A 72,089-nucleotide genomic window follows, 5' to 3' on the forward strand; every position below is an offset into this window, starting at 1 on the left:
CAGGTTTTAACTTGTTTCCTAAAGGACGGGTAGTTCTTTGTAGCACGCACTTCAGAGGGGATCGAATTCCACAGTTTTGGGGCTAAATACCTGAAGGAACGACCGCCAGTTCTGCTCCTCCGAATTCTGATAGTACAGGCAAGGTGAAGGTCTGCCGAGCGGAGGGCACGTGTATGAACATAGAAGGAACACAGACCTTGTTAGATTTGAGGACCAGAGCAATGAAGAATTTTGTGCATTAGATAAAGGGTCTTGAAGTGGATGCGTTGTTTCACAGGAAGCCAGAGTAAGCGCCGCAGAATTTGGGACGTGTGACAGTGTTTTGGTAGAGCAAATAAGGTGCGAGCGGCAGCATTTTGGGCCCTTTATTTATTTAAGGCTCAAACAATAGGCATAAAAATGGTCCTTTGCTATACAAATCCGGACCAACGCGTTTCGGCGAGTTGCCTTCTACTGGGTCACTGTGGGTTCGACATTACACACATCATATTACATGACCTACTACCATGTCTATAACGCCTGATTTCAACGAGAGCGATGCCTTTCTTAGTTTTCCTATGGCAAAGAATCCCTGCCATCAGTGATTTACTTCATCACATTTTAAAAGGAAATCTTGTAACATTTATGTTATCATATTCATAAACAATTTAATATATTTTATTTCTTTTTTCTTTTATCCCCTTTCTTGTTTTATTCCATTTTTGTTCGCCTTTATATGTTAAATTTTTGTTTTTTACCTACAATACACATGGTTTTATACCACATCTTATCACCCTGCAAGGACTAAAATGAATAAAAGACATTAAATAACAGATCAACTCTTGCACAATTCAACACTATTTCTTCCCATTGATTACAATTTAACGCCAATGTTCGATCAGGAACGGAATTTAATCTGATTGTAAGAATGTAAATAATAAATCCTAAAAAGATAAATTCCTATAAAGTGCACAAAGAGGCCAAAGAGTTCTAAGAGGACAAAGAGATTAAACATATTTATATATATATATATATATATATATATATATATATATTTATATATATATATATATATATATATATATATATATATATATATATTACCTACTGGCGGTCGCCAGTAGGTATATATAGTTAGGATTTTTTCTCTATGGGTTTTTTGAAAATTCTATGTCTAATAACTTTGGCGTTTGTGGACGGAATTGGCTGAAATGTTCAGGAAAATGGCACATTTTGTTTCTGAGCAGCCCCTGAAAATTGGGGGGGGGTTTGTCCAGGGGGGTCGAGAAAAAAGGGGGGTCCCAAAACGTTTTTTTAACATTGAGTTTTCCATAGGGCGGTTGGCCTCACTTTTAGCCCGAACGGCTGAATGGATTTGCACGAAACTTGGCAAAATTGTAGGGACTGGTAGCCCGATGTGCCTTTTGTAGGTCTCAATATATGTGCTACAGTGGATTTTGAGAAATTAACGTTTAAAAAAAGATATATATCTGTAACAGCGGACCGGGCAGCGCTCCAGGACGCGTACTTTTCGCGCAACGGAGCTTTGTGAAGCGAAGCTGATTGGTTCTCCGGCGTCTGCAACATTCCAAACAGTCCGTAGCGGCCACCATCTTGTCTCTCGGTAGGATCGAGAGACAAGAGGAGGCCAAAGCGAAGGGGCAAATGACCATAAGGGGGAATAGTAGATCCTCGCTGACCCCCTAGGTTTGATGTGGAGGTTTTAAAAGGGCCCCGCGGGGCAAAAAAAATAATAATAATAATAATCGAACGGCTGAATGGATTTGCACGAAACTTGGCAAAATATTAGGGACTGGTAGCCCGATGTGCCTTTGCTAGGTCTCAATATATGTGCTCCAGTGGATTTTGAGAAATTAACGTTCAAAAAAAGATATATATCTGTAACAGCGCTCCGCTTCGTGTACTTTTCGCGTTACGGAGCTTTGCGAAGCGAAGCTGATTGGCTCTCCGGTGTCTGTAAACATTCCAAACAGTACGTAGCGGCCGCCATCTTGTCTGTCGGTAGGATCGAGAGACAAGAGGAGGCCAAAGCGAAGGGGCAAATGACCATAAGGGGGCATAGTAGATCCTCGCTGACCCCCTAGGTTTGATGTGGAGGTTTTAAAAGGGCCCCGCGGGGCAAAAAAAAAAAAATAATAATAATAATCGAACGGCTGAATGGATTTGCACGAAACTTGGTAAAATATTAGGGACTGGTAGCCCGATGTGCCTTTGCTAGGTCTCAATATATGTGCTTCAGTGCGTTTTGAGAAATTAACTTTCAAAAACAAGATATATATCTGTAACAGCGCTCCGCTTCGCGGAGATAAAATTATATCTGTATTACCTAGCTGTTGCTAACACCAGTTAGCGACGGCTAGTAGGAGATAGCGACCATCTTGGGCCCCACTTTGCATGTGAGTGATATTTATCACTAATGACATGCAAAGTGGGCATGCCAAGATGTTAGCGACTGGAAACAGTCGCTAACATCGCTATCTCCTATTATCAACTTTTGGAAATATTCGAGATAAGCGCGAATATCTCCAAAAAGTAACAGCTGCCCTGAGCAGTTCTTAGCCATGTTATCCAATGGGAGGTGGATAACATGGCTAAGAGCATTAGCTCGGTAATGCATGAATATCGCTGAGTTTTCAGCGATATTAATGCATTGCGGTCGTTTTTTATCGTATTTGCGATAAACCTTGATAATAGCAAGGTTTATCTGCGATAATTTCTGACGGTAAAAAAATCTTTGCAATGCATCGTTAGGGATAAATATCGCTTAACTTTGGTACTATGCCCCAACGTCTGTTAACGTTCGATTCGAAGGAAATCAGGAAGTGTTGAAAAACATTGTCTGCGCCATCTTGTCTTTTTTCAAATGCCACACTTTTGTCGTGCACGGCAGCCATTTTAGATGCCTTGACCAGACCCACTCTGTGCACGCTGTCGATCCTTAGCATGGCTCCCCACCCTCGCAAGCATCTCACCCAGGCAGTGGTCACCCCCGCTCTCTGTCTTATGCATGGGTAATAAACCTCCCCCCATCTGCGCTGCTCTTCCCTGAGAATCACACCCTGTGCCCGCCCGACACCTCCCTTTCGCCCTATTCACTACCGCACCCTCTGACACTCCTTTTCCTCTGTGTCCGATTGTCCAGGCCGGTCCTAGGCTATCAGCTAGCCCTGCAGATGTAGTTTATGGCCACAGCTGTAAAGAATCACCCCTCTTCAAAGGAGTTATAGTAAATCAAGGCCCACACTCGATGAGATCCGTCACAGCAGAAGCGTTGCTATTATCTGAAAACCATCCTGTATTGTGATTGGGGAGGGGACCGAGCGTGAAGCGGAAGATTCCAGGGATGACTCTTTGTACATCAAAGTTTTTACAATTATGTGTCATATTAAAAATATATAGCACTCCGACAAAGTAGTAAGATTATAAAACTTTAATAATTTATAAATATATACAAGAAAACAAAAATAGTAATAACATATAAACATTTTTAGGGAAAAACAACGAAGTAGCGGTCGGCTGTGCGAATAGTCCCAACGCAGCACAACGTCCAGATTTCCGGCGTGGGGCGTCGCGGGGAGTGGGTCATCAGTAGCAAACTGTTGTGCGAATAGTTCCAAGGCAGCAGAACGCGCCGAAATCTAGATGACACGAAAGTGATGTCTAGTAAGTTGCCACCCAGCAAATAACGGCGTGGGGCGTCGCGGGGGGTGGGTCATCAGTAGCAAACTGTTGTGCGAATAGTTCCAAGGCAGCAGAACGATGGCACCAAGGTGATGTCCAGTAAGTTGCCGCACTGGTTTTGGTATCCTACAATGCTGCTCCGAATAACGGCGTGGGGCGCCCCGGGGGAGGCGGCGTGAACGGGCCTCTCCAGGTGGAGTGTCATCTGTTGTAGTGGGGCGCCCCTTTACCGTTTCAGTTGCCAACCGTCCGTTTTTGGTCCACTGTGTCAAAAGCCGCAATTCAGCTGAGTTGCGCCCACTCTTGCGGTGCAGCGATAGGCGGCTGTCACAGGACTCTCAAAATGGCGGCAGGCTCTTTCCTTTTTGGGCCTGGTCCACTGAAATGGCCCTGGGACACCTTGGAAATCGGACGCTTGTCTGCTAGGTCTTGGACCCCATTCTCGAAAGCGTCCCCTCCGCCTTGAGAATTCATCAAAAGTTTTGGGGGCCCCGACTCCTGCAGGCTTCTGGTGGGGAGCGGTTGCCATGATTGCTCGCGGAATGACCACGATGGAGCTACGAGATGGTGGTGCTCTCATGCTGACGCCAGTTTAGTCTGAAACATCCAGAAACAAGGTGGGGCTTTCATCGTTTGGGAAAAAAAAAAAGTTTTCATCCAATGAAAAGTGTTGTTTTTAGGTCATATGATCAAGCCTTCCATCATTAGGAAACCAAAAGTAAAATGAACCAATGAAAAGTTTTATAAACAAGTCACATGGCCTGTTATGCGGCATAGGGTATAAAATGCGGAGAAAATACGTTGGCACGTGAGGCGGCGTCAGTAGCGGACCGATGTGCGAATAGGCCGAAGGCAATACAACGCGCCAAGATCCGGATGGCACCGAGGTGGTGTCCAGCAAGTTGCAGCACTGGTGTGGCCATCCTACAATGCTGAAAGTCGGCGTGGGGCGCCCCGTTGGCCTGTGAGTTTGCGTCAGTAGTGGACCGATGTGCGAATAGGCCGAAGGCAGCACAACGCGCCAAGATCCGGATGGCACCGAGGTGGTGTCTAGTAAGTTGCCGCACTGGTGTGGCCATCCAACAATGCTGAAAGTCGGCGTGGGGCGCCCCGTTGGCCTGTGAGATGGCGTCAGTAGCGGACCGATGTGCGAATAGGCCGAAGGCAGCACAACGCGCCAAGATCCGGATGGCACCGAGGTGGTGTCATAGTTGAGAGTTCTGAGCAGCGGTTGTAACACTGTCTGAAGCTTATTTGCAGCTGCTGCAGCTTCACTACGCGCCAAGATCCGGATGGCACCGAGGTGGTGTCTAGTAAGTTGCCGCACTGGTGTGGCCATCCAACAATGCTGAAAGTCGGCGTGGGGCGCCCCGTTGGCCTGTGAGATGGCGTCAGTAGCGGACCGATGTGCGAATAGGCCGAAGGCAGCACAACGCGCCAAGATCCGGATGGCACCGAGGTGGTGTCTAGTAAGTTGTCGCACTTCTGTGGCCATCCTACAATGTTGAAAGTCGGCGTGGGGCGCCCCGTTGGCCTGTGAGATGGCGTCAGTAGCGGACCGATGTGCGAATGGGGCCAAAGGCAGCGCAACAATATTTTCTGACTGACACCACAAGGCGCTGAGATGCCAAGATCCGGATGGCACCGAGGTGATGTCTAAGTTGCGGACTGATGTGCGAATGGGGCCAAAGGCAGCGTAACAATATTTTTTGTATGGAAGATACCACTAGGCGTTGAGATGCCAAGATTCGGATGGCACCGAGGTGATGTCTAGCAAGTTGCTGTACTGGTGTGGTCATCCTACAATGCTGAAACTCGGCGTGGGTCGCCCCATTAGCCTGTGAGATGGCGTCAGTAGCGGACCGATGTGCGAATAGGCCGAAGGCAGCACAACGTGCCAAGATCCGGATGTCACCGTGGTGGTTTCATAGTTGAGAGGCACTTCATCTGCAGTGGGGCGCCGAGATCCGGATGGCACCGAGGTGATGTCTAGCAAGTTGCTGTACTGGTGTGGTCATTCTACAATGCTGAAAGTCGGCGTGGGTCGCCCCATTAGCCTGTGAGATGGCTGTTCTTTGGATTTGGGCCTGGTCCACTAAAATGGCCCTGGGACACCTTAGAACTCGGACGCTCGATTTTTTTTTCCTTTCCTGTACATGCAAAAAAAGGTAAATGCCCGGTACGTTACACGCTTCATCTGCCACGATGAACTCTCCAGAGGAACAGAAAAAAAATATAGTTGTGGTAACTATACCATGCATCGTCATATGGAGAGGTGGCACCAATTAATTATAGTGCTGCATAAAAGAGAGATTTGGAGGAGAACCCCTGACCTGCTAGTACATTCATCAAAGAAGTGGCACTGAGAGCTTCAGAGGCAAGGGAAACGGTCCCAAATATTTAGAAGAACTTTGGAAAGATTAAAATGACATGTTTAGATTGTGGCAAATTAATTTCATGTGGACAGATGAGTGTTACTCTAATAAATACAGCATATGAACATCATCATAGTCGATGGTTGGTAGAGACATTTTGACTATATCCTGGACCTGCCCGTCCTCGCCCAAAATGGCGCCGGAATAAATGGGACTCGTAACTCCTTGTTGTGTACTGGTTGCAGAACCTTGAAATCACGAGATACGTATGCAGTTTTGAAGCACATGGCGGGCGGGGACGAGAATTGATTGAATATTTCGACATCCCTATTGATATTAAGTTCTGATGTGTTATTGATTACTGTACTATTGAAAGTTCGAATTAACGTCACCCATGGTACTTGCCCGCAAATGTATATCTAGATAATTTTATTGTAACTGGCCCTGTCGTATTTTAATTATAAAATGTACGTCCACCGATTCCGTAACTGTTAGACACCTTAGTTCTTGCAACCTAATGGCTCGCCCGTTACGTTCCTCTACAGTGTAAATGTCTACTCATCATATACGATTACAGTTTGCTCTGTGGCAGGCCCACGTGGTTATAGGCTCGTATTTGTATAATGAAATTTTCACAATAAAGGTTTTTAAAAGAAAACATGGTAGTAGTATATACATTGGTAAAGTTTTTAATAATAGTGACTGTTTTAGAATCATTGAAAGGCAAGTGAAATAAAGCAGACCAATTACATGAAGGGTAAAAGGTATAATACGAAGGAACGCAGTAAAGATAAATGGTCAAGGGCTGTTGTGTTTTCTATTCCTGCAACATAAAGTGATCGATAAGAATCTCATATTCAGGCGTATCGGCGACTAAGACAGCAGGTCGACCCTCTTTTGCTCAACGGCTCCGTCATGGGACGAAGAAACGCTCTTTTTCTCGAAAAAAGAATATATTTTACTTGCAGGACAGTTGTAAAATTTCCGGGAAAGTACATTAGCCTGGAACATTATAACATATATTTAAGAAAAAATAATGTTCGGAAGTAATGAAAAGCGTAATTTTTAGGTCATATGACCAAGCCTTTCATCATTACAATAAGAAAAGTAAAATGAACCAATGAAAAGTTTTATTAACAAGTCACATGACTTGTTATGCTTACGTTACCCGCTGCGCGCCCCGGATGACTTCCGGATGCGCTAACGCGGCGCGTCATATGACGCATTACGCGACAACGCAGGTACAGAATATAGTCAAAATGTCTCCACCAACCAGCGGTCGGAACACAACCCCTTTCAGCAGGCTAAATAGTTCTGTTAAATGACAACAGAAGGGACAGGCAACAAGAACCATCAGTCAAAGAGGGGAGGGCTAGTTCTTCTCTACCGGGTTACATTGGGGCGCTACCGGAACTGATCGAATTGGTAGTCTACAGTGTTTCTGGATGTTTCAGACTGAAGCTGGGGTTAGCATGAGAGCAGCACCATTTCGTAGCTCCGTCGTGGTCATTCCGCAACCAATCATGGCAGCCGTTCTTTATCGTTATTTTGGGCGGGGTGGGTGGCGGAGCCGAGCTGTTTTGCAGCCATCATTGTGTGGAGTTCAGTTCATCTCACTTGTTTTGTATTTGTAATGAGGGGTTGTTCCTAATGTTTCTATTTTAGCGAGGTCAAAAAGAGATCCCATTAGTGGCCTACTGATTTTGCTCGATTCCTTTTCTTTTTTTTTACACGATTTTTCGTTATCTGCAAAGACTAAACAGAGTATTGCGACTCTGTGTTTGTTTGTAAATAGAGAATGAACCAAAGAGAACTAATTCTAAAACAGTAAATACTTGGATAACAATCAATCAAATGGAGAGAGAAGCAGGCACGACGGATTACAACGGGGGCAAAGGCCTGCGTTAACTACCTTTCACTATCTGCAAAGAGAGAGTACTCCTAATAGAAATGAGGGGGGGGGGCACCATTCAAAGCAGATCAGTGTGCATAAACACGAAAATGTTTTCACTTACCACGTACTTGACATTCGACAGCTTATGATATTTGCTATTAAAAAACCATTGAAATTCACTGAAAAAACCATAGGTTATAGACCATATATAGTTAGGAATTAGCATTTACAAAACCTTGAAAATTCACTGAAAAAACCATAGGTTATAGACCATATATAGTTAGGAATTAGCATTTAAAAAACCTTATTTTACTCACACAAAACCATTGAAATTCCATATATAGTTAGTTGCACTAACTATATATCGCGCACCCGCAATCCACTGCTGATCATGTCACATATTACATCATTCATGACATGGTCAGTGACATCACTGATGACATCACTGATGACATCTCAAATGACATCACTGATGACATCACTGATGACATCTCATTTGACATCATTCTTGTGCTAATACGATAAATCTCTTCAGACTCTAATATAACCTTAGATACACTCAGTGTATACAGACACTCACACACTGCCACTCATCCATGGAGTTACTCACACACCCAGTCAGTCATGCAAAGAAACAATCTCACCTCCATTTCTTCAACTATACAGTTAAACACACCTTACTTATTGAAACATATACTAACACATATTTACTCTCTTATACAATCCCTGATACAAGTTCACAATGATCGATACAACCACTCACTCATTCAGTGGCTCTCATGCACAGTTATTTATATATGCCAACTCTCACATGTACTGTGTTTTACATATGTACTTACTATGACATGTAGCATTGAGATATCCATTCACTCATCAATACACTCATGCACACAGTCAACTGCCCATGTAGCTGTTTCCACATGCACTCTTGAACTCATACACCTAGTGAATAAACTGCTCACACATCTATGCATAGAGTCACACACCTTCCAGCCACCCCCACACAAACTCAATCTCCCATAGAAATACTTGGGCAACCAATTAATAACACATATAGCCTCTCGTATAGCTAATGATCAACACATGCAGCAGTTTACAGAACAACAGACATAATGATGCACAAATTAAGACAGTTTAGTCACTAACCCATGCATTCAGTGAGACACATTTAATCACTCACTCATACAGTCAGTCACGCACCTACTAAATCCTTCATCCAGACACTTATACATCCACTCATTCTTCAATATGTAAGACATATTTTAACTTTACAGAAACATACAGTCACTGGATGTTGTCATCAGTGATGTCATCACTGATGACATCACTGCCCTGGGGACCTGCTGCCCTGGGGACCGCCACCCCTGGGACACTAAAATGATAATTTGTGGGTCCAATACGGACCCCTGAGCCCCGAGGACCACCAACTCCCCAGGGCTGTGCAAGGTGGGGTGGGGGGCGCATGGCCCCCCTCCTGGAGCGAGTGATGGCCCTGGGAACCGCCACCTCCCAGGGCCGGCTCCTGCAGTGTCCCGGGGTGCCTGGGACGCAAACTGCTATGCTTCATTGAAGCGAGAGCAGGGAAACATGCTCTTGCTTCAATGAAGCAAAGCAGATTGCGTTTCCACAAGGAGAGATACATGTCAGCAGCTCCCCATGTGGAAAAGCAATGCCGACTCCGGCAGGACGCGGGGAGCCGGAGGGACCATGGGGGCACTGGGGCTCCCCCCAAAGTCCCCAACAGATAGGGCCTGTCCCGGGGATGGGTCCCCGGGGCTAGAAGCGGCCAGGGGCTGGGCCACGCAGCCCCCTCCCCAAAATAAAAAAATTAATAAAAAAATAAATAAGGGTCCCTGGGGCCAGTAGAGGCCTCAGGAGGGGGCCACACCGTATCCATAAAAAAAGAAAAACATTTGGCCATGCCCCGGGCGATAGGGTCCCTTGGGCCGGAATTGGCATTTTATCTTGTTTTATTCAGATAAATATTGGCTATTTTAGTAAACTGGTGTGTAGCCCTTTTGTAGTTTTGTCAGTGTGTTAGTGTGTGTGTACAAATACTTTACACATTGCTTCTGGGAAATGCCTGACTCCTCTGTGACAAGCTGTAAAGGGGGCCGGGATTGTCTTAGGTGCTTAGCTTATTGACCATGACTAGAGTGGTTGGTTCTGGCTGGCTTCGGTGCATAACCTAGCCAACCAGAAACCTAATTTCTAACAATTCCTTTAGTACTTTTTTTGCAAAGTGCGTTCTTCTCTGGAGTTTTGCCACTCAAAACAAATCATGGCTGTTAAACTGACACAACAGTAAGCCAGTGGAGATACATTATACTTCATCAGCTTCCAATCAATCAAGATATAAGGGTTGCAGGAATCAGACTTCATGTGAATGTCATTGAATGTCAGCTCCCTTGATATTAACACTACACCTGTGTGGGTTATTAGGTTCCACAACACCTGCATCTCTCTCAAATTTCGAAGGTTCTTTGAAGATATATTCTCAAAATCAACAACTACTAATGCTTCATCCTTATCACTGCTAATATTTGCAATTAACTATAAAATATTACTAGGCTTGGATGAGCGCTTGACTTACATTTTGAATGTGATGTTAATCTCACAAGAAAAATGGCTCATTTTCCGGCAATGAAAATATCTTGTATTAATGACAAATCAATTTGTTCATGATGCAATATGTTGTATACTAACTATCACATCCAAAACTTTGGACCCGATTCACAGTACTAACTTAAGACAAAATCCTAAACTTACTACCATTTTGGTATTCACGGAAGGCACTTACTCATGTTGGTATTCACAGAAGGCACTTACTCATTTCGGTTTTTTAGGACACCTAAATAACAATTGTGAATACCAAAAGTCTTAAAGTAAGGATTCTTTCTCAGTATAGGAGTAGTACAGTTAGGACTCCTAACTTTAGGACTCCTAAATGCCTTCTGTGAATACCAAAAGGTTTAAAGTGAGGATTTTTCTCACTTTAGGAGCCCTAAAGTTAGGAGTCCTAACTTTACTACTCCTAAGCTGAGAAAATCCTATCTTTAAGACTTTCGGTATTCACAGAAGGCATTTAGGAGTCCTAATGTTAGGACTCCTAACTTCTGTGAATACCGAAATGAGTAAGTGCCTTCTGTGAATACCAAAATGAGTAAGTGCCTTCTGTGAATACCAAAATTGTAGTAAGTTTAGGTTTTGTCTTCAGTTAGTTCTGTGAAACGGGCCCTATGTGATTTATTTTTATCCTCTGCAATACTCCCTATAATAGTACACTGATTTCCTTTCCTTCTTGTAACCACATCTACTTCTCAGACACCACTACTACACACATTAACTTCTTCATTTACGTCAGACATTTTCTGATTCAGGATTTTCAAATCAATAGAAATGTTTTCTATTCTTTTAGCAGTAGAAGTTGCTTTCTCTAAGGAAGGTTCTAAACTCAATAGTTTCACCTGAATTTTCAAATAAGCAGTCCTATTAATTATTTGATCTCTCACTAATCCATCTCATAAATCCTAAATTCTACTGGTCACTACCAGGATTCATAGTCACCCAACATATTGTTCAATACTGCCTCAGCGCAGCTCAACTTAAAAAAAGTCTTTCCTCCACTATATTTCATTTCTTGTAAAAAACAGAACCCCACCAATTGCCTCTAGATAAGTCTCAATAGCCTCTTTCCAGTATTCCTAGAAATTAACCGTTGCTTGAATTGACCATCTTTCAAATGCTATTCCCCCAGATTGTTTGCCTTCTCTGCATTATTTTTGCTGAGATTTTGTTTTTTGGCATGAGGACTCTGCACACTTTACTCCTACTAATCAGTGGGAAAATGCTTGTGATCTCCCTTCCAATGAAGGTAAAATTGTTATACACCAGTTGGTACATTTAATTAATTAATACATCTTTGGTAAATGGTTCTACATGTACCTAGGGCCTGTAAATTAAATTCTGCATGAGGTCTTCACAAGTCATTGTGCCACTCTCTACAGTAGCACTGTAAAAAGGTGTCTCATGCCTGCCACTATCGCCTGTGGTGCACATTGAAACCCCCATTTTGACCTAGCAAAATAAATCTTATGCTAGGCTTGAACCTTCCTTTTCACTACTATTAAATTACCCCTAAGGCAGTCCATAGCAGCTCATATGGTATGGTGCATGGTATCTAAAAAGTAGGACATAAATATTTTATGTTTTACGTGTGCTGGCAAGGAAAAAAACATGCACTAAGGCTAGCCCTCCCATAGACTAACACTAGGCTACCTTATTACATTTAATAAGTGATAACTTCAGTTTGGAACATCTCGAGAAATAGTTCCACTCATGTGAATTGTAATTTAAAAACCCTCAAGTCTGATAATAAATAAATATTTTGAGAATTTCACTTTAAGAAAGTTGTCATTTTTCGGCCTAAACCAAATGTGCGTTTTTGCCAAAATTCAGGCTATGACTTTTTTGTGGCTCTCCTGTGATGTGATGTTTATTCCATCCAGACAGTGGACAAAGGAGCCTTGGGTGTGGGGAAGGGTATTCCTCTCCTGAGGAGGATGGAATGGGTGTTGCACCCAGCCCCTTCCTGGGCGTCAAATGATAGCTAGAAGATATTACCCAGTCCCTTCCTGACTTCAGAAGAGGTCGCCCTGTCCCTGGCAAATACAGCCATTTGCTACCCTAGATAGACTGAAGCCAAACCCTTGGAAAAGTGAAGAACTGAACATAACCAGTTTAGTGTTAGACATAGAGGATGTCCCCCACCTGCAGGCTAGTACTAGGTATAAAAGCAGCACCCTCAGAACCACTCCTCAGTACACTCCTGGATCTTTGGAGACTCACAGGAAGAACTGTCCTGTTATCTGTAGCCTGATGGAAGACTGAACCTATTTGCTCTAAAGTTAGGATCCCAGAAGTGACTACAAGGGTCATTTGTCTGACCTCCTGTTTGAGCCACAGGGACACAACAAGCTTCCAGTGGTCTTTCCCTGCAACTGCCGAGCTGACAAATACCATCAGGACCTGCCTGAACCCGGTCCAGGCCAACCAGATAACCACGATTGGCTCTTTATGTTTCTTGGCTCTTTTTCTACTGAAATCTTTAAAAAATCTCTGGTTCTACCATTGGATGTTTGTTGTTTTGGTGTCATTATATTTATTAAAATGTGCTCCATATTTCAAAATTGACTGGGATTTTAAACTTTATTACTGTTTGGATACTGCATAAACTTTTTCACTCTGCCTCTTAGTTAAATCTGTCAGGCTACTAGAGGGTTAAGCACATGTTTATTTAGTGGCTTTTATTTTTTATTCTAAAAATGACTGTGTTTATTACTCGAGCAGGGGTATCACCCTTCACAACTAATAACCCAAATTCTTACAGCTGTACATCCTGAATTTAGAAGAGAATTTGGAGGCAATATAATGGCTATGAAACTGCTACCTCTAGACAAAATAATGAATTAATATAATAAAAGTCACCATTGTAATTTATGAGAAATTGGAATTATAGATAAACAATATACTGACAATATAATTAGTCACCATTACCTCAACAAAGAGAATTAGCCTGATAGTAATTCTTGTAGACTTTTTCTGATGTTAAAATGGTTAGTTCTATTGACGTTCTTCTTCAGTGTTGTTTTCCTAGAACAACTGTTCTGTTTTTATATTTATTACTAAACCTTTCTTTTTTTTTTGCTGTCGTAACTCCGAGGAATCAGGTGCGATAAATCTGTACTGCATGTATTTTAGCTCAGTATAACTTCCTCCTTCTGCTCTATTCCTCAGCACAATTTGGCCAACATGTACAAAGGTTGTGCGTCTGGTTTGCATTGCTTTTTTTGATGCAAACCCTTTTGGGCATTTACAGACCTATGCAAATTGGTATTTGTGTTGTTTTGTTAGGAAATGTAAAGCGCTGCTTGAGCGATAGAGTCACGGGGGCATTACATGGTACTTATGCGTTCCCAAGCAGACCCCCATGCTTTTTGATGCACAATCCTATCTGCTAACATTAGTAGACAATGTCTTGCACCAAAAATAATGCTGCTGGATTGTGGGCATTTAAAGCAGACATTTTTTCATGTCTCCTTTCTTTAACGACTATGCATGTATGCTGCACTGTACAGCACACATAAATAGTAGGAAAAGTTTTAAAACGTGCCGAGTCATAGTATTCTCGACTGGAAAAGTACAAAACCTCTGCTAGACTCACCCACACACCCTAGCGCTTTGGTGTAAACGTGTGTATGTAGCGCTTGGCAGCAAAATTCTGCACTGGCGCTATGAAGAGGAGAGTGGCACATATATCTCTAGATAGGGCTCTCTTCTGCTCTCTGCTTGTCATGTAACGCAGCACAAAACAGACTCTTTGAGTGCTGGGCTGCGTTGTCTGGCATCTTTGTTAATCTGACTCTCACTGTGCTTCTAGTTCTCACGCTGAAACGTGCTTATCGCCAGTTAACAGGGTCTCATACCCTTGCTTCTTTGAAGGAAATACATAGTATATTCCTCTTCAAGGTATATGGCTCAATCCTTCACACTGAGGGCAACTGCTGCTTTCTTACCTTTGGTAAACAGCTTTCTTGAGCTCTTCTTGAGCTCTTCTTGCATGGTGTTTCAACACACACTCATTATCAGTAGTCAATCTAGGAGGTCTCTTTTTATTTGGATAAATAAAGTACATTTCCAATGATGACCCCAGCAAACGTACAGCCTTCAGCATCTCTTTTAATTCCTCCAGTTCATATCCTAAAATACTACATTCTTCTGATGTTAACATTGATATAATCATCACTAGGAGGACCGAATACTCATCTAAATTCAACACCTACATTAGACAATGCAATATTACAGAATATGCCAATTGCTTTGCTGAAGATAGTGAAATCAATAATATCTCAATAGGTTTGGTTTGACAACGCAGTTGTCTGCAAGACCTATTGTTTCTAATTCTTTAAAATAAATACAGAGTGGACTTTGGTTCCACCCAGCATGGTATTACCCCTCACCTCATGCTATTAGCTATTTTATGTGTCCTTCCAGCTTCTAGGAAATTGTTAGAACTTGGATTTCTGGTTGGTAGCAGTATGCACCCTGTCCAAGCAGGAACAACAATCCTAGTCAAGGTAAATTAGATAAACACCATAAATTAGTCTGTGCTCACCACCTGGTAGCTTAACACAGAGCAGTCAGGCTTAACTTGAGAGGCAATGTGTAAACTAGTTGTGCAACACATCAAACAGCAACACAGTGAAAACAGCACAGAAACACACCACATTAGTTTCAAAAATAGATTATGATTTTATAAATAAAACAACCCAAAACAACAAAAATCCAATTAGTAGTATTCAAGAAATTAATCTTTGATGATTAAATGCACAAATAGTGCTTAGAAGCAGTAAGCGCCTAAAGAGTGAATTTGTTGCGCTGAGCCTGGATAAAGTCTAGGGTTCAAGCCAACCACAATAGAGCACTGTCTGGATAACGGACCCATGGAACCCAGCTGAGTAAAAGGACCTTAATCCTGGTCGCAAATAACCAGATGAGGGATGCAACTTAGCAATATGCTGTTGTCAATCCCTCAGTCGAAGAGATGCACTGGTTTTCTTCACGTGACAATGACGATGCACCCATTCCGAAGATTAAGTGGAGGTACCCAGATGCCCTGGTTCAAAAGCCGATGCACCAGGTTTCTCAACGCATTCGAAGGGATGCGTTGATCATCCTTCTGAAGTAGCAGAAATTATGATGAGTTGGTCCCGATGGCGATGCGCTGGTTTGAAGTGCAATGCGCTAGTTCTGTTCCTGCAACAGCGGCGATGCATCAATTCTACTCTCGCAGCAGAGGATGTGTTGATTATGCTGGAGCAAGCACCTGAGTCCACTACCAATGAACCAGGCACAGCAACAGGATGGAAGACTTTGATGTCCCTGAGACTTCTAAGAGCAGGAGGATGGTCAGCTAGTCCTTGGAGTCACTTACGGTCAAGAGATGAAGGTCCAGTGATAGAGATCAGCAGGCAGATAGGCAGCACAGCAAGCTAGCAGTCTATCAGAGCAGCAGTCCAGCACAGTGGCAGTCCTAAGCACAGCAGTTCTTCTTCATGGCAAGTTAGTTTCAGGTATTCAGCTTTAGAAGTTTACTGAGTTGGTAGGATCATAGGCCCAGTACTTAGACCCAGTTGTGCCTTTGAAGTGGGGGTGACTTCAAAGAAGGGTCTTTGTAGTGCATTGAGGCCCTTTCTTCCTGCCCTGGCTCCAGATACGCTACAGTTGCAGCCCTTTGTGTGTAGACAGGACCCAGACTCTTCAGGTGTGAGTAGGAGGCTGTGCCCAGCTCTTCCCTTCCAGGAAGATGCATGAAGTCATTTATTTATTTATTTAAGAGTTTTATATAGCGCGAACAGGACCCGTGGGTATCAGAGCGCTTTACATATTATGAGGTAGTGAGGAGATAGCAGCAATATAGAATAAAAGTATATATGACAATAATAAACAATTAATTACAATATCTACATTATTCTTTCCGAGGCCTGTGATAATCTGATTTTGGTAAATTAAGTCCTGTATTTGGGATTGTAATTTCCATTTTCTCCGCCCTTGTTGTATAACTCTGCTATTAAGGTATAGAGTAGTCAGCTAGAGTTAATAAAGACTTACAGGAGTGTGACCCATATACCTGATTAGGACTGAGTAAGGAAGGTATACTCACAAAACAATGTCCCAATAGGTGCCAAAAACTGATACATCGCGGCTATCCTAGACGTTTGGTGACCAGATCCAAAAAAAGAGCCTGGTACTGCCATCGAGACCTCCTCCTCACCACTCAACCCAAAAAATCCATGACTAGGATTCCATTTGTCTCAAAATTCAGTCCCCATAGCAACAAGGTTAGCACGATCATCAAAAAGAACTGGTCCCTTCTCCGTTCATTTGAACATTTCCAGGAAGCCCCACTACTTTCATACCAGCGTGGTGACAATCTGGCTAGCCACCTGGTACATGCCATCACCTGGCCAAAATCCCCTGAAAAGAAGAATACTATAACAGCAGCATGGGGCCTTGACCCTATTGTGGGACACTACAAGTGTCAAAATTGCAGCGTGTGCAGCTTAACCTTGAATACTAAAGAATTCAAATACAAAGGTCGCTCACACACACTGAAAAATCACACGAATTGCAGATCGCAAAATGTCATCTATGTGATCAAATGCCCCTGTGAGCTCCTTTACATTGGCCAAACGACACAGATGGTCAAGGATCGCATCATCCAGCACAAAAGCAGGATCAACAGTAAAACACTGACAGCACCTCTAGTGGTACACTACCTAGAATTGGGACACTCAGACACAGACATTGTATAGCAAGTGGTCGAGAAACCAACTGTACCGATTCGAGGAGGAAATATCAAATCCCTACTTAATAGAGCAGAGTGCAAATGGATGACTTTCTGTTACTCTGTCAATAATGGCCTTAATACTATCGATGAGTGGAACAGCGCTGTCACTACCTGAAACATGTAACTATTCCTGCTAACCACTCCTCTGGCACTGTCAACCGCACTGTCCCCTTCTTCCACTTACATGGGTACGACAGGGCATGACTAGTTACGGTTTTATAATAACTGCTATCATCCTTATATAGCGTAATATCTGACCATGGACTTAGATATCACTATAGAAGGTTATTAATTGCAAATAACTATAATTACTTCAGACAATGTGTGTATATACTGCCGACTATTTCATGCTAATCGACCCACCAGTATGAATGATGTGCCGTATACATCACCCCTTCGGATCTTGTATTAGTCCACTTGTTTAATTTTTCAAAACGTGAACACTACCATGCAATTACAATGCAATGCCGCTGTCAATATGTACATGTAGCTTTACATTGTATAATTACTTGTCTAAAACGTCACCATACAATGTATAAATATTTGTCTAAAACGTCACCATGCCTAGTCCGTGTTAATATATACAAGTGGCTTCTCAATACACAAGTACTTGTCTTAGCAAATGTGATGCGATCTCTTAGCATTGTTGCCGAGTGCACGACCACTTTACAAGTCACTCTTCCCTCTCCATGATCTAACTCGCCAGTTTGCCCTTAGTCCCTACCACGCCCCCGCCCCAGCCGTCACTCTGACTGATCATACCCTGTCCCCGCCCACATGCGGAAGTAACCAGCGTCTCCCCACCGGCTCCGCTCACCAGACCACAGGATTCGTTCCTGCGCGGCACGAAGATCACCAAGGTAATGGTTTCATAGCTCTCTATCCCCACGCCGCGCCAGCCCCCCCCCCACAATCTAACCAAGCGGACATTTACTACATTGACCGCTCCGTTCTATCTTCCCCATAGGACTCGTGCCGGCTACCGGCGAACCGAACACGGCCGCCTGGTGCTCCCTGCCGGTCAGTAGAGAATGATACCTTACAAACTCAGTAATTTTGTATGCCTATTCAGCTTATGAATATTATTTTACCTATACTCTTGGTTTCAATTACAGTGCCCTCACGCAAGCTCAAAATTAACTCTGATGACCATCTTCGGTCGCTTCCAACTACGGTACTCCCCAGGTAATAATTGATACTCCCCAGGTAATAATTGCTCTCTTTTCCCGTAGCGCCCTCCCCCCCACACTAGGCTCCCCTTCCTGATACACTCTCGTTCCCTTGCAGCACGCCCCAAGTCGGACAACCTTGTCCTGATGACGATCCTGACTGACGTGGATCGAAATGCCGTCGACTTTCCAGCTTATTAATAGGCGTACTCTTCTAATGTGGTTCATACAATGGAAATAAATCGTTTTAATCTGTGATATCACTCAGTCACATGATTTTGAGCCACTCACTGTAGATAATTTGCACCTGACTCACAGTGCGCCGTCCATGCTGTTCACTATTGCACTTGCGTCGCCACTTTCACCACAGTCACTTTTTCTAGAGCACCAAGTCCTATATGGTTGTTATCTAATTGAATTTATGCAGTGCTGCCCTTAACTGTATAGTACCGACCATGAATGTAAATGATAAAATAAGATGATTTAATATCTTGTCTTAAAACAAATTGAGTGTTCTCCTTTCTCCTTGCTAGCAATGCGATGCGCATGCTTGATTAATTCACTGTATTATTGTCACCTATTGGGACATTGTTTTGTGAGTACAGCTAAAGTTAAGGCAGGAATTTGCTCATTAGAAATATTTTCGTTTCCTTCTTGAATGTTGCTTTGTTTGTTATCTTTCTGATGTTAGGTGGAAGAGAGTTCCAAATTCTAGGAGCAGCTCAGGAGAATGCTCTATCATAAGTTTTTTTCTTCTTGAATAAGGGTAGTCTCAGTACCATCTCCTTAGCACTCCTCGCAGGTCTGTCTCCTCCCGATAGAACTATCTTGTGGGCAAGATATCTTGTTGTAGTGAAGTGCTTTGTGGGTGATACATGCTATTTTTAACTGAATTCTGGCTTCGTAGGGTAGCCAATTTAGAGCTTTGAGGTGTGGGGAGATATGGTCGAACTTCCTTGAGCCGGTTATAAGTCTTGCTGCTGCATTGAGGCAAGCTTTTAGCGGAGCAGTGGAGATTTGTGGTAAGCCTGCTAGCATAGAGCAACCATATTCAATCCTAGTGATGACCAGTGATTGGACCACTAGCTTGAGATCTGCTTCTGAAATGAAAGGTTTCACCTTTCTTCAGTAGTTCAGATGGAAACGGGCGCTTCTTGACATGGCCTTGATATGTACTTTCATATTCAGGTTCTCATCTAATGATATTCCCAGAGATTTAGCTGAGTTGACCAATGTAGGGGTACTGTTTAGTGCAGTGATCATTCTAGCCCAATCTTTAACTTCTGTGTGTTAATTAGATGGCGAAATTAGAAGGAATTCTGTCTTTTGAGCATTTAATTTTAGGTGATTGATTGTTAGCCATTTTAACGTTACTTCTAAAGCCTCATTCATTAACCTGATGTCTTCCGATGACGAGATCTTGAGGTATAACTGTGTGTCGTCTGCGTACATGTGATAGGAGATTTTGGAGTAACGCAAAATTACAGTGAGTAGTTCAATGTATAAGTTGAATAGTGAAGGAGATAGAGTGGATCCTTGTGGTACTCCAATCGTGTTAGGACGTGATGATGAAAGCGATTGATTGACTGAGAATCTTTGTGTTCTGTCCTGAAGGAAAGATTCAAACCATTTCAACACCGTACCGGATATTCCCATCCTATCCTGTAGTCTGTTTAGTAGCTTCACGTGGTTCACCGTGTCGAATGCTGCTGATAGGTCTAGAAGGATGAGTAGACATGACCTATCTTGGTCTAGGGCTTGTAGCGCATCATCAGTTATCTATAAGATCGCTGTTTCAGTACTATGACCTGCTCTAAAGCCCGACTGGCATTCATCCAACAGAGAAAAATTGTTTATGTGTTGGTTAAGTTGACTCTGCACACATTTCTCAATTAGCTGAGCAAGTATCGGAATGTTAGTTACCAGGCGGAAGTTGTTCGGATCATCAGGGTCTGCCGTCGATTTTTTGATAATGGGAACTACTTGTCCTGTTTTTAGGTATCCTGGAAGAATCCCTTGTGAAAGAGAGGCGTTGACTATTTTAGTCCATAAGGGTATCACGGCCTGATCGATTTCTTTTAAGTATTTCGATGGGAGGAGATCATTGTAGTGGTTATTGGGTTTAATTTCCCGTAAAGTTTTGGCAATGTTGTTTTGGTCCAATAGCTTGAAGGAGTTCCATTGGGCTTTGTTTTTCGCTCCATTAACCTTGATTAACGTATTGGAAATGTTTGTTGTCGGAGTTTGGTTTTCTAGGTACTCCGCTGCACTTTTGAGCTCCTTTTCCAAAGTGTTGGATTTGTCTGTGAAGAAGGTAGAGAAGCTTATACAATTTAGTTGTGTTTTTGTGAATTCTTGGTTCGTTTTGGCTGCCTTGTTCGACTGTTGTTTCAATATTTTGAATAATTTACACGGTCTATTTTTGGCGGTGTCTAATTCCAATCTGATATATTCTTTTTTGGAGTTGAGGATCTTTTTGTTATATTCTTTTCTGGTTTTTCTTAGAGATTTCAGAGCTGGAGAAGTGGGGTGTTGTCTCAATTTTCTTTCCGCCATTCTCAGTTTACGTCTTTCCTCATTAAGTGTTCCATTGAACCATGGGTTTTTAATCTTCTCTGTGATTCCTTTTAGTTTGAGAGGTATTGAGGAGTTGACTATATCCGTTATAGACGTATAGTAGTGGTCGGTTAGATCATTTACGTTTTCTATGTTCTTTGGCGGTTGTAGGTCCTTTTCGCAGCCTTCTAGTAACACATCGATGTTCGAATCTTTCGTGTCCCTCACCCATTTTTTAATTCTGTTCGGTTGAGTATGATTGTTCTTTTTCCATGTAGGAATCGTGAATGTTACGGCATGATGGTCTGACCAGTCACAAGGCTCTATTGTTACACCTGATATGTTCTTGTTTTTTGCAATTATCCAGTCCAACTTAGTTCCTTTCGAATGAGTTGGCTGTGTACAAAATTGTGAAAGATTGAGTTCAGTTAGGAATTCTTGGAAGGTATTTATTTGTTTGTCATTACTGTTGTTCCAGTGTAAATTAAGGTCCCTTAAGAATATATTGTTTCTGTCGGAGTTTTGATTTGCTGTGATTATCTCCATTAATTGATCTATGAACGGCATATTGTTACCAGGTGGGTGATAAAGTGCATGATTGGTTGTTGTCCGACCTTATATTTAGCCCTAGGTATTCGTATTCTTTGAGCGGTTCTGATTGTATTTGGCCTATTTCTAAATCCGAGCGATGTATGCAGGCTATGCCGCCCCCTTTCTTAAGTTGTCTATCCAGTCTTACGATGTTGTAGAGTGGAGGCACTAGAAGGTCTAGAACTGGCGATGATGATTCAGATAGCCATGTTTCAGTGAGGATTGTCACATCAATTTCTTGGCTAATGATGAGGTCGGCTATGTCTGAAGCATGTTAAGCTGCGGATCTGCAGTTGATCAAGAGGCATTTCAGAGATTTATCTATGTCGTTTACGGATGGCATTTGTGGTTCAGTGAAAACCTGAACTTGTGGTAAGTTATTAAGGTTGGGTTTCCTGTCATTAAATCTAGGCTTTCTATTGACGTTGAACTGGACTGGGCTGTTGATCTGGACTGTTTTGATTTCCTCTTCTATTGTGCTCCGGCATCTCATAATCTGTTAGTAAGGATAATGTTTCTTCTTCCGTTAGGTCCTTAGGTGTTCTGTCTGGTCTATTATGTCTAATTGATAGAGGCATCGCCATCTCCTTGCTTTTTCTTTGGGAGTAAAGAATTAGTTCTATGATGTGCTCTATTTTCTTGTGGGAGTTTTCAGTATTTTCATATAGTTTTTCTAACTTAAGCAGAGATATTAGAATGTCTTGCCCCATGATGTTCATTTTTGATCTAAGATCTTCGAGCTCTCTCTTGGTTTGAGGAGCTGTGTTCGTTACTTTTAACTTTTTGTTGCGTGATTCGCCGATTGATATCCCTTTTTTCTTTTGATCCGTTTTTTTCATCAGAATTCTTGACTTTTTGAGATTATTAGTTTTGTTTGTGTAAGGTAGCTTACTACACGGTGATCTTTCTACGGTTCTTTGCACCTGGTTAGGAGGGGGTGTCAATGAGTTGGGATTTTCTGTATCTCTTCCTTCCTTATCTTCATGGAGTGGCCTAGATGAAGGAGATTCGATTTTCTTCTGATCTTCTTTGTTGTTCTCCGAGTGTTGCGAGGCAGTTTCTGTTCTCTCTACTTCATTTCTAGGTGTTACGCTTTTTATACGTCTTAAGTGGGTTACTAGCGTAGGTTCACCTTTCTTCTGTTCTTCTATGTTGTTCTCCGTGTATTGCGAGGCATTATCTGTTCTCTCTGTTTCATTTCCAGGTGTTGTGCTTTTTATACATTTAGGATCTGTTCCTTGCGTAGTCTGTTGTATATTATGGGATTCTCTGATTATCATAAGATCTGTAGACGTAGTCTTCCTGGTGTCCGGTGTGTCTTCTAGACGCGTTATATTCTGGTGCGATCTTGTGTTCTCCGTGTAACCTTTTAATGTATGGAAAATCTCATCAAATTTTTCTAACTCGCGATTTGAGGCTTGTATTAGTACTATACCGTTCTTGTATATCGTTATGTTAAGGTCAGCTCTGCATCTAGGTGTTCGTTTTGTTTTCATTTTTGTGCCATAAGGAATATTGGTAATGGACACTACGTTTAGTAAGTTTGAAATGATATCTCACCATTTCGGCGTTTTCCTTGTAAAGAATATCAGGTCATTTACTTTAGTGCCTCCGACTCTGTTATCTGAGGGGTCTGAGATCAGCGTGTCTGGGTTTCTCCTCAGTAGATTATGTTTCAATTTTTTTGCTGCATTATTGCAGATTTTGTGCGGATATCTTATGCTGTGTGTATTAATGCTTATTCGATCAAGGCAATAGTCTGCCATGGTATTTGATTGGTATTGTGCGTTATGAGTATAGTGAAGTTTTGTAATAAACTGATCGAGATGAGAGATTAATATCCTTTGGGATATAATAGCCTTCCATTTTCTTTCAGCATACCTTTTTTTTAGTCTGTGCCGCCAGAACAGCGAATGGTATTTTAATTTATCAATGAGTCACACCCAGCATTTTCTGTGTGTGCGGCTGTCTAGAGGGAATACACAAAGTGAACTGTCACACAGCCCAGCCAGTGATAAGACACAGGCAGCAGACACCAAATGGCTAAGAGCAGAAACTTGCATAACTTTCTAAAAGTGGCATTTTCAGAGTAGTAAAGACAAATCCAACTTTACCATTGAAGAGGATTTATCATTATCATTGCATAGGTACCAATCATGTCAACTCTACCTTCTCTCAATTAGGAATTCCAGCTTATTAAATATATTAAGGAATCCCCAATAATCACCTATGAGGGATAGGCCACTTAGTAGTGAAAAACGAATTTGGGAGTTTATCACTATCAAGACATGTAAAACTTAAATGCACATGTCTAACCTTTTGATTACACAGCACTCTGCCCTATGGGCTACCTAGGGCCTACATTAGGGGTGACTTATATGTAATAATATAGGAGTGTAAGGCTTGGCAAGAGGTTTTAAATGACAAGAGTATAAACTGTACACAGAGGTCCAGCAGTGGCAGGCATGAGACATGTTTAATGGCTACTTGAGTGAGTGGCACAAGCAGTGCTGCAGTTCCATTAATAGCATTTAATTTACAGGCCTTGGACACGTAGTGCACTGTACTATTAACTTACAGGTAAACTAAATGTGCCAATTGTGATTAAGTCAATCATACTTAAGTGGAGAAAGCACATGCACTTTGGTACTGGTTAGCAGTGGTAAAGTGTTCAGAATCCTACGGTCAACAAACAGGAATCAGCATATTATGAGGCCAGTAGGTAAAATGTTTGGGGACGACCACCCGAAGGCTGTCAGGTTTAACCTATGTCCTCCACAACCTCTTGGGAGCTCTCATCACCAAGGCGGAAGAACCTGAAAAGACCAGCAGCATTGGCATGGTCTACCCCAAGTCAGTGTGCCACTGTAAATTCAATTCCCTCTAGAGAGATGGACCATCTCAACAATGTTGGATTCTCACCCCTCATTTGCAACAGCCATCTGAGGGACCAGTGGCATGTCTGAATCAGAAAGTGAGTCCCAAAGAGGTATGGTCTCTACTTCTTCAGTGCCAAGACCACAGCTAAGGTTTCCCTTTCAATAGCACTCCACCTCTGTTCCTGGGAAGTAACCTTCTGGAGATGAAAGCTACATGTTAGTCTAGACCCATATCATTTAGCTCTGATAGAACTTCCCCCTATGTCATGTTTTGAGGCATCTGCCTATAAAATAAATTCCCTGGAAAAGTCAGGAGCTTTGAGAAATGGGGCTGTGTACATGGCCTGCTATAGGAGGTCAACTTATTTTTGACATGCCCAATCACATTTCTAGGATGCTTCTCTGAAGTCAGTTCTGTTTAGGGGGTAACAATGGTGCCATATCCCTTCACCAACCTCCTGTAATACCCTGTGAGGCATAAGAAGGCTCTGACCTCAGTTGGGTTTTGGGGGATCCACGGCCATAATAGTCTCTATCTTGGCCTGGAGGGGATGAATCTTACCTCTGCCCAGCAGGTGTCCTAAGTACACCACAGATCTATATGGCACTTATTGTTTCAAATCCTGAAGCACTTCCTGCAGGTGAACAATGTGGTCTCTCCGGCTGCTAGTGAGGACAGCTATGTTGTCCAGGTAAGCAGCTCTGAAGGTCTCCACACCAACCAAAACCTGGGTCACCAGACTCTGGAAGGTGGCAGCGGCATTCTTTAATCCAAAGAGCATCTCTCTGAGTTGGTAGTGGCCCCCTGGAGTGGAGTGGAGAAGGCTGACATGTCCTTGGCTCCTTCAGTACGGGCAATCTGCCAGTACCCTGAAGTAAGGTCAAAGGAACTCAGGAACTGGGCAGCCCCCAATCTATCAAACAGCTCATCAACCTGGGGATGGGATGAGCATCAGTCTTGGTGACTTGAACCCCCTGTCATCTACACAAAAGGTGAGTTCTAGTATAGTGCCCGGTGTGACAGCTGTAGGAACTAGCACTACAGGGCTGGACCAGGGACTACTGGAGGGTTCACACAATCCCAACTCCAGCATCTCAGAAGCCTGATCTTTGATGCTGGCCCTCACGTTTGTCAGACAGTCTATACCTTTTATTCTTGACAGTGAGACTCTCCTGTGTCCACATCAAGGGAACTCAGGTAGGTGTTCCTAAGAGTGAGGGAAACAGAGGAGAACTGTTCCGGTTTACAAAGGGTACAAAGGCCAGGCCAGTTAGATCCGGGCTGGCCGGCAAAGGGTTAAAAGGCCGTACAGCACGGTAGTCGGCCTCTTTGACTCCAGCGCGCCACAGCCTGCCCTTTCAGCCTCTAGGAGGCTGTAACAATTATTTTTTTTTTTTTTTACAGGTTTGGGTCGTGATGCCAGGCGGGACGTGGAGCGGTGGCAATGGGACTCGGCAGCCTCGCTTTCGAAGCGGTGCAAAGTCTCTTGTTTTATTTTCCAGGCTGCTTCGTGGGACCGTGAGATGGAATCCCAGGAATCCTACTGTTTTCAGGCGGACCGGCCTGGAGTATACGATTCGAGCCAACGCCAACTACTGAAGTCCTTCGTGTTGCGGGGTAATCGCCCTGCTCGGCACCTGAATGGTGAGTGTTTTAAATGTCCCTGGAAGCATTGTAGGAGATAAGGGTAACAAGCGCTCGGACATCAGATGCTACGCTGCATCCCTTCGTGTCGGCGCCCCAGTAGTCATTTGGGCGGTTGTGGGCCTGTGGAACCGGGGGTTTGCCTAGATACGCCTCGCAAGGGGCGTGTGTAGTTTTATTACCATAATGGTGCAGCAGTTGGGTGGTTCGCCACTGTGCTGATTGGCTCAACAGGGTGCAGGTGGCGAGAATGCGGCCTGCCCTTGGATCGTCCGTAAGATAACCCACCGTGATTACATAATGTTGTATGTAATAATAAACCTGCACCAATTTTTCCCAATTTTAACACTTATGTCTGTGTGTTATTTGCGGGATGTTGTATATGTTGGGGCGGGGGGTCCTGTGGCCCTGAAGTGACTATGGGTAACAAGCGCTCGGACATCAGATGCTACGCTGCATCCCTTTCCAGCTGAGACAATGCGCGTGCCCACATGGTCTAAACCTGGGCCGCGGCCGCAGGTATATTCTCGTCTAGCAGCCCTTGATACTCTTCTGCGCACTTTCATCCTACATCATGGCCGCCAGGGAACACGCCTCGCAGGGTAGCGGAATCACAGACCCGTCCTTCGCTTCGTTTGTTGTGGTTGTCTCAACAGCTCCCGGCGCGTGCAGGCCCCTGACGTCAATCCTGTATTTTGTGATGTTTAGACAGGTTACAGCCATGGTGATTAAGAGAAGACGTTCAGTGTAAACTCTGCCTCACCTGCGACCATCGCTAACTGCAGCGTGACTTGACTCATTATCATGAATCTAGGGTCCGGTGCACTGCACCTGTTGCACCAGTGGTAGCAATGCCTATATATTTATTATGATTAATTACATTCTTACCTTGCCCACGTTTCCTTTACGGCCATTTGCTGCTCAAGAAATATTTCGTTTTGATTTGTGATGACCCGCATAGAGCCGGGAAGCAGACCCCCACAGAAAGGCCGTGTGCCACAGAAAGCCGGCCTGACTGCAGAGTTCTCTGCCTGGATCTCGGCATATACTGTCTTTCTGCTAGTCATCCTGAAAACATGTTTCTGAATCTGCCCGCCCCTCATTCCCAAGGTGTGACCTTTTGCTTGCCACCTCGGGCGAATTTTTGATTCTGCCCGGGTTACTGCATGGGATGCGGTCGGGTACCCATAGCAGTTAATATAGAATTACATACAAGCTATACTGTAAATTTTGAATGCAGAAATATGCTTAGCCTCAGAGGGTACCATTACTCTGGGAAATGACACGCAGGGTAATAAGAGAATGCCTATGGCATGATGGTATCTGCACTTAAAAATAGTTAAAGGTTTGAGCGCTGTGCAGGACGCGAACTGGCTTTTCGTGATGTATGTTATTTTGTAGGATAAGGATTTATACAATTGAGGAATAGCAGATGCATACGCTGTGAGTCTCAGCACCTGGTCTCCCGGGTGCTGAGCAACCACAGTTTGTTGTAAAAGGGGGGTTCTCGAAATGGTACTCTGTCTGGCCCCCTGACTGCAGGCACATCATGTGCCGGTGCTCACACTGCTCACTTTCACTAGTTGGAAATGTATGGCATGAAGGCAAGCCAAGTGAGCGTTGTGGGGGGAGGGAAATACTTGAAAGAATAATTATCTCTCAGTATTTCCACTTTCTTTTTGAAACCCAAGAGCAGCAATGTGGCGTATCCTGGGCGTCAGATTGATAGTTTTTTCAATATTATATACTATCCATGGTTGCTGCATTATTTATCTTAGTCAGTGAACAGCCACTGTCAAAGCCAATAGTCCGAACTTCTAGGTATGATACTGGTGACATATATCTTGGGGTAATGACAGAAAAAACTACAAGTGTGCGGCACACTAGGCATATTTACATCTGGGATGTTAGTGTCATGTTTCTGCAGAAAGTTAAATTCGATCGTGGTTGTACCTTACAACTGATTACCGGTCTGGGGGCCCTCCTGCTTAGAGCTCGGCTCTGTTACTATGCGCAGATTGTACTTGCTTTCATCTGGTACGGCTGTGGTCATCGTTCTCCTACCAACCCTTCGTTGCTGGACAGGATTGTAGTGTTGCACGTGTTTACATATGAAATGGCAGGGTGTCTTCACTCTGCACTCGGTTACTATGCACGATCTGTGAGGTTGCACATGCTTGCACCTAAAATAATTTTAGAGGTCCTCTTTCGGCTGCCAGCTGTTCTAGGTTACTATGCAAGGAGTGTGGTGCTGTATGTGTTTATATATCACTATACCATCTTTCTGCAGAGGGGTACTCGGTTACTCAGCATGGACTGTGGTGTTACACATGCTTACATATGAAATACGGGTGTGGTCATCTTTCTGCTGCCAGCTTCTCTAGGTTGCTCTACAGGGAGTGTGGTGTTGCATGTGTTTGCATTTGAAATAACAGGATGTCATCTTTCTGCAGTGAGCAGTATACTATGCACAGGTAGTGGTGTTACACATATTTACAACTGAAACATTGGTGGTCTCATCTTTCTGTAGCCAACTCTTATGTTACTATATCAGGGATTGTGTCGTTGCACATATTTCGGTACTCTTTTTCTATGCACAGGCTGGGGTGTTGCACCAAACATCAGGGTCATCTATCTGTCTCGGGGCACAGAAATGTGCAGGTGCACGTTGGACATTAGAGGAGAATACCAATATGCCATTCACCGGTGATGTGCTTCCCGGGTTGCTCAGCTGTTACAACGTAGGTCAACACGCATCTATAGCTGATGGGGACTATGATGTCTGATACCCCTGTTGGTGGTAGGAGATGTGAAAAGTTGAAGTGGCTGCATCAGCAGTCACAAAAGTTTGAAACATAAGCATCTTGAGGCCTCCATATGAAGTCTGTGCCAGTTTGTGACTGGTGTTCCCCCGGGCACAAATATCGGCTTGAATGCATGGGCTGCGGAACACCGCTTGCAGCACCGCCCACTCCTCCAGGAGTGGGCGGTGCATTACTATAAAAGTTTATTAGCTTGCGAGGGGCCGTATCATGGCTTTGTAGTACATGTGTTTCATACTGTGTTAATCCTAGAAGGTGTCCAAATATTAAGGTTTCTCTAGCTATACTGTACACTTAATGATCTTAGCCACGAATTGTCTTTATTTTTTTTGCTTCAGAGTAAACACTTACATTCTTTAATTAGTGGGGCACTCACACACGTGGAGTACAATTGCAGGGGGGCCGGGTACATGGGACGTTGTTAAATATACACCTGCTACGGAACTCTTGAAAAATACGCAGAGGTCCCAATATTTGCAACTGGTGCAGTGCTAGGCACCCTAAATGTAAGCCTGATTTCAAGGCTCCTCCTGTAACATAACCGTTGCTATGCTAAGCGCTAACAGTGGAAATTCAGAGGGTTATGCAACTGGTGCTAATCTCTGGTTGTAATTTTGGAAGAGGTGCCCAGGTATACAACTGGGTTTATGCCAGGACCCCTCATTGAGGGCCTAAGTGCAATCAGCTGGGCGATGGCCACTTGCAAACGTTGTCGTGCTCTAAAGGGTAATGACATTAGTACTTATGGCACAGGCATTAAATATTCAGCTTCCTACAGGGGGCAGGGCTACTCCAACTAGTTCTAATAACATATTTAGTCAGCAGGGCACACTTACTACCTTTAGTTTAACCACTGAGAAACCCTTATCGGTATCCCGTGCAATTGCAGCGCAATAATAGTGTTCGATCCCAAACTGTGGTACTCTGATGTATAATCTCAGGGATGATGTTGGGAAGAGAAATAGGAACATGGGTTTACCAGTGGATTGCTAATTAATTACCAGCACCATGCAGTCACCCAACAATGTTCTTACTGGACAAAGACGTCCCAACAATTTTCTTAGTGGACTAAACGGCACACGACAGGGTAATTGATGCTATGTTAAAGCACTCATCAATGCTGATGCCTGCGATGTAACTGGGGCGGGGGGCTGAGGGTCTTATGGTTGACCTAGCTGATTTATGGATAAATCTCTTGGGACCACACATATGTGTGTCAGGGCCAGTAAGCTAAATCCTGCTTCTTCTTTACATAGGTGATCTCTCTAATCCTACTTGGCAATGGCCTTGGGGAGGGTCACCCAGCTATTCTCTCAACACTGATGACGTCTAAGCAGTACATCCCAGGCCCGGTGGTCAAACCTTCAAGGGTATCCCTGCGCACAGTGCGGCGGTACATAAGAATTTAGGGGGCCTGTGTCCAAAGCCCTTGGCACCATGTGCTGGTACACGTAGGTTTTGGTGGGGTGTCATGTCACACAGATACGCTCATACACGTATATGTTGACGGACTTTGGGAGTACCGTTAGCATCAGCTTGGCTAGAAATGTGCTTGGTTGCGGCTTAATTTTTTGTAACCATGAATGCGCTGTGACACTGCACTTCACACTGTGTACTATTCTTTACGGAAGGTCATACTACTGGGCACCCTCTCTGTAACACTAATTCAAATACTTCGCATGTGACACAGACTGATGCTATGCTAAACACTTGCAGTTGCAAGTTTTATGGGAAGGCATCTGGTGCTAATCTTAGCTATGGCTTAGCATGTGATGGTAATGTAATACAGGCAAGTGTACTGCATCTTTCGTCAGGAAGCCAGAAACACTAATCGTTTGTGTTTGTCTTTTCCATCTATGTATGGTCAGATCCATGGCGGATACCTGGGAAGTGTTCCACACCACAACAACTACAACAGGTGGACAGCCAAGGGTACCCGTACTTCAGGTACAGGAATGGCAAGCAACGACATCAAGTGTCATGGGCGATCGATCAAGGACCCATGAGGTGCCAACACTGGGGTGATTGTTTATTGGTGTGTTAACCATAGGTTGGGCTGGGCGCAGTAATATAGCAGGATGTTGCTTCGCATAGTATGGCAGTATGTTCCTTATCAGGAAACAGTATTTCGTAGATTACCAGTTGGTGGTGTCAGCCGTAGTAATGTGGCATCACACAGGGGTGTGCCTTGCCAGCTTGGCCAAACCCAGGAATAATAGGCGTATGCAACACCTCAGCACCCCTTGTCGGGAAGCACGACTCTGCCTTTACGGGGCCTGAGCTCCCAGTTGCCATTTTAGCGGATACCGCGCGTTTGGGGACTTCCATAGTAAAGAGGTAGACATACACTGAACATTTCCTAGAGCATAGTGGTTAGGTATGGCTGGTTCACAGACTTCACATTACGCCAATGGGAGCCTTTTTTTCATCTGTGGTACCCCCGGTAGCCCTTTTTCAGTTGCACCAACAGTGGGTGTCAGCGTCAGGAGCGCCGTGTCTTATCGGACGCAGCATAATGCCATCAATTAGGCCATATGGTGGCCCTATGGCAGCAGGTCTAATTTCCCTGGATCAGACAGCCCTAGCATAATTAGCACACATATTTTGGGGGGGGGAGGGGCGTGAAAGGGCAGGTACACCAGGGCGCCTGCGTGGAAGTGAGGTCGACATGTCTGTACCCAGGATACACCCTGGCGCCGGCATTCCAGATCTCCCGATAGGGGAAGCAAGTCTGTGAGGCAATTGTGCTACTGGAAGCAAATACCTGGTAGCAACAATTATGAGGCTTGCTAATTACAGACCATAGCCCAGGGGTGCATCTGGGGGGAGTCCTGCTTCTTAAAAGACGGCATCCATTTGTCCACAGCTGGGGATGAAACCATCGCAGAGAATTTTCTAGCCTAGTTAAGGGCAAATAGGGACAAGGTATGATCTTGCAGGGAATTGGTAGGTCCCGATACTCGGACTAAAATATATAACGGATAGGTTTATGAATTTTTAGGTTAGGGCATGACCGTTCAGTGTATGAGGGTGGGGGGGGGCAGATAGTCAGTCAACTATGCTGGCCTGAGGCGGTAAGGTCATGATTGGTGAGCAGTTAATTGAAGGTCCTTAGGGGGCGTCGCCATTCTCGAATGGTGTCGCCCAAAGGAAGGGACAAGTGGTCTCTCCTAGAACTCCAGGGGCAGGTACAGCCTGTTGGGTACATGGGTGCGGGGGAGGGTAGAGTCACGCTTTCTCTAGGCTAGTTGGCCACCCTGCACGTGCAGTTAACGGCGCAGAGATGCAAAGGCCTCCTTTTAATGGAGTTAATAGGGCATACAGGGGTAACTGAGGGGCGGAAGTACCCTCACGGTAAGCGGGCCCTCTGCACATGCACTGTTTGACAGAAGGGCGTGGTTAATCAGGCGTACAGGGGTAACCGGGGGGAGAAGTGCCCTCCCCGTAAACGGGCACTCTGCGCAATCGCATTTTGACGGAAGGGTGTGATTAGTCGGGCGTACGGGTGTAACCGGAGGGAGTAGTACCCTCCCGGTAAACGGTCCCTCTGCACTTGCGCACTCCTTCAGGAGGGCGTGATTTAGTAAGGATCTGACACCAGTTATTGACCTTGCCGTAGGCCCAAATAGGTACGCAGAAAATAAATATTTGTAAGTGATTGATATGCTAGTCTCGGCTAGGAAATACCTTGTACTAGAAGCATGTTAAGGTTAGTCATCTGATATCTGTATACATCAATTGTAAACGTTTTCTGCGTAATTGTGTAAACATTGTTTATTTCAGTTTTGATTTATTTTGTATGTTTTAATAAATACGGCCGGGGGTCGAAAGATCCAAAGAAATCCCTCTCATATCCGGTTATTAATGTTTGTTAACAGCAGGGTGGGGGTCCTCCGGCAGTCCCTGGCCATAATGGCTCCTCTACGTCCTATGTGATGCATGTCCTCACGCCAGACGTGCCAGGTTCGCACACGGTTTAACAGTGAGTGCAAAAGATAGCTGGAATGTTAAGGAGCTCGCGCACTTAACATCGGCATAAAATACAATCCACTACATTCTAGTGATGAGCGATGACGTAATGGTTACAGACAACACATCATCACCACTGAATTACGACACACTTTAGCTACACATAGTTACAGTGGCCTAAAATGCAGAATACCACAATGCTCCCACAGCATTCTGCAGCAGCACAGTGGTTGGATCAGTAATATCTGCAAGATGGGACAACCACAGTGGGCATAGAGCATATTATCAAGCCCATTATCGCTGCTTTATCGTCAGTTTCCTGCCAATAAAAGCGACGATAATGTATCGCCTGTCCTTGATAATATGCCCCCTGTTCTCTGCTGATATCTCCTCTTCACATTAGCGCCATGACGCCACCATGAATAAGAGTGCTTTCTGAAATAAATATAAATATGAAATCCAACTGCAAATGACTTTGGGTTGAATTTTGTAACGTGCGCTGTTTGCTACACCTCTGTACTATTTCTTACAGGCAACCCCTGTTCCATCCTGGAGCTCATGACGTCACTCTGATTTCAGAGAAGTAGTGAGAACTGGCTGCCTCCAGGGCTGGATTGTACTAAACTTCATCCTGCTCATGGGAAATCCATACATCACTTATGGCAGGCAGTCTTGATCTTAGATCAAATCCTTTTCAAGGAGCTCTTTGCTGCAGGCATCAGATTCCCACATCTGAAATCAGTTCACAACTTAAAGTGCAAACCACGTAAGCTGCCCTTCAGAAACATACCTAGCAGTGCTCTTGAATTATAAAAGAGGATCTCACAATGTATAGAAGATTAACGTTAAAGGGCATGATTCTAGGAGGCATTGACAAGACAGTTTAGACCAAAGGCACTTCGGTGTGGGGTTGGGGGGTGTGAAGAGTACTGGTGAGTTGTGAAGCAGACTATAGTGACAGGGCTGACCACTGGTCAGGCTCCTCCTCAATGCTTAATTTTTAAAGTCATTACTGCCAGGGTCCTCATCAGGAGACCACTTCCACTTGCACCACCCGTTGCCGTCGCCGGGGTTGCCAATTACAGTAACAACATCACTACACATTACTACAAGTGTGGCCGTTTTGACTATTCCAGGCCCCCAGAACTATGGCTTTGGCAGCAGGTATTAGTCATTTTTAATGTATAATGAATTACTAAATAACTGTTGTTCTTCTTCTCTCTAAATTAGACAAACGGGCGGCCTTGTGGCAGACTGTTATAAGCGCTGGTGTTGACAATCCAGTGCTATTGCTGAGCACTGGAAACCCATGTCCTCCTTTCTTACCAGAGTGTCTGTGTTTGTTTGCAAGCAAGAACTTCTGTGCAGGTATTCTTTAATTTTCATGTTTGTTTTCTTATTCCTGTATATCTTTGAGCATATATTTATGAGTGTGCCTCTGTATGATTGTGTACCTGTCTATGTACCCTTATTTTCTATATTAATATCTATTTATATGTTTGTGTTGTGATGTTTTGATGTTTTTTTGCCTTTGTTTGTTGTGTATGTCTGTATGTGGTTGTGTTTGTGTGTGTGTATGTGGGTGTGCATTAGTATGCATTAATGAGTGTGAATGTGTGAATATTAGTAATGCTTATTGTCCTGCAGTGTGTGCAGTAGTGGGAGATATAGCGTGGGAACATGATGGCTCCTTTGTTCTGCAGTGAGTGCAGTTGTGGGAACATGAAGGTTCATTTGTCCTGCAGTGTGTGCAGCAGTGGCAACATGAGGGTTTCTTTGTCCTGTATGTGTGCATTAGTAGGGGTGCATGATTTCCTCTATCCTGCAAGGAGTGTAGTGATGTATGTACAAGTTGTTTCCTGCTATATAATATCTATATCTTGTTGGAACAGAAAATATTTAGTATGTGTTCTTTATGTAATGATATCTCATTGTCATCTTACTTTACAAATCCAGTATGTAATGATACAAGCAGTGTGATGTAATCTTTATGTCAACTGTTAGACGTGGCATCCTTGGCGTGGTTTGCCCTGTCTTTTTGTGTCTCCCTCCTAGGATTCTTGCTGTGTTCTAGATGTCGTTTTTGCTGGTCTAGATACGTTAGGCACTTTCTCACTGAGGATCACTGCCAAAGTGCAAGGGCTCCCTGTGTAAATTCTGTTTATGGATTATTGTTTCTATGATTGACTTATTTGATTTACTGCTAAGACCCTAGCAGTGCACTGTGTGTGCCCAGGGCCTGTAAATCAACAGCTGCTAGTGGGCCTGCCGCACTGATTATGCCACCAACACCCGCAGTCTTTCAAAGGGTTCTCAGACCTGCCACTGCGGTCTATGCGCGCAGTTTGCACTGCCATGTCGACCTGGCAAGTACACTCACTTACCAGGACCAAATCTTTCCTTTCATTACATATAAGGAACCCCTGAGGTAGGCCCAAGGTACCACCATTGGCAGGCTGCAGTGCATGTGAAAAGTAGGACATATACTTTTGTATGTGACAAAGCCTGACAATGAAGTACTGTGTATTTCATTTGTTTCACTATTGATACACTCGCTGTCCCTTAGGATAGCATTGGAGATACTTTGTGACATCTTACAAATAAAATTTCCCATAGGGACACGATGAAAAGATGGAGTTTATGTTATCTGAAGCAATACAGAACCCCCTTTAGCAAAGATGTTTTTTAAATTATTGTGTTTGAAAATTGCACATTTAGAAAATGGGCATTTTCTTGCTTAACCATCTTATGGGCCTCTGCTAGGTTCTGTATTGACTGTCTGTTTTTGGAATTACAGGAGCTGGGGATTTGCATTCACTATAGACAGCCACCGGGGGCGGTGGTGGGGAGTGTGAGGTGTGTCCTGTCTTACCTGGATGCCTCAGAGCTGATCTGAATAGACCTGAGCTGCATTTAGAGTTCTGGGATGAGTTTTCCTTGCACCTTAATAGGCCCTGTCTCCTGTGCACAATGCTGTCTCCATCTCCTGCCAAGTAGCTGCACCAGAGAGGACAGAACTGGTTTGAACTGAGCAGAGAGACTTTCTGAGACTAGAGATCAAAGGCAATTGTGGTATATATATATATATATATATATATATATATATTGGGGCCCAGACCCCAGACCTTTAGAATACTTGGGCTGCATTTAGAATAGTGGAAGGAGTTTCCGTTACACCTATATAGGCCCGGTACCCCTGTTCACAATGCTGTCGTCACCTCCTGTCAAGAAGCTAGACCAGAGAGAAGTGGTTGCGACTGACCTGAGAGACTTTTTGCCACAAGAGAACAAAGGAAATGTGGTTTAAATATTGGGGGCCAGACCCCAGAAATTTAGAATACTTCTAGACTCAAGAGGACCCTCTGCCAAGTAGTAAGGGCTGGAGAAGCTGTAATGAGTAGTGCTGCCCCATTGGTGTGTGGTGGCTTTGTTGGTCTGGTCTGCAGTGGCTGCTTCTGCCAAGGAGAGGACATTGGGTTTCTGACTGGCAGATGTATGCACCCTGTCTAAGCAGGAACTGCAATCCTAGTCGGGGTAAGTCAGATACACACCATGAATTAACCTGTGCTCACCCTCTGGTAGCTAGCACAGAGCAGTCAGGATTAACTTAAGAGTCAATATGTAAAGTATTTGTGCTACACATCAAACTTTGACACAGCGAAAACGCCATGAAAGGATTCTATGTTAGTTTAGAAAAATAGACTATGATTATATACATAAAAAAAGACCAAAACAATAAAAATCTAATAAGTAGAAGTCAAGAAATGGATCTTTAAAGACTAAATGCAAAAATAGCGCTTTGAAGCAGTAAGCGCCTAAAGAGTTAATTGGTCGGACTGAACCGGGACAAAGTCATGTGTTCAGGCAAACTGTGATGGAGTGAGGGCGGATACAGGACCCACAAAGCCCTACTAAGCAAAAATACATTAATCCTGGATGCAAATACGAGATGAGAGATGCAGCCTAGAGATACGTCATTGTCGATCCCGCAGTCGATGAGATGTGCTGATTTTGTCCATGCATCAATGGCAATGCAGCGGTTACAAAGAAGAAGCACCGGTTCTGAGAGGCTCTGGTTCCGAAGCTGATATGCTGGTTTTCTCCATGCAGTCTAAGGGGTGCGTCGATCTCCCTTCAGCAGTGGCAGTGATTACGATGCAGTGGTTCCAATGATGATGCACTGGTTCAGAGTGCAATGTGACGGTTCTGTTCCTGCAACACCGGTGATGCATCGTTTCTGCTATCGTAGCAGAGGACACATCAGTTTTGTTGGAGCAAGCACCTGGTTCCACTTCCATTGATCCAGACACAGGAACAGGATGGAAGAATATGATGTCCCTGAGTCTAATACGAGCTAGTGGCTGGTCAGCTAGCCTTTGGAGTCACTTTCGGTCAAGGGATGTAGGTCCAGTGAGAGAGAGCAAAATGCAGCAGGGCAGCACAGTAAGGCGGCAGTCTAGCAGAGCAGCAGTCCTTAGCACAGCAGTTCTTCTTCGTGGCAGGGTGGCTTGAGGTTTTCAGGTCCAGAAGTGTACTGAGTTAGTAGGGTCAGAGGTCCAGTTCTTATACCTAGTTGTGCCTTTGAAGTGGGGGTTACTTCAAAGAAGTGTCTCTGAAGTGCATGGAGGGCCTTTCTTCCTGCCCTGGCTCCAGACTCACTACAGGGGGTTTGCAGCCCTTTGTGTGTGGACAGGACACATCCTTTCCAGGTGTAAGTGAGAGGCTGTGCCCAGCTCCTTACTCCCTTTCTCCCAGGAAGATTCATAAAGGCACACCCAACCTTCCTTTGTGTGTGGCTGTCTACAGCGAATACACAATGTCAACTGTTACCCAGCCAAGCCAGTGATCCTGACTTACTGCAGCAGACAGACGGTACCACGGCCCGTCTGCCCAAACCCTCTTTACTGATTTGCTTCATTATGCATAGCAATACCCGCTTGGACCCGACATTGAAATTTCCTCGAGTTTCCCTCGTCCTTGGCTGAGCTACATCCGGCCTCCCTAGGGCTGTCACCATCCCTCCCAGACACATTGTCCTGATGAAGACCCATCGTGACGACCAACCGGGGTACATTTAGAGTTGAAACGTCGATGCTTACCCAAGGCCCAGACCTACCGAGACTCCACACAACGAAAGAAAGGAGTCGTTGGTGTGAAAACATTATCTGGCCTATCCCCCACCTGTATATAGAAACCGTAACCACCCTGTATATTCTGTATACTTGTAGAGCACTGAGCACTTCTGTCACATAATCACCCCATACCCATATTATCATTTCATGTTGACAGCTACTGTTTACTGTGATTATCTATGAATGTATCAATTCTCATAAAAAGAAACAGTACAAAGCATTTAAATTTCTGTTTCAATTTCTTCAAAGAGAAGTGTTTTTTACCCCACAGGCGTGATCTATAGGTTGCTTTTGGTTTTTTAAGTGCATGATGAGCGGCATTAAGTAACATACTTTCTACCCGACAGAACCACTTGTTGTTGAAGTGATCAGAGACAGGCAGCAGACACCAAATGGCTAAGAGCAGGAAAATGCCTAATTTTCTAAAAGTTTTATGAAAAATGGAATTACCTGGCCTCCAGTTCACAATACTGCTGTTTTATTCAGCAGATTTTAGATACAATACATTCAGTTATTATACCTTACTTTATCAATTGTAATATATTTAAATAATCTTCAAACAACATCATTTTTCTTTAATGCATTCAAAGGATACATATTTCATTGTTCAGATAGTTACTTTCTGAAAAATGAAATATGTATCATTTGAATGCATTAAAGAAAAATGATGTAGTTTGAATATTATTTAAATATATTACAATTCATAAAGTAAGGTATAATAACTGAATGTATTGTATCTAAAATCTGCCTAATAAAAAAAGCAGTATTGTGAACTGGAGGCCAGGTAATTCCCTTTTTCATAAATCTATTATGTCCTACCAAGGCCCCCGTAATGGACGTGACCCCTATGTTTTGAAGCTAATTTTCTAAAAGTGGCATTTTCAGAATAGTAATGACACATCCAACTTTACCATTAAGGAGGTTTTATCATTGCCATTGCATATATACTAAACATGTCAACTCTATCTACTATTAATTAAGAATGGTAGCTTATTAAATATAATAAGGAACCTCCAATGTTTACCTATGAGGAGTAGACATCTCAGTAGTGAAAAGCAAATTTGGGAGTTTATCACTACCAGGACATGCAAAACTAAAAAGCACATGTCCTACCTTTTGATTACACAGAACCCTGCCCTATGGGCTACTTAAGGCCTACCTTAGGGGAGACTTATATGTAATAATAAGGGAGTGCGAGGCTTGGCAAGAGGTATTAAATGCCAAGTCTATATGGCAGTGTAAACTGCACACACAGGGTCTGCAGAGGCAAGCCTGAGGCCTGTTTAATGGCTACTTGATTGGGTGTTCAAGCATTAATGAAATTAAATGAAATGATTACGCACTTGTATAGCGCACAACTACCCGTAGGTATCTCAGCGCTTGTACGAATACCGCCGAGGAACCCTTCGTGGCCTTTCCCTGTGAGGAGCCCACTCTTGGGCACCCCCAAGGTGATGTCAGGCATCCTCAGCGTTGTTGGGGCCATTGTAGAGATTAAGCAAGCTATTGCCCAGAGGTGCAGAGTGGGACTCATGATTAGAATAGGCACCGAGGCGAGAATTATCAGGTCCGAGGAAATTGAGCCCGAGACCCGCCGAGGCAGGAATTGAACCCTGGTCCCAGCCAGACTACTGCATCAGGGTCTGCCGCTCTTACCATTGAGCCATACTTCTCTACTGTAATTCAGAAACAGACAGTGTGCTCAGATGGATGCTGATATCCCAACAATGGGTAAAATAATAAGAAAGTAGCAGAGCAAATCCGTGGACCCAAATATCCAGTTTTTCAATGACTCTCTGAAGCAGGGTTCTGAGTGACTAAAACGGAGATGACAGGGGAGAGTAGTCCATGCTTTTACCCCAAGAACAGCTACTGATCTCCCTCCCTTTCTTCTACATCTAAACGGTGTGGATTTTAGAAGATTTGCTGATGGAGAACTGTGCGTCAGACATTCCACGTTCAAACACTCTTCCCCATTGAGTGCAAAAGAAGGCTGGACTGTGAAGTAGAAGGAGCATGTGCACTTAACAGCCCCTGCAATTTAAAAGGTAACAAAAGGGATTATATTGATAGCAGTTTCTCACATAAAAATGATTGTCATTTCTTTGTTGTGCAGTCCCACTGCTCTGTCCAACACCTCCTCATTACCACTGTTTGCGTTTGGGTCTCGCCATCTTATACATAACACAGTTATTGCCGGTGTTGCTAGTGACAGGTCTGAAGGCTCGCTATGGTTGGTGGAAGAGTCGCTTGTCTCCACTGTTAAGACCTGCCCCACCTGTAACATAAATACTTCCTGCCATCTTGCCTTGACCCTTTGTACTTTTCCTGAACATTCATTTCAATAATATCATACTTGGAAGAATATTGCTTCTTTGTCATCTCAGAATCCTTAGATACAATATGCACTTCATTTTTCTTGTACAAATGTTTCTGAATGCTTTATGTATTTTGCAATATCAATAGCAGCACTTAAAGACCTGTCAGATGATATACAAAGTATTTATTGAATTGTGTTATTATTGGTTCTCATTAAAATTCAATCCCTTATTACTTGTTCATAGAAAATGTGTTAGAAATCACACGTGACTGCCTAAGATCTTAAAACCGAAACAAACTTTTCAATACATTCCTCTGAATGTTGTTTCCTTGAATAAAATATGAATCTCTCCATAACAGTATTGGTTTTCTTACCATATCTCAAGGTCAATTATTTGGACGCATGTTGATAAACATCAGTGCCCCATACATTAATTAGAGGAGGTACGTTTTTAGATTCTTTTAACTCCCATTTCTCCTATACAGTGCTTTAAAAGAGCAAGTTTTCTTTCAGGTACATTTTCCTTTCCCCTCTAATACTGCAACATATACTAAAAATACAGGTTCCCATATGTCCCAGTTAGTAGGTGGTTCCCCTGGCACAGCTAGGAAGGCTGGAGGTGGCACAATTCCAGACATGTTATAAATAAATAAGATGATAAAAACCTGTAAACTAAAATTGGGTATTGAAAAATAACAAAAGTAGTCACCGTTGTCTGAAAGATGATAGTACTTCAGATGTGTATATCACCGTGAGGACATACACACTTGTTATATAGGAAAAAACAATGGTACCTGTGGATTAATAAACTGTATAATTATGATACAGAAGCACAATCACAATATAGAGGGTTTAGTAATAGCAGGGGGCGATGGAATCACTAACACAATAGATACAGTGTATCATATGGTATAGATTTTCAAACAAAAATAGATATGTACATTAGGTCTGGACGGTAAATTCCGTTCCGTTCGCGGAATTTGCAGAATTTGGGTAATTTTGCGTTCTGAGGAGAACGCAAAATTGCCCAAAATTCTGCATTCTGCGACTTCGCAAACTTTTTTGCTTGTTTGTGTTTTCAAAATGGGTGTTCGTGAGATATTTCCCCCCGAGCACATAAACAGCAATTGCGAACAGGAAAAAAGCATCATGAACAAGCAATTCCGCGTGTTTGCGGAATTTCTGCGTGTTCGTGGAGATTTTGTACCGTTTCGTGGAGATTTGCATACCGCGACTACTCAAATTTCACCCACCCCTAATATACATTGTTGTAAATGAAAAAAAATGTGTGCATTGTGTCCCAAGTGAAAACGGGAACCACAATTTATACAAGTCGACCATTATCAAAATGACGCTATGTGAACAGCAGCTATATACGGTGATACGTGCTGGGAAATGGTTAGCTACTTCTGTTTGTGGACAGCGGTTCGACCCTCTAATCTATGTGGGGTCTCTTCAGGGCTATTGATGAAGTGAAATCTGAAAATGTAACTGTGCAGCCTTGTGAAAATGGAGTGTCACACGTGAAGAATAAAGGAAAAGAGGTTACTCACATATTTATTTATTTGTGTATTTTATAAAGCACACAGCTGCCCCAACGGGGCGTCCCGGCGCTGAGAACTCTGGAACCAAAGGGCATAGGATAGGGGAGCCAGATTTAAGAGGAAAAGAGGTGGGTCTTCAAGGACTTACGGAATGCTGATTCTGTTTGGAAGGTGTGTAAGGCTACCGGGAGCTTGTTCCAGCGCTGGGTGGCACAGACCTCAAAGGTTTTTCCTCCTGCACGAGATCGCTGAAATCGTGGAGTTTCCAGAAAAAATAGAGAATTGGAGCGTAATGCCCTGGAGTGGACGTACGGTCGCAAGGTATTTTTCAGATGGGCCGACCCGTTGCCTTTTGACGCTCGGAAAGCCAGCGTCACTGCCTTGAAAACGCATCTTTTAGCAATGGGTGGCCAATGCAATTTACGGTGATGGGGAGAGATATGATGTCTAACAGGGATTCTCTCCACCAGCCGAGCAGCGGCGTTTTGGACCGTCTGAAGTTTATGACATAGGCCAGCTGTGATGCCAAGGTATAGGGCATTGGCATTGTCAAGATGGGATGTTATTAATGCCTGGATCACAGTCTTACGGCAGTCCGCTGGCAGGTAATTGATTAGCCATTTGATGGTCCTGATCTTTGCAAAACAGGAGGCTGCTACTGTTTGTACCTGAGAGTTAAAACTGAGGTGGTTGTCCCAACGAACTCCTAGGTTTCTCACCGAGTCTTTGGGCGTGGGGGCTTGGCTCAGATCTTCTGGCCACCACAGACTAGAATCTAGAGGAGATGGTGAGTTGAAAAACAGGATCTCCGTTTTTCCTGCATTGAGTCGGAGGGAGTTGGCATCCATCCAGCTAGAGATGTCCCTAAGGCAGGATTTCAGCGGGTCAAAGGCAGAAGCGGAGGGGGTATCGAAAGTAAAGAGTAGCTGAATGTCGTCGGCATAGGAAGAGGATTTAATCCCAGTCTGAGCAATCAGCTAGGCCAAGGGGGTGAAATAAACATTAAACAAAAGTGGGCTTAGGGAGGAACCCTGTGGGACTCCCCATTTAAGTGGTCTGGCAGAGGAAGTTGAAATGAAGTTGCCACGAAGTTTAGTGGGTAGAAGTAGTGTATTTATTTAGAGACACAATTATAGGTCTCATCATGAAGCCTGGAATCTGGAACCCAGCAGTGTTCCCGATTCCAGGTATGACACGACAACACCACACATTCCCCTTCGTAAAGAGAAATAAAGAAACATTTTAAACCAACAATAAAAGAACAAAAATAGTTAAACAAAATACAATTTGAACTTTGAATAGAAAAACAAAGGTATCAATAATGAGAGAATAAATTGTATAAGAGAACAATTTGCATGATAAACAAATCGGATTATCTATAAAGATGATAATCCTTATATCGCACTGGAGTGAGATATTTCCTCTGTGTTCGTAGAACAGGAATAGAGTCGTCAGGAGCACAAGAGGACTTATTTTCAGGAACATTGTGAAGAGTTGTTGAACCTGAGAACTTCCTCCAATTGCCAGCACTGTTGGAGGACTTAGAGTTAGACGGAATTCCAGACTCTGGGGATTCTTCCTTAGGCCACAACCACTTGGGAATCTTTACCACTTTGGACATACTCCACACATTACCATCAGAAAGTTCAACAACCTGACGACCAACACGCTTGACCATAAAAGGATCCGAATACCGTGACTCCCCAGACTTGACTAATCTGCACTTCATAACACGCACCCAATCATTGACACTGAACTGGGAAGAATCGCTACACAGAGAACGATCAACTTCAACGGCCCTTTCTGAATCAAGCGTTTTCATCCAAGATTGACTCATGTTGGAGACACTCCTCCTCCCTCTCATCTTCTCAAAAGGAGAGAGATCACCCATACTTCTAGGTGTATTTCTGTAGCACCACAGAATTTCACTTATGGTCTGTTTACAATCTTTACCATTACGTAATGCTAATTGGAGACCCTCTTTAAATACCCTGATCCATCTCTCTACAATGCCATTACTATTGGGATAGTAAACTGATACACGTTTATGTCTTAAACCATGACGTACCAAAAACTCCTTCATCTCTTGAGATGCAAATTGCACACCGTTGTCTGTTGTAATAGATTCTGGGAAACTTTCTCTTTCAAATACTTCATTTAAAAACTTGATCACCACACTAGACGTTATGCTGGAAACCATTTTTACCTCAGGCCATTGGGACAACTGATCTACCAAGATAATAGCATACATCGCATTCTTGTTGAATGACAAAGGACCTGCAATATCCAAAGATACACTTTCCCAAACCCGTGAAGGTCTAGAAATGGGAAGACGTTCATATGCAACATGCTTTTGAGACTTATCACTCAAACAGCAATCCATACAGTCCCTGACATGCCGTTCTATGCATTTATCCATCCCTGGCCACCAGAACTCACTTCTGATCCTCCTTTTCATAGATGTCATTCCAGGATGTCCCTCATGAGCCATTTCTAAAATCTTAGGCTGCAATTCACGAGGCACCACCAATTGTAGACCTCTAAACAATACTCCCTCAACTACAGACAATTCTTGAGCAACGTGAAAGAAAGGTTGTATATCATCAGACAACAAAACCTTGCGTGGCCACTGAGTTTTTACAAAATCACATATGTCATTAAAAACAGGGTCACCACTACATGCCAATTTCCATGTATCCTCATGGATACAACCCTTTGAAATTTCACAAATTGACACAACATTATCATCATCCTTGTCTTCTTCAACTACATTGTCATCAGGCACAGGCAATCTAGACAAGCAGTCAGCTAACACATTCTTAACACCAGGAATATACTCCACTTTGAAATGAAAATCTTGAAGTTTGTATTGCCATCTAGCAATCCTTGAAGTTGCTTTTCCACAACCTTTTGTAGTAAATAAATCCACTAAAGGACGATGGTCAGACCAGAGTTTAAAAACAGTGCCGTACACATACTTGCGGAAATACTCTATGCCCCACCAGCAAGCAAGAGCTTCCTTTTCTAATGTAGAATATTTGCACTCAGCATCCCTTAACGGTCTTGATGCAAATACAATTGTTACCATTTGACCCTTTTGACGCTGCATTAAAACTGCACCGATACCCACATTACTAGCATCAGTGATGATAAATGAACAATGTGTAGTATTAAACGTTGCCAAAGCAGGTGCGGATGCAATATTTTGCTTCAACAACATGAACTCTTTTTTACAATTTTCATCCCAAAGAAATTGAACATTTTTTTTCATCAAATTTCTCATATTTATAGTTTTATCAGAGAACAGGGGAATAAATTTGGAGTAATATTCGGCAAGCCCCAAGAAAGACCTGAGCTGATCTTTATTCACAGGGTCTGGAGCTAATTCAATGGCCTTGACTAAATTTATTTTCGGGGAAATGCCTTCTTTACTAATAGTATGTCCCAAATAGTCAACAGAAGACACACCAAATTTACATTTTTCTTTTGTGAGGTTGAGACCACTATCTTGTAACACACATAATACCTTATACAGTATTTCAGAATGATCAGATGAATTAGATGCAAAGATCAAAATGTCGTCCTGGAAGTATAAGACATTTTCAAAATCCTTAAAAAGGTTGTGCATCACTCTTTGAAAGACAGAAGATGCTGATATTAGACCAAAAGGCATCCTTTTGTATCCGAAAGCACCTTCTGAAGTGATGAAAGATGTCAAATGTCTACTGTCCTTGTGTAATGCTATCTGGTGGTAAGCATTAGACAGGTCTAATGTAGAAAAAATGGATGCCCCTTTCAATTTTGTGAACATTTCATTAATATTAGGTAACGGATGCCTATCCACCCATACGTTCTCGTTTAAATCTCTCAAATCCACACAAAGTCTCACTTTGCCGTTGGGCTTGTGAGCGACAACGACTGGGGACAACCAAAGGGAAGATTCTATTTCTTCAATGACATCTAACTCACATAATCTTTTGAGTTCAGACTTCACAGCCTCTCTTAAGTGTAATGGAACATTCCTAACTTTATGGACCTTTGGTATAGCATCTTCCCTAAGAATAATTCTGTGTTCAAAATGTTTTAAGAGACCTAATGCAGATATAGAAAACACAGAAGGAAATATCTTTTCACACTCAGAACTAAGATCAGACTCTACATTCATGACCAGGTCTGAATAACCAAGCACTTGTTCAGGATGGTTAGGATCCAATTTTATCATTAAGTCCCTCTGTTGAGGCCATCCCAATAAACAAGAGCCATCTTTTGCCACATAAACTTGGAATTGATGGTTTTCCCTTTGAAACTTAGGGATGTTGTAAAAAACCAAGAATTTCAATGGGTTTCTTCCCATACCCAAGTAACTTTATGTCTGGAGGAGAAAATTTTAAACCTGGAAACTCTTTTATCCATTCCTCACCAATGAGAGTACGTTTTGCTCCAGAGTCTGCCATAACACTGATATTTTTCCCCCCAATATCTACAGTACAATATGGTGAATCTTTATCACATTCATTAACTTCATACACTGCAAAAAGAAATTCTTCCTCTAAATAATTGTCATCTATTTCATTTACATGTTCATCAGAACTCCTTTTTTGAACAAAACCCTTACTTTTAAATTTGTTCTTATTTTTACACATTTTACTAAAATGACCTTTCAATCTGCAATATCTGCACAATTGTCCAATAGCCGGACATTTTCTGTCATTCTCTAGGTGATCTGGACTACCACATTTGAAGCATGCATATTCTCTCCTCTCTTGGAAAGGTTGGTTTCTGTTTCTAAAAGAATTTCTTTCCTCAAAATTAGATTTTTTTTTTACAATATTGACCTCAGTAATTTTCCTTTCTGCAAGTTCTTTCACACCCAGATTCATGTTTTCAAAACGATGAGCAATATCTAACGCTTTGTCCAAAGTTAGATCCTCAGTGTCCAAAAGTTTCCCTTGAAGCTTGACATCAGCAATTTTGTGGACCATTTGATCACGTAACATTTGATCATGAAAGGTTGAATAATTGCACTTAGATGCTGAAATTCTCAAGTCATTCATAAATGAGTCAATGGATTCACCTGGTAATTGACCTCTACTTAAGAATTTATGACGGGAAACCACAACGTTAATTTTCTTTATATACTGTTTATCCAACTGTTTGATCGCTTCTACGAAAACATCTATCACTTGTTCAGTAGATGTTACATTGCGTGAATCTACAGGCAAATGACTTAGGACATGTCTTCCTTCAGCACCTAAACAGTGTTTTAAAATAGCTAGTTTCCTTTTATCGGTGTAGTCTTCACCATCAATAGCCTCAATGTATGCATAAAAACCTTCTTTCCATCTTTTCCATTCTAGAATTGGTTCACCTGGACTTGGTAGAAAAGGTGGTGGAGCAGCGAAACTTTCCATCTTAATTAATAAGAATTTAAAATAACAGTAGGTGAATTTTTCAATGAAAAATGTTGAATTTAATATTTTTGCTGTTTATTTGTTGATAATTGCCATGTCAAACTGTTTTGCAAAGTTAGTTAGTGGCTTTTTATTGACTTGCGAGACTTTTTGTCGACATTTGCTTGTTAAAACGCGTTTTTTTTGTTATAACGCGTTCTCAATGGTTTTTCAATACAATTTGTCCCAAAAGATGGCCGCCATGCGTCAAATGCGTGTATGTACGCTGTGACGTTACGCGCATGCGCACAAGCTTGTCAAGGGGCCAGAAGACTCGCGCAGACGCATCACTCGAAATGCCCAAAATGGAGAAAATTAAATATTTCAATAACGGAAGAGTACAAAACTGCGGCGTTTTCACCTGCACGTCTTCGTCTTGGTCCGCGTTACAGCGTTGGCAGCACCCAAGGATTTTAAAGACGTTTCGTGATCCTCTGCTTAACTCGACATGCACGATGCAGGTAGGGACTCCAGGCTCCTATGTTTTCGTTTCTTGCCCAATCGTCGCCAGTGTAATGTAGTTGCCACGAAGTTTAGTGGGTAGAAGTAGTGTATTTATTTAGAGACACAATTATAGGTCTCATCATGAAGCCTGGGTCGTAACCGTCTTCCCTGGAATCTGGAACCCAGCAGTGTTCCCGATTCCAGGTATGACACGACAACACCACACAAGTATAGGGAGGGGTCAAGACCTGCTGAGTGCGGTCGGAAAGATAAGATGAAAGCCATTTCAACACGGTGCCGCCCAAACCTAAGTCCTCCAGCCTTCTCAGCAAGATCTTATGAGAGACGGTGTCAAATGCTGCTGAGAGTTGTAGCAGCAGTAACACCGCCCTCGACCCCCGGTCAAGCGTCCACCTCACTGAGTCAGCCATTTCTATAAGGGCTGACTCCGTGCTGTGGCCCGACCTGAAGCCGTGCTGGGAGTCATGAAGAAGCCCATTGGCTTCGATGTAATTCGCCAACTGAGAGTGTGCCAGCTTTTCCAGGATCTTGGCTGGGGCAGGCAGGAGAGATATAGGCCTATAATTGCTGGGGAGGTCAGGGTCCAGATTGGGCTTCTTCAGAATGGGGACCAGAGAAGCATGTTTCCATTTAGCAGGGAAACTGCCCGTTCTCAGGGAGTCATTCCAAATGTGATTCAGGTAGGGATTGAGTAGGGGTGCCAGTTTTTTATATTGCTTGGCTGGCCAGGGGTCATTTGGGGAGCCTGATTTGCATTTGAGTAGTTCTGCCATAGAGTCGGCTTCCGAGATGGCTGTAAATTCGGACAGAGTGGACAGCGGTGGTGAGGGAGAGATGGATTCCTCTTCCCTTCCTTCTCTGTTAGGGGTAGGAAAGGAGGAGTAGATAGTCTCGATTTTGTCCTCGAAAAATTGTGAGAGTTTATCGCATAGCGACTGTGAGGCGGGCTGAGTTCGAGTCAATGCGTTGGGGTCTGTGAAAGATCTAACTATATTGAAAATCTCCCTGGCGCCATTGCTGGCAAGTTTGATTCTAGAGGCTAGAAAATCTCGTTTATGCTCCTCAATCATTCTCCGGTATTCTTTGAGGGCTGTTTTATAGGTGACTTTACTATCCGGGGAATAGTTCTGTCTCCAGAGGCGCTCGAGAGATTTACAGAAGGCCTTTTTCTGCCGGAGCTCGTCAGAGTACCAAGGAGCTGATGGTACGGCCCTGTCGGTTTTGATGGGTTTAAGGGGGGCCAGGGCATCTAAGGCCTGACCGATCCATGCGTCCAGGGGGTCGATCTCCTGGTCGGGATCAGAGGATGGACAGGGTTGGGTATTTTTTAGGTGTTCCAGGAGCGTTTCAGGGGTGATATGGCTCCAATTTCTGCCTGATGTTTTAGGGGTGATAGAGGGTCTGATGAGGCAGGGAATGCCAATCTCGAAAGGGATGAGGAAATGATCCGACCAAATGACCTGAATGGGGGGGCGCCCGAATAGATGGTAGGTTGGAGCAGATCAGGTCCAGTGTATGGCCTGCTTTGTGCGTAGGTAGGGTTATTATTTGGGCTAGACTACAGGCCGCAAGCGTGGAGATGAAGTAGTTGCTGTGCGAACAAGATTCGTTGTTGACGTGGAGGTTAAAGTCTCCTAAAACGGTGAAATTAGCGTATCGTGTGCTAAACTGAATAACATAGTCCGCCAGAGCCGGGAGATGTGAAGTTTTAGAATGAGGGGGGCGATAGATTTGTATTCCTGAACAGGAGGAAGACGGGGAAATTTGAATACTGAAAGGCAAGCCTTCTATACATTCGATTTGGTCGAATGGGGGGAGGGTAGCCGTCCATATGGATTTATGGATTAAGGCGACACCACCTCCCGATTTACCATTGGGTCTGTTGGCACAGATAATGCTGTAACCCTCCGGTAAGGCAAGGGTGATGGCGGGATTTGTGGTATCGTTCAGCCATGTTTCAGTTAGAAAGAGCAAATCCCAGTTGTTGTCCCGGAGGGACTGCCAAATGTCAAAGGCATGTTTGCTCAATGATCTGCAGTTGATAAGCGCAGATCTGAGGGTTAGGGAAGTGTGAACTCCACAAGTGGAGTCAGGAATCAGGGCATGGGTCGGACAGATTGTTAGATCTGAAGCTGGAAGGGAGAAATGGCAAACTGTGCAGGTATAGTCCTGGCTCCGAGCGTCAGAAGTGGAGCATGGGCAGGTCACACAAAGGGGAGGTCTCAAAGACATCAACTCAGTCCGAGTGTATGTCGCGGTGTTTTGGCTAGTGGATCGGGCAGGCGGACCGACCCCGGTCGCGTCCTGATCGGGGACGAGCGCAGACGAGCTTGCCTTATGCGCGCCTTTGGCGTGCAATCGTCGCGCCCGCTGTGCTCGTCCGCTGCGCTTCCCGTACATGCACATTTTTGTAGTGAGGGGACGGTGGGAGGGGGGCGTGACCTCGGAGTGGGCGTGTCCCAGTCAGGGCGAGGGGAATGGCGGTTGCGGAAGATCGGCGATTTTGCCCTTCTCAGCGCTCGTTTTGCTGCAAGGAGGGGTGCCTGCACACTGCAATCGTGTGTCAGGAAGGGTGAGTGAGTTTTAAAACAAACACATTTTTACAGTTAAAAACAGTGAAAAATGCTCAATCTAATTGACTACTCCCGGCTGTGCCTCAGGAGGTTTCAAAAGTTATCATAAGGACCCGTCCGGCTGCCAATTCAATATTTTAGGTCGGCCCGGGAGGCTCTATGAATATAACGCTACAGCCGTAGTGGTGGGAAATCCCTTTGTAGGTGATCAGTGGCAATGTAATGGGGGTTTCAGGAACGATGATGTGGGAACGCGTATGTAATCTGCAAAGCCGCTTCAGTCAGCTTTGACGGGTACAAATCCCTTTGTAGGTGATCAGTGGAAATGTACTTGGGGTTTCAGGATCGATGATGGGGAAACGCGTATGTAATCTGCAAAGCCGCTACAGTCAGCTTTGACGGGTAAAATAACTTGTGGTATAAATTCCAAAGAAGTTTGAATTGTTATAGATACTTCGGTAGAAGGTGCAGCGGGTAAACAGTCAAAATATCGACTACAAAATATCGAATGGACAAAATATCGAGTTTTAAATATAGACTGGACAAAATATCGACTGGACAGAATATAGACATCAAAATATTGTTTTTAAGGTAAGTGATGTAATATCGAATGTTAAAAATATAGACAGTTAAAATATCGAAGTATATAATATAGGTTATTAAAATTATCGAATTTTTAAGTATATATAATTTTTTATAGTGTTTTTCATGTTATTATATGTGTGAAAAGTGTGTATTTATGTTATAATTTATTTTAATTAATTAAATGTGTTTTTTTAATTTTTGCGTCATTTCATTCTGTAGCGGGTTGTGGGTTTATAGGGGAATAGGGTGGGAAGTAATTTAATTATAATTAATTAAATATGTACATTTATTTATTGGTATTCATTTTTAATTAATTGTTAATTATTTATATTTGGTAATTAATAAAAATTTTAATTGGCAATTAATTTTAATTAATTGATCAATTGTTAATTATGTTAATTTTATTAATTTATTTTCTGTAACGGGTTGTGGGTATATAGGGGAATAGGGTGGGAAGTAATTTAATTATAATTAATTAAATATGTAAATTTATTTTTTAATATGCATTTTTAATTAATTGTTAATTAATTTATATTTGCTAATTAATTAAATTTTAATTGGCAATTAATTTCACTTAACTGATTAATTGCTAATTATGTTATTTTACTAATTTATTTTCTGTAGCGGGTTGTGGGTTTATAGGGGGATAGGGAGGGAAGTTATTTATTTATAATTAATTAAATAAATCAATTTATTTAATTGTATTTAATTTGAATTCATTGTTAATTTTTAAATGTTAAATTATTAATTGTTAATTTGTAATTAATTTGTATTAATATGTAAATAATTGTAATAATTAATTTTAATTTGTAATTTTAATTGATTAACTATTATATTATATTAAATTGGTAATTACTTTTAATAAATTTTTTATAGATATGAAGTATTTAATTTCCCTACTATTGCACTCTCTAGAGTGGGAATAGTAATTTTTACCACTATGCTATCCAACGCTTTCCCTACTGTTGCACTCACTGGAGTGGGAATAGTAATTTTTACCCCTACGCTATCCAACGCTTTCCCTACTGTTGCACTCATTGGAGTGGGAATAGTAATTTTTACCCCTACGCTATCCAACGCTTTCCCTACTGTTGCACTCACTGGAGTGGGAATAGTAATTTTCACCCCTACGCTATCCAACGCTTTCCCTACTGTTGCACTCACTGGAGTGGGAATAGTAATTTTAACCCCTACGCTATCCAACGCTTTCCCTACTGTTGCACTATTTGGAGTGGGAATAGTCATTTTTACCCCTACGCTATCCAATGCTTTCCCTACTGTTGCACTCGTTGGAGTTGGAATAGTAATTTTTACCACTACGCTATCCAACGCTTTCCCTACTGTTGCACCCACTGGAGTCGGAATAGTAATTTTTACACTTACGCTATCCAACGCTTTCCCTACTGTTGCACTCCCTGGAGTGGGAATAGTAATTTTTACCCCTACGCTATCCAACGCTTTCCCTACTGTTGCACTATTTGGAGTGGGAATAGTAAATTTTACCCCTACGCTATCCAACGCTTTCCCTACTGTTGCACTCTTTAGAGTTGGATTATTACCCCTACGCTATCCAACGCTTTCCCTACTGTTGCACCCTCTGGAGTGGGAATAGTAATTTTTAACCTACGCTATCCAACGCTTTCCCTACTGTTGCGCCCACTGGAGTGGGAATAGTAATTTTTACCCCTACGCTATCCAACGCTTTCTCTACTGTTGCACACACTGGAGTGGGAATAGTAATTTTAATCCCTACGCTATCCAACGCTTTCCCTAATGTAGCACCCACTGGAGTGGGAATAGTAATTTTGACCCCTACGCTATCCAACGTTTTCCCTACTGTTGCACCCACTGGAGTGGGAATAGTAATTTTTACCCCTACGCTATCCAACGCTTTCCCTACTGTTGCACTCACTGGAGTGGGAATAGAAATTTTTACCCATACGCTATCCAACGCTTTCTCTACTGTTGCACTCTCTGGAGTGGGAATAGTATTATTTACACTTCTGTTATCGTACGGTAATAATATTGGATATTATTTAATTATATTATGTTACTTTATATATATGTCTTAACAAATATGATTGTAATAATATTTTTATAACTTTTAATAATTATTTAATTATTATAAGTTAATTTAAGTATTTTTAAGTATATTTTAGTACTTAATTTTTACTATTAATTTAATTGAACACTGTTTTTAATAAAGTCGATATTTTTATAAACTATATTTTTGTAAACGATATTTTGGACTCGATATTTTTGGACTTACCTGTTTGTAGATACAAACTCGATATTCTGTCTGTCGATATTTTGGCATAGATATTGTTGCTAGTTGATATTCTGTCCGTCGATATTATGTCAGTGATCCGGTGCAGCGTGATACTTAGCTGACTGATGCAGACACAGTGTCAACAGAACTGCTCCTCAGGGACACACGCAATGCCAACGTGTTATCAACTTCACGAAGAGAAACAGAAACCAATTCCATGAGCAAACGGACCAATAGTGAACCCATCCGGTTCCTCCACAGCTGTAATACGTTCCAATCTAAGCGAAGAGATGGGAACTGATACAACCAATCTGGTTCCTTCACAACTAACATACGCTCCAACACAAATGCAGAAATGAGAATTGAAGTGACCAATCTGGTGCGGCAGAAGACAGAAATGAAAATGGAAAAAAAAATCCTTCACACGCATAGCATCGCCCGCTCGTCGCCAGTGTAGGAAATCCGGAATATGGAATAAAACTCCAGGTATCACTGAGTGGCTTGAAAGGCGTTCTTTATTCTAGGTCATAAGAACGTAACAACATGTCGGAGGTCCCAGCACAGAATGCCAGTAACCGCCGGTCCTACAGCATATACACCTGCAAGCCCTTTCAAACCCCGCAAGATAACCCGGCTCTCCCCCGAGCCAGCCATTCCTGACAGTGCCACATACAAAACATACCCATCCCCTGGCAACGCCGCTAACACAATGGGACCATCATGAACAACACAAGTGGCATAATATGCCGCTCCTGTCCCACTCATAGCAAGAGCAAACTGCAAAGACAGGCAACGCTATTCAAAAGGCACACTTACATAAGGTGCACACACTCGCATGTAACAGGTCTCGCCATCCTATCCAACAAAACAGTTCTTGCCATTGTCGATAGTAACATGTCAGAAGGCACGCTATGGTTCGTAGAAGAGTCGCTCGTCACCACTGTTAAGATTCAAATGAAGAGATCAGACATCGCTAGATAAAGGAGCAAAATATTCTTAATTAAGTCCAAGCAATACAGAAACACCTTTGACAGCAGCAGCTCCGCCTGGGTGCTCTCTCTATCTGCTCTTCATACAAATCTATCCTCTACATTCTAGTGATGATGTATTGGTAACAGATAAACACATCATCACCACTTAGTTACAGAACACTTGAGCTGCACATAAAGTTAAAGTTAAAGTTAAAAGACTTATAGAGCGCTTGTTGACCAAGCGGTTTCTTGGCGCTGAGGACGGGGGTGAGTAGAGAGTTGTCTACTCAGCAAAAGCTTGCAAGAAAAGCCTGGTCTTCAGAGCCCTGGGGAAATCCATGTAGATAGCTATGATCCTAATGCTGAGGGGTAGAGAATTCCTAAAAGAGGGGGCCAAGAAGGAGAAACTCATTCTGCCATGTTTCTTCCTTCTACAAAGGGGGATGCAGAAGAGGTATTTAGATGAAGACCGAAGGTCACGGGTGGGGACGTAAGGCTTGAGTTTGGCGGAAACAAAAGCAGGGGCTGAACTGGCTAAAGCCTTGAAAATCAGACAGCCAAGTTTAAAAAAGGAACGTTCAGTAAGTGGTAACCAGTGTAAAGCTTTTAGGAGCGGGGTGATGTGGTAGTGTTTGGGAAGTTTATAAACCAACCTTGCAGCCTGGTTTTGGATTAGCTGGAGACGGTGAAGCTCCTACGTCGGAATTCCGAAGTACAGAGCATTTCCGTAATCCAGACGTGATATACCATGGCTAGCAAGATTAGTATTAGTGCCTCATTGGAAAAAAAATGGGAAATTTTACATATAATGCGTAAGTTAAGAAAACAAGATGAGACCACCGCACACTTGGTTGTGCATGGAGAGGTCACTACTGACTCTAATGCCAAGGCTTTTGACAGAGGCTGAAGGAGAGGGAGGGGGACCAAGAGAAAGGGGCCAGAAAATGGGGGACCAGGGACTGGAGACACCACCAGTAAGTACAAGCTCAGTCTTGTCGGGATTGAGCTTAAGGTGGTTGGTATTCATCCAGTCGCTGATGAAGATCATAACTGATTGGAAATTTGAGACAGAAGAAAGAGAAGAAGACATATTGAAAATGAGTTGGAGGTCAACAGCATAGTTGAATACTGTGACGTCCAATTTTTGAAGGGCAAAGTTGAGAGGGAAAAATACAGATTGAAAAGGAGGGGAGAAAGAGAAAAACCTTGGGGAACACCACAGGTGATAAGGCAAGCGGCACAAGGTTACAGTGGTCTAAAATACAGAATACCACAATGCCCCCACCGCATTCTGAAGCAGTGCAGTGGCTGGAGCAGTAATATTTGCCAGACGTGACAACCGCAGAGAATGTAGGTTAGGCAGACCCTACAGGATTTTCCGGTTTGCAAAACAAATTGCGTAATCTGAGGTTTTGTAAAAAGGCTGCTATTTTTACAAAACTGTCAGCAAAATTGTGAAAATTGTATTCTTTTTTTCTTTATGAGGCTGGCAAAGAGCTGTGAATACACAACAGTGATTTTCACCTCTCAATTCCCAACTTTTGGGAAACATCTAAAGATATCCACAATATTAGTAGTTTGTTTTGTGTGATAATGTGTCATCACCAACCCTATGTGCTCTTGTAGCATCGCTCTCCAAACAGTAAAACATGTTGTCCTTTGTGTGGTCACCGGCTCTAAATTGTCTGAAATATCGATTTTATGTTTCCAGTAGGATGGATAGAGCAGTCTCGGCACTTTCCATGAAGGACTTTTTTATTTAATGAGATTTCAGAACTGCTGTATTTTTGATTAACTCTACCATACTGATCTTTTTTACGATATATTAACATTAAATATACTTTTATGAATTGTTTACAAAACAAATGTTCATTCTCCCATGGGCTTTTAGTTTAATTTAGCCCACAAGGAAGCAGCTTTTTAGTTTGAAATAGTAACACACATATCTATGAATAGTCAATTTCTACATTTTGCATAGCATTAAAGTTGAATTTACATGCCTGAAACAGATAAAATACAGAAGGTATCAGTGGGAAAAAAACAACTTGCCAAGTAGGGAAATATATTTAGAAATGTAACCTGTCGGATTAATGTGTGGACCACATTCATAAAGTTTTTTTTTGTAATGGTAGTTGTGTCCAACAGACACAAACTTAAATGCATGTATACATGCGTACCCACTCTTAGGCGTGCACACACTAATTTAAAGAAAAATATTTGTGAAAAGTTCCTTACACCTGTCAAGAGTATTGTGAGACATATCTACAACGATGAGATTTGTTTTAATTTGCGATTCACGCACCCAGGCTGCTTGTGTCTCTCTCTCTCTCTTTACCTCATACCCAGTCACACATACTGGGCTACAATATTCAGTCCTTTTGTGCACCCAGAAACATAGACTGTAAAAACTGCACTCTCTCCACTAGGAGCCTGTAAAAGGAACGGGAGCTTTGAGAGACTAGGCACATAGGCAAACTTTGGACATAATTCTATTTGGACCATGTACTTGTAGTGGTAGACAGAGAAGTCTAATGCTTTACTACCTGGGCCAGGCATAGTGTTGTACTCAAAGAATACATTATTTGTTTGCATGACTGGCAGGAACAAAGTCTGTGAAAACGTTATTATTTGTATCATATGTAGTTATCAATTTATTTCCATGGTTTATGAATTACCCATCTGGCACATATTGGCCAATGCGGAGCTCCACTGAAAAATAGACAAAAGGTTGGTGATTTTGTATGTTTGGTTGTGAATGTGATACCTTTAATTTTGACTTTGGGCTTAGTGTAGGCAAAGATACAGATGTAAATGCTCATCAAGCGGATACACATACTTTATAACATATATATATCAAGCAATTATGTGTTAGGTTCCATATTGCTTGCTTTGCAACTCACTTTTCTGCAGATCTTTCAGTGCGCTCCTCTACTGCTTGTGCTCCGTGGATGCTGGTGTGCCTTATAAAGACATTTCCAAGCCGCACCTCCCCTGAATGCTGTCATGACAGAAGAATGCGGCAGTACGGTTCTGGGAGGTTTTAGCCAGTCCTGAGTGATAGCTGGTGAGAAATACAGGGGCATATTACCAAGGGCCTTTTCGCCGCTTTAGCTGGACTTTTTCCCGCTAAGGCGGCGAAAATTTCATCGCCCAATTACCAAGCTGTCGCTAACACCAGTTAGCGACAGCTTGTAGGCGATAGCGAGCATTTTGGGGCCCGCTTTGCATGTCAGCGATAATTATCGCTAATGACATGCAAAGTGGGCATGCCAAAATGTTAGCGACTGAAAACAGTCGCTAACATCGCTATCGCCTATTACCTACAAAGGCGAAGCGATGTAAATATTCGCGATAAGCGCGAATATCTCCAAAAGCTAACGCCTGCTAATACCAGTTCTTAGCCATGTTATCCAATGGGAGGTGGATAACATGGCTAAGAGCTGTTTCACGCTAATGCGTCAATATCGCTGTATTGTCAGCGATATTCACGCATTGCGCCTGATTTTTATCGTTTTTGAGATAAACCTTGCTAATAGCAAGTTATCTCAGCGATAAAAATCGGTGAAGTGTGGCGATAATAATTTTGCTGCTAACCCTACTTAACGATAAATATCGCTGTTTGTAGGTAATATGCCCCTCAGTTCCCTCCCAAGAGGTTTGGACTGGAGCTCTGCTTCCGTAGAGCTCAAGACACTTTAAACATGCCTATTTCAAAGTGGAATACTCTGCTAAAACAGTTTACATTGTTTTCAGGCTGAAAATGAATGATCATGTGTAAAATAAAGTGGGCGGTCTTGTTAGAGCCACCACACATCCGTTTATCAGCCTCACATCAGCTATAGGACCCTACAGGAGAGACTGCCACCGACACCAGGTATCAATAACTCGTCTTCTGTCAGATTTGCTCCACTCTATGTTTAACAAAGAACTATGTGAAAACGCTTTGTGCAGTGCACAAGGCGCAACAAGATCTTGGGCCAGTCCTGTTAGACAAATGTTTAACGTCTGACCATTTCTGGTTAATAAAGCACTCTACGCTCCCTCAACAAGCCTGTTCTCTGCTGTTATCCCCTCTTCACAAAGCGCCATGATGCCACCTTGAATACGAGTGCTTTCTAAAATAAGTATATAAATCAGGGCACGAGTCGGGGGTCCAAGCGGGTGGAAGGTGTCCCCCCATTTCTTTAACAGGGTGGATGCCGTCCACCCTGCCAAGAAGTTGGGCCCCACTAAAAAAGATGCTTAATTAGTCCCGATGTAATTTCCAGACACCGGGAAACATTCAGCAGCGCCTACACGTTGTTATCTGCTTTCGATCACAACAATGTGCAGGCGGAGACAGGGCTCTTTTATTTCTGACTCCTGCTGGGATACTAGGCAATTGCAAAGGCTGAGTCTCAGGGGTCATCAGGCCTCCTTTTGTTGGAGTTTCCTGGCTAGCAGCAGTCAGGAGCCTCACACCTGATGCAACTGTAGCGGAGTGGACACAAAGGCTCGCCCCTTGTTAGCGCTTCACACATACATAGGAGAGGCAGCTTTTCACTTTGTTCAGGCTCTGTTTAGGAGATTTACATGCTCTGTTAGAACATCAGATGTGTTGATCTTTCCCAGTATTTGCACAAAATAAATTGCATTTATATATGCTTATTACTCTTCAGGAAGTGTTGTAATAATTTATATATCAATATTCATGTTAAAGCACTATGGCTATAAAAAGCTTAATGCTGACAAAAGGTAACATTGTTTTATGTGTAGCGTACAAAAGTGGGAATCTTCTGCCTAAATCAGGAGGGTTTGCAAGTATACTGGAAATGTGCTCAAATGTACTCATGATACACCTGCTAAACATATATGTGAGGGCTTAAGATCTGATGTCACTTCTTGTGATGTCAGTTCCTGTGATGTCATGCACCGTGATGTCACACGCTGCAATGTCAAGCGCTGCGATGCCAAGCGCTGTGATGCCACTTGCACACTGATTAACTAGATTAGTCCCCCCACTTCTTTTTTTAGGACTTGTACCGTGATATAATTATGAAATCCAACAATTGTCTGCTGGGTTGAATTTTGTAACGTGGTCTTTGGGCTTGACCTCTGAACGAACTCTTTGTTACAGGCGACCCCTGTTCCATCCTGGAGCTCATGACATCACCACGATTTCAGAGAAGTACTGGGAACTGGCTGCCTCCGGGGCTGGCTTGTATGAAGCTTCATCCTGCTCATGGGAAATCCATACATCACTTATGGCAGGCAGTCTTGATCTCAGATCAAATCCTTTTCAAGGGGGCCTTTGCTGCAGGCATCAGATTCCCACATCTGAAATCAGTTCCCAACTTAAAGTGCAAACCACGTAAGCTGCCCTTCAGAAACATCCCTAGCAGTGCTCGTGAATTATAAATGAGGATCTCAAAATGTATATAGAGGTTGTCGTTAAAGGGCATGATTCTAGGAGGCGTTGACTAGAAGGTTCAGAACACTGGAGAGTTGTGAAACTGACTATAGTGACAGCGCTAACCAGTAGCCAGGCTTTTCTCCCTTGTTTCCAGAGTGTCTGTGTATGCCTGAAAGCAAGCACACCTGTGATTGAATTCCTTCATTGGCACGTTTCCTTTCTCATTCCTGTGATTTGTGTGCATATATTTATCACTGTGCATCTATATTTTCTGTACCTGTCCATGTACCCTTGTTTTGTATGTTAGCATTCTATTTATATGTCTGTTGATGTGTTTTTTGCCTGTGTTTGTTGTTTAAGTATGTACGTGTGTGTGTGTGTGTGCAGTAGTTTGCATTTATGAGTGTGTATGTGTGAATATTAGTAATGCTTACGTCTAAGTATGCACCTGGCTCCAAGCTGTTGTGCAGGTCTCTGTATCTGTTTGTATTTTTGTATTCATTTGCGTGAGGTAGTCACTTCTAAAATAGGAATGGCGAATAATAAAATACCCATAAATATTCCAGAATTTAAATAGTGAATACAAAAATTAAAGACTGGGTCATGCTTTAAGACAAGAACAGGTTGGGCAAGGCTGAAACAGCAAAGGAAAGGGCTATTGTGGCCCAAGTCCTGCACTTTTCAGGGGCCCACACTCCTTCAAGAAAGTTACTTCATAGATTATTAAAGCAAACCCTTGAACATTATTTATAATGCAGCAATTTACACACTGATATCATTAGATTGCTTTTTGGAAAGATGAGGTACTCAGGAATCATTAAAAGTAGAAGTTTGGACGTAAACAGTGCCCGGTGAAGATGACAGGGTCTCCGTGACCCCCTTCGCGACAAAGGAGAAACCGGGAGGTTTTTATGTTTCAATCCGAAACGGAACTCCCTCAAACTGAAGGAACAGCCGTCGGAACCTTCAAAGATGACGTGGATGTAAGCATCATGAGAAATTACCCAGTTTTTGCAGACTAGGCTTCACTAATCTCCTTGTGACAGAGATGGCGCCCGCCATTTTGTATTCTGTATCGGAGCGGTGAGGAAAATTACATCTCATCAATAACTTGGCTCACGCTTGTCTTCTGTCTACAGACACAGCATATCTACTTCATTGTTCATGAAGCACAGCCTTTTTGTGAATATTACAGAAGAAATAGATACTCCTGTAATTTAATGCACATTTGATATCCTATTGGAGCAGTGATGAAAACGATCTGCTTAAATAACTTAGCCAACGTTTATCTTCAGATACGGCGCATTTTTACTCAGCGCTTGCATGGTACAATTTGATTGTGAATAATACAGAGGTAATAGCTAACACCATTTAACCCTCTTTCCTCAAGACATTTCTGACAATCTGCAACTCGCTGTGCATTTACCTACTGCTTAGCCTACGACTTATAACACCATCTTCCACGTTCTGAGGTGCATTTCTTCTTGCACATACATGAAATGTGGGACTCCGTGGTATAGTCACCTCTTGCTTTATTTCCTGAGGAACATTGGGGCATATTATCAAGGGGGTTTATCTCCGCTTTTTTGGCTTTAAAAGCCAATAAAGCGGAGATAAAATTATCTCCCTATTACCTAGCTGTCGCTAACACCAGTTAGCGACAGCTAGTAGGAGATAGCGACCATCTTGGGCCCCGCTTTGCATGTCAGTGAAATTTATCACTAATGACATGCAAAGTGGGCGTGCCAAGATGTTAGCGACTGGAAACAGTCGCTAATATCGCTATCTCTTATTACCAACTTTTGGAGATATTCGCTCTAAGCGCGTATATCTCCAAAAGCTAACACCTGCCCTGAGCAGTTCTTAGCCATGTTATCCAATGGGAGGTGGATAACATGGCTAAGAGCATTAGCTCGGTAATGCATGAATATCGCTGACTTTTCAGCGATATTCATGCATTGCGGCCGATTTTTATCGCATTTGCGATAAACCTTGGTAATACCAAGGTTTATCTGCAATAAAAATCGCCGCAGGTCGGCGGTAAATTTTTGTCTCTAACCAAGCAATAGCGATAATTATCGCTATTGCTTGGTAATATGCCCCATTATCCTTCTATATCTGCTTAACACACCGCAAAGCAGCATTTTATCTCAGGTTTATTTTTGCTCTTTTTCCCCAAACTTATGTACTTTCTGTGACTTTTATGACTTCTCTTTTTGGATCATAATACTATATTTGGACTGACCCTCATCCAACAAATGAACTAAGCTACCAGTGGATAGGCTCAACACTTTTAATGAGGTGAATACTGCTTAAACAAGGCTACTTTCTTGAAATTCTATGCAACTTTTAAAGCATTCATATCTGTCATAGTGTTGTTTGGCCAGACTGAAGAAAGCACTATCAGTGCTGGGTTCTAAAAGTCGCACTTTCATTATTCGTTTAAAGTTGCGCACTCCTCCCATTCAAATGGAAGATTCTGCGACCCCATCTCCCAAATTAGATTCTTCATCCTTTACATCCTCCATTAGTGTTTCTTCTGCAGCTAATAAAGCAACAACCAATAGGTTGAGAAAAATATCCTCCTTCCCCACCAAAGCAAGCCTCTTCTGTATCCATGGTACTGCTCTTAGAAGAAATCCGAGCTCTGCGCCCATTATTAGAAAAACCAAATTCTTAATTACAGCTCTTGATGGAAAATTGGTCAAAAATGGAAGGACGAATCTCCAACATAGAACACAGTGTGGAAGCTATGGGCCCATCCATAGCCAAAGTTGAAAATATCCATTCACAGATCACTGCCTCACAGAAGGAAGCAGAAAAGCCTTAAAATAGGAACCTGCAAACACAACAATGATGGACAGAATGTGGATCAATGTCACACATTCACCCCAGTCCAAAGATCTGGGCCCAAATCCATCGTTTTTCCACTCCACACCACCCTGGGTTAGACAATGGCGATATGCAAATCAGCGCTGACCCTGTGCCCCATGGGAACAGTCCAGTCCGAACTACAAAAGCCATGTCCTTCCCAGAACAGAAACAAGCATCCGAGGACCGGCCCGGTTTCGAGGTAACACCTCTCTTCAGCCCGGCTAGCTTGATTCCAGTGGTGTGGAGTGCCTGGGACTCACGTCTGAGCATCCCCAGTACACTTAGAGCGGTAACTGCAAACACAACAATGATGGACAGAATGTGGATCAATGTCACACATTCACCCCAGTCCAAAGATCTGGGCCCAAATCCATCGTTTTTCCACTCCACACCACCCTGGGTTAGACAATGGCGATATGCAAATCAGCGCTGACCCTGTGCCCCATGGGAACAGTCCAGTCCGAACTACAAAAGCCATGTCCTTCCCAGAACAGAAACAAGCATCCGAGGACCGGCCCGGTTTCGAGGTAACACCTCTCTTCAGCCCGGCTAGCTTGATTCCAGTGGTGTGGAGTGCCTGGGACTCACGTCTGAGCATCCCCAGTACACTTAGAGCGGTAACTGCAAACACAACAATGATGGACAGAATGTGGATCAATGTCACACATTCACCCCAGTCCAAAGATCTGGGCCCAAATCCATCGTTTTTCCACTCCACACCACCCTGGGTTAGACAATGGCGATATGCAAATCAGCGCTGACCCTGTGCCCCATGGGAACAGTCCAGTCCGAACTACAAAAGCCATGTCCTTCCCAGAACAGAAACAAGCATCCGAGGACCGGCCCGGTTTCGAGGTAACACCTCTCTTCAGCCCGGCTAGCTTGATTCCAGTGGTGTGGAGTGCCTGGGACTCACGTCTGAGCATCCCCAGTACACTTAGAGCGGTAACTGCAAACACAACAATGATGGACAGAATGTGGATCAATGTCACACATTCACCCCAGTCCAAAGATCTGGGCCCAAATCCATCGTTTTTCCACTCCACACCACCCTGGGTTAGACAATGGCGATATGCAAATCAGCGCTGACCCGTGTGCCCCATGGGAACAGTCCAGTCCGAACTACAAAAGCCATGTCCTTCCCAGAACAGAAACAAGCATCCGAGGACCGGCCCGGTTTCAAGGTAACACCTCTCTTCAGCCCGGCTAGCTTGATTCCAGTGGTGTGGAGTGCCTGGGACTCACGTCTGAGCATCCCCAGTACACTTAGAGCGGTAACTGCAAACACAACAATGATGGACAGAATGTGGATCAATGTCACACATTCACCCCAGTCCAAAGATCTGGGCCCAAATCCATCGTTTTTCCACTCCACACCACCCTGGGTTAGACAATGGCGATATGCAAATCAGCGCTGACCCTGTGCCCCATGGGAACAGTCCAGTCCGAACTACAAAAGCCATGTCCTTCCCAGAACAGAAACAAGCATCCGAGGACCGGTTTCTGGCATTACTCTGCTTAATTCAGAGACTCTGTCCATCATCACCCCTTGTTGTAAATAATTTTGTCCACCCTAAGCGTGGAAGAGTATACTCAGATGTGAGTCGCTTGCTCATTGCACCATCAGGATTCAAGCAAGCCGGGCCGAAGACGGCTGAAATGCCAGAAACCGGTCCCCGGAAGCTTGTTTCCTTCCCAGTGTAAGAATTGGCTTTTGTAGTCTGGTCTGCCCTGTTCCCATGATGCACTGGGCCAGGGACAGACTAATTTGCATACAGCCAGGTTCTGAAACTGGGATGGTGCAATGAGCTAAAAAACGGTGTTGGATCTAGCCCTGATCTCTTGACTGGGTGAGAGTACTCTGCTTAATTCAGAGACTCTGTCCATCATCACCCCTTGTTGTAATTCATTTAAGCCTTAGCATATTATACTCGTTCACTTGCCTTGCCTTATCTTAAACCTTATTCTTTTTTCAGGTTACGTCTCTCTAATTTATATCTTAAGCTTTTAAGGATTGTTTTTGTTAAGCAATGCTTTTTTGATGATCATTAACATATCTTTTCTTTACAGGTCCCTTTACAGGTTCCCATTCCCGTTTGTTTGATGTATCCGTCTACCTTGTCGCTTCCTCCTGAAATCTCCTAACCCGACCATGTGGAGTCTGGACGTGTCATCCTACCATGTGGCCTACTACCTCCCCTTTAATTACATGTTTTGGATATTATGTAGGTATAGTCTTTCTTTTTCTATGGATTCTCATTCTATGCTGTCTCTACTGTGCAGTACTTTTGTCTCTTCTCTCTAAATATATCTTCTATCTTGTTTTCTTTTATCATCTCTACCTTCCTTTCTTCCTCTATCGTTTCACTTCAATTTAAATAGATTTGTTACTTCATATCTTCGTACTTAATATAAAAAATGCTTGATTGGTTTTACTGGTCGCTATTATTCTTGTTCTGTACATCCCATTTTTTCGTACTTAATGTAAAATTATACGAAAGGTTCGACTTATATTATCTTTAACTACTTACTTATAACATATATACTAAAGTTTTTACGGTCCTTATTTTCGTATTTAATATTTGTTGTATATGGTGTACATACACTCATCAAATGTTTTTTCATAATGTTTAACTTTTACTTTCCTATATTTTCTATTTGGAAATATTTTTTGTAATTTATGGTTCAATTGAACTTTTACTCTATCAGATTTATAAATGTTCCTAAAAGTAATCACTTGGAATGTCAGAAGCTTAAATTCCCCTATTAAACGACAGAGAGTCCTTTCCCACTTAGCTAAAATGGATGTTCATATAGCTATGTTACAGGAGACACATCTTACTGAGAGCGAAGCGCTAAAATTTAAGAGAAATTGGGTTGGTGAAATCTTTTTCTCACTAGGTGATGGTAAAAGAAATCGTGTCATAAACTAATGTCACTTTATGGCACTGTATGTCAAACTCCTCCCACAAGAGTCTGTCAATGAAGGTAGATGGGTATTTACCAATCTCTTGATAAGGAAAACCCCCATATCCTTACTTAACATATATGCGCCAACCACTGGGAATATTTCTTTTTGGACCCATATTTCCACATTCCACTTACAAAATCCCACAGAAAACCTCATTTTCACAGTTGACTGCAACCAAGTAATGGATCCCTTCCTTCATCGTAATTCAAAGGTCTCCTTTATCCCAAACAATTCCCATAAAGCTGTTTAACGAACCATAGAACAGAGAAATCTGATTGATGCCTGGAGACTTTGCAAACCAACTTTAAGAGGATACTCCTTTTTTTCTCCACCACATCAGACACAATCCAGAACTGATCATATCTACATCACACGTAATGTCTCTGAATCTTTGCTCTCAGCAGATATATGGCCCATTCTCATTTCTGATCATCTGATCATGCTCCCGTTGCTATTCAACTAGATATCCTCCAACAATCCCAATCCCAAAAAGATGGCATTGCAACAACTCTCTACTTCTTGATCCCAACTTTATTGCCTCTTTTACTACTTTTGTTTATGAATTTTTTCAAAATAATCAAACTGGAGAGCTTCCATTTTCTACAACCTGGGATGCCTTTAAGCTACCGCTCGAGATTTCATCATGAGGTACTCATCCAATAAACGTAAATCTTTTAAAATAATTTACAATACCCTTCCCACTAAAATCGAATCATTAGAACACGCATTTTATACCTCTAAGACAAAGACCTGTTTGAAGAACTTATAAATGCAAAGATTGCTTTTAAGAAATCCTCAGCTGAGAGCGCCTCTCTATTTTTATTGAAGACGAGCGCAAAATACTATGCTGGTCAACATAAATCTGGAAAATTATTAGCCAATTATCTTAAGATTAAGCAAAACAGGCTTCACATTGATTCCATTATAGATCATAATCAAACACCAAAGTATAAAGATTCCGAAATTCTTCAGGAATTTGTCAATTTCTACAAATCCCTCTAAACACCAGAAATCATATCTTCGGATGCAGCTATTTTTCAATACTGTTCCACTATCCAGAAACAAGATGATCCCTTTCCTCATATGGATACTTTGGAATCTGCCATTACCCAAGATGAATTAATTGCGGCACTTAGGACTCTCAAAAAGGATAAAGCCCCATGTCCTGATGGTTTTACAGTGGAATTTTTCTTACACTTCACCCAATTGCTAATTCCACTCTTACACTCTCTCATCTCCTCTTTCACTTCCTCTTGCAATTCATCAGATTCCTTTCTAGAGGCATTCCTTTGTTTAATACCGAAAAAGAGGGTAAGGACTCTAGATATTGCAAAAATTATAGACCCATCTCGTTAGTTAATGTGTATTATAGGATTTCTTTGGAAAGCACTAGTAAAACGGTTAGAACCGATTCTTCCTTCACTGCTCGGCAAGGAGCAATCAGGCTTTGTTAAAGATCGTAGCATCACAGATAATACAAGATTGTTCTTCAGCATTTTATCTAGGATGTCCCACCACTCAGATTCACAAGCTGCAATTGCCCTTGACGCGGAGAAAGCCTTCGATAGAGTCTCATGGCCATATATTTTCCAGGCTCTAAAATGGTTCGGCTTTGGCCCTAAAATGATATCCCTGAGTGCTTTATTATATTCTAAGCCTAAAGCAGCCATTCGCCAATGGTCTTGTATCTCCTTATTTCACTCTTCACAGAGGTGTACGCCAAGGCTGCCCTTTAGCTCATTTTCTTTTTAATCTTTAATTAGAACCTTTTCTTTCTCATTTGCGACAGAATCAATCCATAACAGGTTTTTTGTCCAAATCCCAACACATAAAATTAGCAGCCTATGCTGACGATATTTTAGTCTTCCTCTCTAATCTACAATCCTCCCTCCCTGCTTTTCTAAAAGAGGTTGAAGCCTATGGTTAAGTATCAGGGTATGAATTAAATACTGACTAGTGTGAGATCATAAACAAAAGGAATCCTACTCACAGGGAAAGGGGAAAAGGTGTCTTCCACATGTGTGGGGACATTCAGTGTTTTGTTAAATACCCCTCACACACCAACAGGCCCCTTGGTGTCATGCTTCATCATCGGGGTCTTCGCACCCCTCTAACGGGATGCGGCGTGCTTCGACCTACGATTACGCGGGAGCACTGTAAGTTGGACTATGTGTGGTGTGTGTGATGTAAGTGAGGGGGTATCAAATGTGAGTGGTGGGGTTTGGTGAAGGTTAAAAAGTACCTGGCTCGCGGGTGTATGGAAAAAACTTTATTCTAAACCCCGGGCTGGTACTATTAAAAGAGTGCAGAGTGAGGTATTTATCTGTCGTAATTATGGACAGTACCTCTGGTGTGCGTCGACATGTTTCGGAGCGTGTGCTCCTTCTTCAGGACGGGGGCACAACTTCCCACCTTACTCACGTATTTCTATTGTTTGTGTAAATTACAAAAAAGTGCAAGACTATATACAGTGAATTAGTATAAAATTAAGGCTATAATGTGCCTACAGCGGTTTGTGACCATGCACTTGAATGACCTACAAAGAAAAAGAAGAAAAAGAAAATTAATGTGGTTGCCCTAGTTAGAGTGGCTCAAACAGGTGCAGTCACCTGGAGCACCACATGGCATATTCGCCCTGTAAAGGAAAAAAGACAAACTAAAACACACAACATATAAGCACACACAGATGGTAATTTTCAAAATGGTCATACTCATTGTGAATTGATGTCTTGCTTCATGAGCATTCTTGGACGTCTGGGGATGATTGCTAATTTTGCAATCTAAAGGAACAAAGGATTGTTTTCAGTTTTTTACTCACTGTTCGTTTGGAAAGTGGCCTTGTCTTATTTATCAATACTCACTAACTCGGGACAAAGTGAGCCCCCGTGTTTCCCCAACCGCTGCTCCGCTAGTTTGGCTAGCGATGGGTACTGCGCGCCTTTTATACTTTGAATGCCTAAGTACAGTGCTGTCCTCATTGGCTTATTGTCGGACATGCCTGCAGCCCATATATGGCTAAACCATTCATTCTTACCGACACACCATATACGGTGTCTCCGGTTATGCGGGATGCGCATTTGAAATGTCAGGTGTGGCTGTTGAGGGTTAAAGGACGCGTGCGCTCAGGATCGATGGCTTGCACCTGCGTGCGGGTCATAGGGTTCTTCGCTTCTTGCGGGCAGGCGCATGCGCGTTAGAATAGTGGTCCGCGCAGGCGCACAAACGCTGGAGATTAGTGCGTTCTCATCGGTATTGGAGGCGCATGCGCGTCGTTTTAGTGCCTGCATGTAGAGCTGTTTTAGCGCACACTGGGATAGCCTAGCTCAGTGAGGTTGGGCAGTCGTGTAACATACCGAAGATCATTACCCAGGTTTTGTTCATTCATAATTCCATGTGGTTAATAAAAGCTTAGGTGGACAAAAGTTCACTTTGCTGCTACATTAATGTTAATTACCTCATATTGATGAGTGGAGAGATATAGTTATTAACAGGACAGTTGGCCCCAGGGCACATCATCATTCAGTCCCTCGATATGTGTTCCTAGACGGAACACCCACCGTTGTTCCTTTTGAAAAAGACCCATTTCGGATGGCAAGTGTTCAATCACAGTCCATTTTAGGTCGTTCACACAATGTTGTTTTTCCAGATAGTGTGTTGCCATTTTTGTTGTGGACTTTTTGCAGCGGACATTGCTTTTGTGTTCACCCATCTTTGTCTTTACAGGTCTCGTGGTCATGCCCACGTACTCCAAACCACACGGACAAGTGATCATGTACACCACATTTTTAGTGTTACAATTCGTGAATTGTCTTTGTTCCCAAGTTGTGCCGTTTCTGAATGTTAAGAGTTGACTTTTTTCCGTGAGGTGACAACTGCTACAGTTCCCACATGGGAAATGTCCCTGTATCCCAATAGTGGTCTGTCTGGTGGTGGTATTTGGCTTAGGTCTGGTGTGTACCAATAGGTCTCTAAGGTTCCTACCACGGCGGTGTGTGTGCATAGGTTTCTCCATATTGAGGTTCCCACAATTCAATATCCTCCAGTGTTTATTTATAATTCTGGAAATCTCATTTGACATTGTGGAGTAAGTGGTGACACATATAGGTTTTTTTTTCTCTTCCGGGGTCGGTATTTTATCCTCCAGGAGTGCTTCCCTGTGATTGTTCTTGTCCCTTTTCATAGCCTTCTCAATGATTTTCAGGGGGTACTGTCTCTGTAACAATTTCGTTTTTAGTTCACCGGCTTGTGACTTATAGTCGGTCAGTTCTGTGCAGTTGCGTCTCAACCTCAAGAATTGTCTGTAAGGGAGATTTTCCCTTAGGTGCCTAGGATGGAAACTATCATACCTCAATAAGCAATTTCTTGCTGTAGGTTTGAAATGCGTGGTGCTTTTGAGTCTGTTCCCGTCAGCATAGATGTTGAGATCGAGAAATACCATAGCTTTGTTTGAGATGGTGCTCGTGAATTTCAGATATACGTTTTGAATGTTTAGCCAATTGACAAACTTCATGGCTGTATCTGTATCCCCGTCCCAGATGATGAAGACGTCATCAATATACCTTTTCCAGGTATTGATGTGGGTTCTGTATGGGTTATCTGTATGCAGTATCTTGTTTTGCTCAAGATGATGGACATACTGTCCAGCCAGACTAGGAGCAAAAGTACTGCCCATACTGGTGCCGTGGCTCTGTAAGTATATGGTCTTTTCATACTGGAAAAAGTTGTGTTGCAGTGCCAGGGAGATACACTCGAGAACTAGTCCTCGCGGGTTTGGTACTTCCATTGGCTAGTAAACAGTACTTCCTCAATTATTTGGAGAGTCTCATCATGTGGTAGGCTAGTATATAAACTCTCCACGTCTAGGCTCAGCAGCAGTTGTTTCGTGGGGTCAAAACTCTTATCCTCCAACAGCTGTAGGACAGATTTTGTATCCCTCAGGTAGGTATCAGTTGATTGTACCAGTGGGCGAAGGAAGGCATCCGCAAATTTAGAGAGTGGCTCAAGGATCGAGCCAATCCCTGACACTATGGGTCTCCCGGGTGGGTTGTTGATGTTCTTGTGGATCTTTGGAATACAGTAAAAGTATGGAATACGTGGTGAGGATTGTTGTAAAAATTCGGCTTCCTTTTTGCTTAGCCAGTTGTGGGCCAGCGCCTCCTCAACCATCCCTCCAATTCTGATGCGTAACTTTTCCGTTGGATCTTCCTGGAGGATTCTGTAATTCCGTGTGTCTGACAGTAGTCTTATGCATTCAGTATCGTATGCTTTTAGGGTTTGTAGGACAATTGCTCCGCCCTTATCTGCAGGTTTGACGATTAGCTCCTTGTTGTTAGACAGCTCTCTGATTGCTCTTTGTTCCTCGCCACTGATGTTGTGATAGATGTTATCATTCCTCAGGTTTAATTTGTTAACTTCAGTGATGACAGCTTTCTCAAAGGTTAGTAGTTCAATTGGCATAGAAGAGTCTGGTGGAGTAAAGGTTGACTTTGGTTTCAGGCCGGTATCAGTGTTATCCGTGGTTGATGGTTTGTCCTGGAAGAATGCTTGTAGTTTCAGCTTCCGTGTGAATTCCTGGAGTTCCATGTTCAGTTTGAAGACATCAGGTTTCTGAGTAGGTACGAAACCTAGTCCTTTGTTTAATACATTCCGTTGTGCGTCTGTAAGAGGCCAAGGTGTTAGGTTAACTACTAGGTCCCTCTCTTGTTCGTTGACGGCTGGTTTGGGAGGGAACCAGTCATGCTCCTGGTGGTTCGGGGGTTGGCTTGGTCTTGATCCTCCCATCCAACGTTGTTGCCTTTCCGGTTCCTTCCAGGTGTTGTGGAGCGCCTGCCTAAAAAAGGCTGTTGTTGCCCATAGTATCCATCATTGTAGTCAGGGTTCCATTGTTGGTAATTCTGTCGACCAGATGGTGGTCCATATTGGAAAGGGTTGAATGGAGGTGGGCCCATGAATTGTTGTGGATATGGTTGAGGTTGGGGTTGATAACCTCTCCACCCTCGTTGTCTGGGAAACTGTTGTCTCCTCTGCCTCCATCCTCCTCTCCATTGTTTGGCTCCTCTATTGCCACTTGAATTGGAACCCGTGGATCCATTGTCTGAAAAGTCGCTGTCAGCATCACTAGAGGAATTTTTTGGAATGTAGTCAGGTTTGGTATACGGGTATGCACTTTCAGGTGTAAATTTGGCTTTGTCTTTGGCTAGCTTGTTGGACTTGCTTTGTTTAAGGGTGAACTCAAAATCCGTCATCTGTTGATTTAATTCGTCTAGTCTTATTTTTAAGTCTTCAGTTGATATGTATGTTTTCAACTGTACTCCTATTTTGTTAATCTCAACTTTCAGTTCATGGGTAATCCTCGCTGCTGTTTTTATTATTAGCACTAACCAATCTCTTGAGCAGTGCCAGGATATTAGCGACTACTCCTTTTTAAAAATGAGATCGTTCTAAAAAATAAGTGGTTCGTTCTTCACTATTAATCCCGGTGGTGCCATTTTATTCCGTAAATATTCCTTCATGAATAAACCGTGAAGGGCTGCCTTGATTTGGTTCCGTCTGA

The sequence above is a fragment of the Lissotriton helveticus genome, chromosome 3_2, assembly GCF_964261635.1.
Source record: "Lissotriton helveticus chromosome 3_2, aLisHel1.1, whole genome shotgun sequence".
Classification (NCBI taxonomy): domain Eukaryota; kingdom Metazoa; phylum Chordata; class Amphibia; order Caudata; family Salamandridae; genus Lissotriton; species Lissotriton helveticus.